The sequence below is a fragment of the Aristolochia californica genome, unplaced genomic scaffold (genome assembly GCF_029961685.1).
Source record: "Aristolochia californica isolate CCGP_79_NKW_82.1479 unplaced genomic scaffold, dmAriCali1.0.hap1 SCAF_2, whole genome shotgun sequence".
Lineage (NCBI taxonomy): Eukaryota > Viridiplantae > Streptophyta > Magnoliopsida > Piperales > Aristolochiaceae > Aristolochia > Aristolochia californica.
In genome coordinates, this window is record NW_027181881.1 from 37172476 (window position 1) to 37244564 (window position 72089).

The following is a 72089-nucleotide window of genomic DNA, read 5'->3' on the forward strand; positions in this document are numbered from 1 at the left end:
TTATGTCTTTTGTTTTATCAAGTTGTAGCCCTAAGAGTATTGTAAAACTATAAATAAAGACATTAGCTGAGAGGAAGGGCATTGAAGCACTCTCCTCTTTTTCCACAAATTCGTCCAGCCCTCATTTTTCTTTTTGACGCAACTCTCTTCTCCCTTAATCCAAACTCTCTTCTTCCACGTTCTTCTTCTTCTCTTCTCCTTCTCTCTTCTTCTTCTTCTTTCTTGTTGATCTAAAGTTCCTTTCATGTGATCCTAAATTCTACAGATTTCTAGGTACACTTGTTCATGGTTGAAGATATTGGATTTAATATGGCTAGAAAAATTGACCTACTCAAAATCACCAAAATTCTTCTTAAGAGGTTATCAAATTACTTGAGTTAGTCATATTCCACCAAGAGATTTCTCATCACTCGTGACTTCTTGAGTCACTTGAATAAGCCACCTCCTCTTCTAGATGAGGAAGATAGTGTATACACCAAGTAGCTTAAGGAGGATACACTTGTCCTGAGTTGGTTGATTAACAAGATAGAAGAGATTGTTGCAAATAATGTGGTGCATCTTGAGACTGTTAAATAAGTGTGGGATATTTGTAGTGCCAACACCTTGCTAAAATTATACGATGTTTTCCAAACATTGTATAATACCAAGCAGGGAGATAATGTACATGACTATCATGCACAGTTTAGAGGTCTCACTCAAGAGTGGGAACTTGCTCAACCCTATACCTTGGATATTTTAATTCAAGAGAAACAAATGGAAGCAATAGTAGCAGCCATCTATCTTGCCAATATCAAATTATATCTTGAGGTAGCCAAGACTCAAATCCTCAGCTCAGTATCTCTTCCCTCCTTTGATGATATAAGTGCTACACATACGTATCCCGAATCCATTCACCACCTCCCAAGTTGATGTCTCCACAACCATGTACTCTAATAATAGAGGTGGTAATTTTAGTAATCGGGGACAAGGAAGAAATACTAGAGGTTATCGTGGAAGAGGTGGTAGGAATGGGCAAGGCTTTTCTCAATATGAAAATCAAACCCGTTCTCACAGTGGAAAAATAGATCACATAGTAGACACTTGCTAGAAAATCCATGGGAAACCAAACTAGGTTACTGCCAACCAAGCTTCTGCCAATAGTGGGGACAAAGTAGAAAATAGACTCGTCACATCTAGAGGCCAGAAAATTGTATTCGAAGAAGACTATGATTTACTTCAACAGATGAAGAGTATAATCATATCTCCCTCAACCTAGACTTCTACCACTACTGTAGCTACAACTATCTCAGTTATGATCTCCAGTGGAATCTACAACTCCTTCAGCCTGTTGTGCCTATCGAAGGCCCCTAAAGCATTGGCTGACACCTCACGAGTGGAATCTCCACCTTCTTCAAAGGTAAGTTCTCCTTCTTCTCCTTATATTTTTGGTCCTCCCTATGATACTCGACCAATTTATCTTTGAAAGGAGCCGAGGTCTTGTACATGATCATGTACCCCTCACCCCATCTCCAATTTTTTATCAAATCATTAGTTATCACCATTTTGTCATCACTTCATTGCCACCATATCATCTAGCTCTATTCCTCAATCTTATCAAGAAACCCTTGAGCATCCAAGATGAAAAGTGGCGATGGATGAAAAAATGGCAGCCCTACATGAAAATCAAACTTGGACACTTGTTCCCCTCCCATCTGGCAAACTATCAGTCGGTTGTAAATGGGTCTTCACTATTAAGCACAATTTGGATGGTTCTGTGGCATGCCTTAAAGCTTGCCTCATAGTAAAAGCTGCACCTAGTGCTATGGTATCAACTATGAAGAAACCTTCTCCCTCGTCGCCAAACTCAACTTGATATGCCTCTTATTATCTCTTGTTGTTAACTCTCATTTGTCAGTGTTTCAGCTTTATATGAAAAATGACTTTCTCGATGGAGATATTAAAGAGGAGATTTATATGCAACAACCACCTAGCTATGTGGTTGAAGGGGATTTGGTATGTCATTTACATAAATCCTTATATGGGTTAAAAGTAACCTCTGCGAGCTTGGTTTGACAAGTTTAGTCAAGGGTGTCGTGCTACTTTCTGTATATGCGGATGACATTAATTTAAAAGGAAGTGATAATGAGACCATAAGTCAAATTAAACAAAATATATGCAATGATTTCAAGACAAAAGACTTGGGACTCCTCAAGTACTTCCTGGGTATTGAAGTTCTTCAGTCCAGGCAAGATATTATCTTATCACAAAGGAAGTATGTACTTGACTTGCTCAAAGACGCATAAATGATGGAATGTCACCCTATTGACACCCTAATAGATACAAATGTGAAATTATGTGAAGGCACTGGTGAAGATGTTGATGTGGGAAAATACCGAAGTCTAGTCAAAAAACTAATTTATCTTATAGTGACTAGACTAGATATCTCATCGGCAAGCACTAGAAAAAATCCTTAGATACTTGAAGAAGGCTCCAAGACAAGGGATTTTATATAAGTGTCACGATCATCTCAATGCTGAAGGCTTTGTTGATGTAGATTTTATTGGATCCCCTAATGATAGAAAATCAACATCAAGGTATTGTACCCTAGTCACATGCAACTTTGTGAATGGAAAAGTAAAAAAACAAAATGTAGTGGCCAGATCTTGTGCAGAGGAAAAATATCAAGCTATGGCACATGTGGTAAGTAAACCTCTACATATTAAACCCCTCCTTGCTGAAATGGGATTCAAAAAAAATGGCCCAATGGAAACCAACTGTGATAATCAAGTTGCACTCCACATTGTTTCAAACCCAATCTTTCATGAAAAAACTAAGCATATCAAAGTCAACTAGCACTTTGTCAGAGAGAAAATTCAAATGTTAAGAGACATACACATGTGTAGGGTTGGCATGCCTTGTAAATAAGGAAAACTTTATTAGAGATGGCATGGAATTGTAATTATGTATGTTGGTGTATGTCCTCCTATGTTTTTTTCCTTTTGAAGCATAAAGCCGTAAGGGCATTGTAGTCATTGTAAACACACTCACACAAATATAAATACAACCTCAAGTCATGTGGTAGAGCATTCAAGCCTCTCCCTCTTGGCTCAAATTCTTCCTTACACCTCTCTTCCTTTTCCACTTCGTTCTCTCCCTTGGTTTCTTTTCTCCTCTCTCCAAAGAGCTGGAGTTCCTCTCTTATCTCCTTCCCTTGAGATTTCTTGCATTTATGTGTTGTCCCTAGAAATCAATATGATACCTGAGTGGGCAAAGATCTGATATGGAAAATGAGAAGAAGATGGAAAATAAAGGGAGGAAGAAGAAGAAGCATAAAAGGAAAAAGAAAAAAGAAGAGTTCCTTGTCTTTCTTTCCCTATTCATGTTGTTCATTAGATGTTTTAATCTCTTACTCTGTACTTCCTATAGAAAAATATATATTTTTGGAAAGAAATTAGAGTCTAGTTTCCAACTCAAAAAGAATTGTTGAAATTAGATTTTTCTAGAAAGAGAAATCTACATCTAAAGTAGTGAAGGTCAAGCAGCCAAAATGTTTCGTGTAGAAGCAAAAAACCTCGTCTTCCTAAAAGATTTTCACCGAAATTACTATGGATTTATATTGAGAATTATATCTCAAAAGAAAACTATTTGAGTCTAATTTCTATCACAATAAACAGTTTCTCAATCTAATCTTTCTAGAGAGAGAGATATCTGCATTGGAAGAATCAAAGGTCATGATAGTATCCTATTGCATGTAAAGATCCGAATTTAAGCCAAATGTTTTGCTTCACATTTTGAGTTGCTAATATTGATTGAGTTTCCTTTTTTTTTAAAAAAATCTAATCAAGATTTTACCATCTTGAGTATCTTTCCTTTCTTAAAAAATTCTTTTGTTTGATATCGCATTACATTAGTTTCCTTAAGAGAAGTCTTACTCGTTATGAGTTTAGTTTCCTTTTTTACAAAGTTTGAAATTTTTTTATTTAGAAAGTTTTTTTCCTAATTCTAAACTCCAATTAATTATTTTAAATCTAACTTGTTCCATAATTTATCTTTTCAATATTTTTTTCCAAATTGGTCTTGTTGTGTTAAAAAGTAATTGCATTGTATGAGAAGTCTATTTTTAGAAAGTTTCCATTATTATGTTCCATCTCAAAAGTTTCTTATTGGGGTTTTTTAACTTTCCTTAATCATCATCTTCATAGAAGAGTTTATTTTTTTCTCCCTCTTGAGTCAAACTTGGTCACTTTTTATACATCTATTGGTCTAAAAGTGCCACCTTCTTACATAGAAGTATGAAGAGTTGCATTGTGTGCCTCCTTCCATTTGAAGTATGAGAGTTGCTATCTTTTTTATTCACACCCTTAATTCCTCAAAGTATTTTTATCAATTTGTGTTTGTTAAAATCACATAAAAAAAATGCATATAGACCCACTACCTAAAAGTATAGGAGTGTACCCAACATCCACCTTGAGTCAAGTCTTTTTATTCTTCACCCAATAGGTGTTTTTTTGTTTGAGCTACCCTTATAAAGTGAGTAGTCTCATTATTGTGCCCTAAAGTTGTGCTATCTTTCAGCCTTTAAAATTGAACAGAGTGTATTTTAAACTATGACCATTTTAATTGGTGTATGGAGCTTTGTCGTATGGCTAGAAGGGAATTTTCTTCTCTCACCATTATGTTGTGCAAGTTGGGTCTCTTGGTAAAGAACAAAGAGATCCCCAACTTGAGGAGGAGAAGTAGAAGAAGAAGTACAAGAAAAAGGTAGCTAACTATGAAGAATTCCACGTGTTGTGGTAATCAAGTTTTATGTGGCAAGAATATCCAAGGAGGACACAAGATGAGAACAAGATGAGAACAAGATGAAGACTTTAAGCAAGATGTGAACAAGAAGAAGATGAATCAAATCAAGGCAATCAATTTCTTTTTCAAACACACAAGTTTCTTGACCAAGACTATTTGCATTTGAAGTTACAAACACAAGTTTGAGGGAGAGTGTTAAGAGACACCCACATGTGTAGGGGTGGCATACTTAGAACTTTCATAGAGATGACGTAGAATTGTAATTATGTAAGCTGGTTTATGTTCTCTTATATTTTTTTTCTTTTGAAGCATGTAGCCCTAAGGGTACTGTCGTCATGATAAATACCTTCACACAACAATAAATGCAACTTCAAGGCATGAAGTAGAACATTCAGGCCTCTCCCTCTTGGTTCAAATTCTTTGTTACACCTCTCGCCCTTTTCCTCTTCTTTCTTTCCTTTGGTTTCTTCTCTCCTTTCTCCCAAACGCTAGAGTTCCTCTCTTCTCTCCTTCCCTTGAGAGCTCTTGTGTTTTTGTGTTGTCCCTAGAAATCAACATCAAGCAAGCATTATAAGTCTCAAACATGTTTCATCTCACAACCAACTTGCAGATATACTCACAAAATCAGTTAGTTCGAAAGTTCTCTCCCCTATAAGCACCAAGTTGGGAATATATGATGTCTTCTCGCCACCAGCATAAGGGGGAGTATTAGAAGGCACCAATGTGAAGGGTGGTAGACAGTGAAGGGTGGCAAAAGTCATAATGGCTACTTTATAGTGACTTAATAAATTTATGATGCCTTCTCACCACCAGCTTAAGGAGGAATGCTAGAAGGCACCCATGTGAAGGGTGGCAAAAGTCATAACTACTTTTCTGTCATATAATGATTTATTGATTGATGGACTATTCAATCAAATATGTTTATGTTGGTTAAAAAAGTTTAAGTTGATCGATCATTATCAATGAATGATCGATCAATCAAAATTCTCTCTAGCTGTGCAATACAAGTATGGTTGACCAATGTATTTTCCTATGATCGATCATGTTTTATGTTTCTTATTGGAAAGATTTTGTCTGATTGGTCAATCAGGTAGGATGATCCATCATTCCTTATGAAGTATGCTTGCCTGTGCAAAAATGATCGATCAATCCAAGAGGGATGATTGATCATGCCTTATAGCTTGAAATAGCCATGTTCTGATTGATCAATCAATCGATTATGGGCGATCGATCATGCTTTATATTTTCTAGCCTGCACAATTCTAGATGATTAATCATTACCAGTGGTTGATCAATCATTCCAATGCCAGTTCAATAGAGTTTGACTTTTAAAGCATGGGAGTATTTTTATCTAAGTGCTCTAGAATGTTCTAATTGATATTTATGATGATCGTAAACATGTCTACGTGCAAATTATGACCTAAAGTTTTGATTTTAAATATGTACTTAAAGAAAGAGAGTTTAGAATACTCTTTTGCATAAGTGACTGAGTTTGGACATTTGACTATTACACTTCAACTCTAGTCTTCTCTTTTTCTTCTTCCTTGTGGGTGCTTCTTCAAGAAATGTTCTTCTATGGTGCTTGAGATCTTGGGTTTGGCTTGAAGCTTTAGACCTTGAGATGCATGTACTCTTGAAGGTGGAGTATCTAAAATACTTAGATTTTCAAGTTGTTAGATCAATTAAGTTTTTTTACTATAAAAAACAACATGGGAGTCAACCTACGGTCAACAAGCTCGAGATTCGCTCCATCCTCCACTCCATCTTTAGCCACATCAGTCCACCTCTGCCTATCGAGAGCTAGGCCTTACCCTAGTAGACTAAGTGGACCAATTGTATATTTTTCTTCATATCATTGTACCCACTCAATTTTTTACCAATGGATGTTCTCATATATATGACATGCCTTAGAGCCAGTTTTTTTTCTTAAATTGTCTTTTTCATTTCTTTTTTTATGAAATAAAAGGGGAGAAAGAACTAGAGAGAACTAAACCACATTAAAAATAAATGTTCAAATTCAAATGAACATGCATAGATTTAGGGGGAACTAACTCCCAAATTACTTGAAATTTTGTCGCTTAAATTTCTGGGATTGTTGATATCTTAGTTTTTTTCCTTAGGTTTTGCCATCATAAATAAGGGGGAGATTGTTGACCGAGTATTGACTCTCATCAATATTTTGATGATAACAAAACTTAAGCAACATTATAATCATAAATTTAGCATTTAAGATGCACATCCTTCAATAGACACTAAAATCAAGGTCTATGCAAAAGAACCAAGACAAGCATCTCAAGACCTTAAGCTTCAAAAATGCATTAAGTCTTGTTGAAGAAGCACCCAAAAGAGAAGAAATGAAGAACGGAAGATTAAAGTTCATGTAGCTTAGAAAATTTCTAATACTCTACTCTTGTAAAGAGAGTAGCTCCATGTATCCAACCTTTAATTATATTTGTTGGAGATAGGGCCCAAGCCCACACGACCAAGGAAGGCCCACATATAAGTGTATTAGAAGATGGTTCCAAGCCCATAAGACCAAGGAAGACCCATACATCCAAGATATATAGAAGACATGCTCAAGGCCCACAGATCAAAGAGAAGGCCCATAGGCCCACATACAATGATGGCAGGATGGTAAATAAAGAGTCATCTTATAGAGATGGTATTGATGTAATTAAGTTAAAGTTCCAGGGTTAAAACCCTAAATCCTAAACCCTAAGTTCAAGGGTATTATTGTAATATAGTAGTTTCATTAATCTATAAATAGAGCTTCAAGCGGAGGGTTAGGACATCAAGTCCGTAACCTTTCTTCCACCAATTTTCTCCCAATGGGTTTCTCTCCCTTTTTCTCCATGAGCTAAATTCATGGAGTCTTGAAAATCAACATGGTATCAAAGCTTTGATTTTCAGGACTCGTAGTAAGGTTTTCAGTATTTCAGAAACCCATTATTTTATTTTCTCGTATTGAAGGTTTTTTTTCATAGTTGCTGAAATTCAAATTCAAATTTTGATACCTTTTGCCTAACTAAATCTATTGGTTTTGTTAGTTTTCTTTCTTGTCTTTCTGCACACTTTTTTTCGTATCTGAGTTGAGTTGAGTTGACTCGGCTTAACAGTGCAAGCCCGACATGACAGTCGATCGGAGGCTGAAGTTTCCTCCCAGCGTCGTTGCCAAAAGAAAAACTCAGCCTTCGCCGACATTGCTTCCCATCAGTGAGTCCATATTGGCAGACCAACATGCGGGATAAAAATGGCACTTCTATTTATCGTTTCCTTCCGCTGACGGGATGTTCTCAGAAAGTCCTACTGCTTCTCCAGGATATTACTCTTGAAGGGGTCTATTCTACTAGATCGTTTTGCTGCCACTAGAAACCAAGCCGGACCATTCTACCAAGTTTTTTTTTTGTTGTCCCGCTCTATTTGGCACCGAAGACGACAACTTCTCACGACAAGGAAGTCGTCGAGCGTTGCTCTGTTGATGTTTACAAACCAAGATGTCTTTCCATTCCCCATTCTAGAGATGGAAGATGACTGTCGAGCTTCCAGAGCACCAACACTGAGTTGCCGTTTCTGAGCTCTATTTATGCCGAGAGTCCTTCGGCCATGAGGAAGTTGATATTGTTGTCGTATGTGGGGAAGATGATATTTCTGGAAGGTCTCTTCTGGAGTGAAGTTTTTTTGGAAAGTCATGTCTGTCTGAAAACTTTCTGTCTGGAAAGTTGCCTTCTGAGCTCTGTTTTCGGGAGAGTCGAGGAGGAAGAAGATATTGTAGAAATATTAGATTTCCTAAAAGGGGGGGGGGGGGGGGGGGGTTAGTCCACAATGAACTTGAAATGAAGTAAAGATTTCAATTCATCTTAAATGAATTTATTCAACTTCAACTCATCCTTGGGTGTTAGTATAGACGAGTTCAAGTGCACTGGAAAACAAATTTCAGTGTTAATACCCCAAAATGAAAAACAAGGGGGAGACAAGAGAATGAGTAACTTTTTGTAATATACTTAAATATAACATATACCTAAACAGATAATTAACCAAAATAAGCGTGGTTACTACATTTATAAGTGGTTTAAAGTGTAGTATTAAAATATATTAATAAACTAATTAATGAAAGACTATATTATATTACTTAATGATTACAGTTTATTATAAATTAATATAATAATTACGTGTGATTAGAATAAATTATAAAAAAAGTAAAAAATAACATAAGTGTAACAAAATGGGACCCACCATGAGGACATGGGATACCAAGAAGAGTCATCACCCAAGGTAGCATGAGTTAAGAAGATAAGAAGCACAAACTGAAATGAGTTCGAAGACTTGAAGGTCAAGTGGGACCTACAAAGATACCACGAGCTGGTAGTTTCAATATGAGCTGGAAGATCATGTGAGACCCACAAGGATAAGGCCACGAGCTGGCCTCCTCCCTTATATTCACGTTATTGAAGAAGAGTTAGAGTTGGAATGTAATTAGGAGATTGAAAGGTTAATTGTATAAGGACTCTATCACTTCCTCTACTATAAATAGAGGTATTGTAATTTGGAATTAATCAAGTTACACATCTCCTTCTCGAGTAAATCTGCCTCTCTTTGCTTGGTGCACATCTCTCTTTTCTTTTTGTTCTTCTCTCTGCCCGATAGCTCTTCTTCCCTTTTATTCTTTTTCTCTCCTTTCTCTTGCTCAGAATATTGGAAAAGGGATCCTAAATTCAACAATAAGCGAATTTAATAAAGAAATAAATCATTTTTTTAATAACATAAGATATATTTTAACATTAAAAATCACTTGTTTAATACAATAATAAAAAATTAATATAAGAAATAAATAAATATATTATTTTATCAATAACATAATATATATTTTTACGTATTATTAATTAATAATATATTATCACAAAATTTAAAACCATTGGTTTAATTAATTATAGTGATGGGATAATTAAACCAAAAAAATTTATCAAATGTTTATTTTAACAATATTTTAGTTATGACTATTAAATCACTAATTTAATACAACAATTATAAAATGAATATATTGAATAAATACAAATAATTATTTTATAAATAAAAAATATGGATTATTATTTTTATGACGCTAGTTTAATTTTTTCTAACTTAGGAAAAATTAAACCAGCTTCATCTTCCTCACGGCGCCCCGATGGCCAATGCGTTGTCTTCCTCACAACACCGATAATGGGGGGAGACTACGGCGGGCCAGCAGGCAACGACGACGAAGGTGGCACTCTGACGGTACACCGAGAGGGAGATGAAAGGGAGGCCGAGAGGCTCTGCGATAGAGGGTTGGCCTCCCGTGCTCGCGACGGAGGTCTAGAGGGAGAAGAGAATGAAGTCGAGAGGGAGAAGATATAGGGGAAAAAAATTGAGGAAGGAAGGCCGAGTGGGAGAAAAAAATTTCGGGAGAGGAAGTGAAATGTGGAAATTTTTTCCTTCCTGGGGAGAGAGAAACGCGTCCCGTGCGCGATTCATGTGGATGATTCGCAAACTAGGTATGAAGCCTAATTCTTCCGTTTTTGCCTAAGAACATTACCTGACGTGATTCAAATGAAGAGAAGATCATTTTGGACTAACAACCTAATCGAATGAACTGGGTAATCCGGGAGTAATTCATGTCTGATTCATTTTGGACTAACCCCCCTAAGTTAGGAAAATTTCATTGCATCGGTTCAGCGCCTATTCCAACCCAACCCGGACCTGTCCAGGTCAACCCAACAACCTAAGGCTGCCCTTCTAGTTGTTGTTGAGCAGCACCAGCAGACCGAGTCAACCCGGACCAACTCAATCCGGGTCAACCTAACTCGGGCCACTTATTTTCTACCTCGGTATTTGTATTTGGACCAAAGCTTATACATATTTCTACAACGACTCGGATATATTTGACTTGGCATGACTCGATAAATTTTTTCTCTGCTTGGATTATTACTTTGAAGAATTGACAGATTATTCCTTGGTCAGCATATTATTTGGTATAGATACTTGCATTGGATTATTTCATGGTCAATTTTACAAGGATTACTTATGTTCGTGTTATATGGGCCCAAGCCCATTTCAGTTGTTGCTATTGTGTCTCTTATGATGAGACATTATTATTGAAGAAGAGGTGACCTCATACCATTATTTATTTGTCCCCTTCAAAAATATCAAAAATATTTGCGGTTGGGATTCCATGATGAAGGAACTTAATACCCCGTCAAAAATATAAAAAATATTTCCGATTGGAATTCCATGATGGATGAACTTATTATTACATTTATGTTAGTTTCCCCCCATTAATGTCATATATTACTCTACCACTTGAGAGTCGTTGTTATGTGGAGGGACACGGTGGTGGAAGTGGACACTTCAGAGCAATGCCAATAGACATACTACCTACAGAAGATGAAGTGTTTCTTATATCCATCATGAGTAAAGACTGGAGTACAGAGCAATGTCTTAGCGGCTAGGAGTGATTTACTCTCACTGATATTATGCCAGCTGGGCCTCATGAACAAGAGCACCAATGTGAGGGGGAGTGTTGGAATATGAAATCATATTGGAAGATGTGCCCTTTTATACAAAAACGATTTTATACATCATTTGTAGCAAGTTGGGAGTTCATGTTGTTCTCTCACCCCCAACTTGAGGGGGAGTGTTAGAATATAGGGCCCAAGCCCACACAACCAAGGAAGGTCCACATATCCAAGTGTATTAGAAGATGGACCCAAGCCCATAAGACCAAGGAAGACTCACACATCCAAGAGATATAGAAGGCGGGCTCAAAGCCCACATATCAAAGAGAAGGCCCATAGGCCCACATACAATGATGGCAGGATGGTAAATAAAGAGTCATCTCATAGAGATAGCATTGATATAATTAAGTTAAAGTTCCAAGGTTAAAACCCTAATTTTAGGGGTATTATTGTAATATAGTAGTTTCATTAATTTATAAATAGAGCTTCAAGGGGAGGGTAAAGACATCAAGTCCATAACCTCTTCTTCCTCCAGTTTTCTCCCAATGGGTTTCTCTCCCTTTTTCTCCATGAGCTAAATTCATGGAGTTCTGAAAATCAACAATATTAGAACTACTTGGGCATAAAATTTGTCATGATTTAAAGTCAATTCTAGCATACTTGCTTCAGATTGATTGATCATCATCTACCAATAATCGATCAATCAGAATGTGCACTGGCAAGAAATATAAAGTACGATCGATCAATATGTGTTCATTGATTGATCAATTACAACTTTACCAGATGGTGCTTTAAATCATGATTGATCATTTCATGTGGACCATTTCATGTGGACTGATTGATCATTTCATGCGAATTGATCAATCATACATGTCCGAATATACAAAATTTGTAAAGCATGATCGATCACCCTATTAGACTTGCTGATCAAGCAAAATGATGCCAATAAGAAACTCGATACATGTTGGATCATTGCCTAGACATTGATCGGTCATACATGTATTGCACAACCAATAATTTCAATGCATGATCGATGAGTCTATGTACACTGATAAATCAACTTAAATTGTCAGGCCCAATAGTAAAATATTGGTTGATCATTTCAATTGATCAATAAGCCATTTCTAACAAAAATATAGTTTTTACACTTGATAGATCGATCAATACAATATCAGCTTTTTGCAAACACGCAAATAACAGCTTTTTACAAACGGTCAAATAACAGCTTGTTTGCCTTGGGAAATTTATAAATACACCACCTAATGTGTTTTTTTATAACTTAATGAGCATTTATTGGCATACCTATAGCATTCGAAGCATTTTTTCTTGAAAGTTGTCTCTCCACGTTCAAAAGGGTGTAAGTTTTTTATTTCTTTTATATTTACATTTTTTCTTGATAGGTTCATCTAAAACCTTTGAATATATATAGAAAGATTTGTTAGAGCTAGAATCAAGTCTAATCTCAGGGGAGATTTATTGTAATTATGTATTTGAGCATACGTGTGACTTAAAAGAGAGATGAAATCTCTTTTATGAAAATTTCCAGCTAATAGAACTAAGATTAGTAGAATTTTCCAAGCACAAAATCTTGAGCGATGAATACTAATAAGGGAACATTCATAACAAAATATTTGGTGTTACTTATGGTGTGTGCTTATTTTTTAATTACTTGGATTATCATAAATTTGTGCACACTTTTATTTTTAATTGTAAAAAATCAATTCCCCTCTACCCCACCCTTCGAGAAGCCACCTAGGCTAACAAAGGTGTCTTTGCTTTCCCTGTTTATTTTTTAGAGTTCGAGATGTAGAAGGGGATATTCAAATTCACTAATTTTTTTTAGGCTTCTCTCAACCAAAGATACCATGATAAGAAAGGGGCATTGGAAGGTATATCAATTGTGATTATTAAGGACTTCACCTAACTAACTAACAATTTTCAGATATTTGTCTCAACCATAATTACCAAAATTAGGTAAATGTAATAGGAAACTAAAATTGAAAATGAAGTAAAAATTTTATAGGGAATATTAAGCTAAGAAAAAAATTGTGGAAAATTTGAGAAATTTCAATAACATTCTTATTAAATTTTAACTTGAAGAAAATAGACAACGATAGTGTTAAAACATTCATTTGTGGTCCTATGAGTTACAACAAATAGTTTAAAATAATTTTCACATATAAAATAGAAGATGGAGTATGAAAACTGAGTTGACCATTCATTATCTTGATCTGATATTGGTTCAGGTTAACCTTCTAGGAAGTTTGGAACACGAAATACTTGAAAAATAAATAAATAAATAAATATTTAAAATACTTAATAAATATAAGAAATTAAAATGTTGTGAATGAAGTCCACCAAAAAAACTTGAATACTATAAAATATTTTTGTGGACGGTGAAACACTTATTAACCCTTCGTTATGTTCAACTATAACACAAGCTTTTGCCAGTTGCAAAATAAAAAACTTAAATGAAAGTGAATTATTTTTTTGTGTTAGTGTGCTTAATGGAAAGTGTAGTGTAAAGTAATTTATTATGTTAGTATTCATAATGGAAAACATAGTGAAAAGAGGAGAATGAATTTATTAAAAAATTAATTATTTATTTAATTAAAAATTAAAAAAATAATTTAAAATTTTAAAATATAAAAAATAATATAAATAAAAAGTATGGTTACTTTTATAATATTTAGATACTTAATTAAATTCTTACTTTGACAATTGTTATAATGTGGGACCCACCATGGTGCACGACCTGGTGGGACTCACCATGAGGACATAGGATGCCAAGAAGAGTCCTCACCCAAACTAGCATGAGTTAAAAAGATAAGAAGCACAATCTTAAATGAGTTAGGAAGACTTGAAGATCAAGCGGGACCCACAAAGATACCACGAGCTGGTAATCTTATTGGATAAGGCCACGAGCTAGCCTCCTCCCTTATGTCCACGTTATTGAAGAAGAGTTCTAGTTCAACATATATTAGACCTCTAAGTAGATTGTGTTATTTTTTCATGATAGACTTATCTTATAGAGTTAGAGTTGGAATGTAATTAGGAGATTGAAAGGTTAATTGTATAAGGACTCAATATCTTCCTCTACTATAAATAGAGGTGTTGTAATTCGGAATTAATCAAGTTACACATCTCTCTCTCTCTCTCTCTCTCTCTCTTGCTTGGCACACACCTCTGTTTTTCCCTCTTCTCTTCTCTCTACCCGAGAGCTTTTCTCCCCTTTTCTTCTTTTTTTTCTCTTTTCTCTTACTCGTAATATTGAAAAAGGGATCCTAAATTGGACGACACAAAATCACCTTGGGCATTGCAAGGGACCTCGCCCATTTGCACTTGATTCACGAAATGCCGATCACACATGGAAACGTTCGATCTAGTAACGTCCACGTCGACAAATTTTTTGTTGCTAGACTAATGGAATTTGGTCTCGACAAGCTATTGGTCCCTGTTGTGGTCGACGAGATGGTGGCAGTAGCAAAAGACTGATGGATACAAGGCGTCGGAGCTGCACAAGATGAAGAAATGCAATTCCAAGACAAATGTTTATGCTTTTGGGATACTATTATTGGAGGTTTTTGTAGGGAAAAAAATAGGGAAAGATACACGAACAGGGGAAATGGTTAATTTGCCAGCATTATGAAAGCGATCGTGTTGGAAGAGACAACAATGGAGGTATTCGATGTTGAGGTATTGGAAGGTTATGTAAAGTGTGGTGATATAGTGTCTGCATGGGAGTTGTTCGACTTAATGTCTAAATGAAATGTTGTCTCGTGGAGTGCTTTGATCGATGGTTATGTCAAGGATGACAACTACAAGGAAGCCCTGGCTATAAATGAAAGGATGCAAATTGAAGGTCCCAAAGCAAATGATGTGACAATGGTGAGTGTTTTGTGTGCTTGTGCTTACCTTGGTGCTCAGGAACAAGGGAGGAAGATGCAACAGTATGTTGTCCACAATGGTGGATCTACACAAAATGGGCTTGCTGATGCGGCAATTGAGCTTTTCCATTTAATGGGTAAGTGTGAGGACATAATGGTAGATCATGGTAATATTGTAAGCTTTCTACCTGCTTTCTCCCATGTAGGAGCCTAGCAACAAGAAATGGTAATTCATGGAAGAACTATACGGATTGGTCTGATATATGATGTCTTTGTTTGAACATGTCTAATTGACATATATGCAAAGTGTGGAAGATTAAATTAGGCAAATTAGTTATTTAGTAAGGTCCCAAGAAGAAGTCTTGTTCCTTGGAATGCTATGATATCAGGTAATGGAATTCATGGAAATGGTGACCAAACGGTAGATATGTTCAAGGAAATGCAGGAAGAGGGAGTTAAGCCAGACCATGTTACTTTTGTTTCTTTGTTGCCTGCCTATAGTCAACAGGTTTGGTTGATGTGGGCCAAACATATTTTCATGATATGAGGAGAGTGTCCTCGGTTGAGCCTAATTTGAAGCACTATGCATGCATGGTTGCTGCTCTCAATCGAGTAGGTCAGATACATGAGGCACTTGAGTTTATTGAGACAATGCCAGTAGAGCCAACTGCCTCCATGTTAGGAGCTATACTTACTGGCCGCAATAACCATGGAACAGTGGAGCTTGGTGCATGTATCAATAAGTTCCTATTATGCATTATTCATAAGCAGATAAATGCCATAGAGAGAGTGGTTGGGGTAAGTACTAGAATTATTTTTGTTTTCCATAGTACTGCAATTAATGGGTTTAATGAGCACTTGCAAAATTCAGAGTTGTTTGATCTTGACGTGTTTAACACTACCTACAAAAAAGTGATGAACATACAATCCATTCTTGCTCAATTGATTGTAGGCTCAATTGATTGTAGTGGGTTTCCTCACAGCTTGCCCCAATCTGGGTACATTACATCAAGGGAAACTATTGCACACTTACATCAAGGTAGCTTTTAACTGTCCGCATTCAAGCTGCTTTTAGCAGTAGAGGTTATCACTGAAATTTTCGTATGGTTGTTGATGGCTTAATTGACTGAATATGCTTCTAAGGCTCATGTTGCTGGTCTCTATTATGGGATAAACAATACCAAAAGTGGAAACTAGGTGCAAATGATTTCAAGCCAACTATTGTCAGTACCAATTGAACCTGATCTGGGTCCAAGTCTTGGAGTTGCTGGTGTGCCAAGAATTGGATTTATATACACAAAATTAGTCAGAGCCTTGACCAGTATTGCTACGGCTACTTGTGGATTTCACACGGATATGCAGAGTGATTCTAGGGAAATAGTTTATGCAAAAAACAGAGATGGTGCACTAGAAGAAATGGAGGCAAACAAAAGTAATTATGAATCAGTTGATTCCTATTTGGATTTTCAAAATCGAAGTTGTGTCTCAAATTGAAATAGTCCAAACCACTGATATGTTGGGTGTATGATGTTGCTACCCAGTTTCATGACATGCCTGTCAAGGCAATTAAGGTGGAGGATACTAGAAGAGTTTTTAACCAAATCTCACAGAGGAATTTAAATTGTTGGAATGCAATGATGTTGGGACACTGTATTCATGGATGTCTTGCAGCAATGGTGGGACAAGGTTCCAGCAATAAAACGGGTGCCAAAACAACATCAAAAGAAAACGTACTACCCGAGGAAGTTACCTTTATTGGTCTGTTCTATGCTTGTATTCGTGCAGGATTAATATCAGAGGACCACAAGTATTTTAATGAAATGTTGACTATATCTGACATTAGTACCAAGTTTGCACACTTTTGGTGCATGGCTAATCTTTATACTAGTCTTGAGCTCATCCAAGAGGCTGAGGCTACGTGTAGATTTCACAAGGATATGCAGGTTAGGGCTGCTAAGGCCAGTATTCAATCTAAACCAACAGTCAAGATAATGGCAACAGTGCAGGTGGAGGATGTTACCATTTTGGAGGTTGGTTTAGAAGGAAAATTTGATGCAACTAATGAGGGGAGATATTACCATATGGAAACCCAAGGATATACTCTTGGTCAAATTGCTGGAGAGCAAGCTAGAATATTAAAGGATGGAGTGGCCGCATTTAGCGTTTCCTAACCAGCAGAAGCAATGCCAGTAATTGAAAACAAGGCCGCTCAGTTAGATGTGCATTTACAAAAAGCTCCTCCCTTGGACCGTGGGCTTGTTGAATGGTCAGCAACTTGGACTTCAAGGGGACCACCGATGTCTAAATGCAGGAATTGCAATTGCCCTATATCATACTTGGATTTAGAAAACAAGACACATTAAAGACACCGACCTAGAGGGGCGTGTTATCCTCTCTCCATCCACAAATTTTCAAGCTCAAAAAATTCATAACCAGTGGGAGGTACTCATCCAGTGGGCTGACACACAGCCAGCCAGCAGCTGCGACAAGGGCAGATGTGGAGACATTCTGCCAAGTCTACCCTACCTTCAAGCTTGAGGACAAACTCTTTCTCCAGGGGGGAGTGATGTTATGGACTCAATAGCAAGCTGAGTCATTCAGAGGCGACATGGCTGAGTCGATTACTTAGTTATTATGTTACTTAGTCAGTAAGTTAAGTCAATTACATAGTCATTAAGTTACTTAGTTATTAAGTTAAGTCATTAAGTTTATTTACTTTTAAAGTTGAATGTTGTGGAGGGGAATATCTATAATTTTGTACTCTTGACCCCTACTTAAGGGGTTAAAGGAATGGGAAAGAGTAAGTCTTGATTTAGAGTAAACAAGGGTTTTGAGTTCTCCCAAACGAACTCATAGGTGTGCGTTCTCCTCAACGAACCTAGGGTCTCAAGCTTCCCTTCAGCTTGATTTTCTTCTCTTCTCTTCTTCTTCCCTAGGAATCGTTGTGTTAGATATGGGACTGTAACAAAAACCCGTCGGTTGCAAGTGGGTTGATACTGTCAAACATAATCCATATGGGTCAATAGCACGATTGAAGGCTCAATTAGTTGCTAAAGGTTATACTCAGTGTTTATGGTATTGATTATGAAGAAACCTTCTCTCCAGTGGTAAAAATGAACTCGATATGTATATTATTATCTCTGGTAGCTAATTCATCATGGCCGATAGATCAACTTGATGTGAAAAATACATTTTTGAATGGGGATATTAACGAAGAAATTTATATTCAACAACCACTTAGGTATGTGGTTGAGGGGGAGTCAGTATGTCGACTAAAAAAAATCTTTGTATGGTCTCAAGCAGTCCCCTCGGGCATGGTTTGAGAAATTTAGTCAAGCCCTCATATGGCCTGGATTTTACAAATGCTTTGGAGATCACTCAATATTTATTGAAAACATATCGAGAGGTAAGGTAATTCTAGCAGTATATATTGATGATATCATTTTAACTGGTAGTGATTCCGAGAGCATCCAGAAAACAAAGAAAAATATATGTATTGAATTCAAGACAAAGGATCTTGGACTGCTCAAATATTTTTTGGGTGTTAAAGTATTATAATCCAGACATGGGATTGTGCTGTCCCAAAGGAAGTATGACCATGATCTAGTAGAGGAGACATAAATGATGGGATGCAAACCAGCAAAAACTCCTATGGACTCAAATACAAAATTATGTGGAGGCATTGGAGAATATGTAGATATTAGGAAATATCAAAGACTAGTGGGAAGACTTATTTACTGTGTATAACAAGGTCGGATATACCATATGTAGTAAGTGTGGCAAGTCAATACATGCACAAGCCACAACTTAGTCATTGGCAAGCACTTGAAAGGATACTGCGATATTTGAAAGGAGCTCCAGGATGAGGGTTTCTCTATATAAACCATTGACACTTTAACATCGAAGGATTCTCATATGCAAACTGGGCCAGATCCTAAGATGACAGTAAATCTTCTTCAAGATTTTGTACGATGGTTGCAGGGAATTTGGTTACATGGAAAAGCAAGTAGAAAAATGTAGTAGCACGGTCTAGTGCAGAAGCGGAATACAGAGCCATGGCACACACTGTTAGTGAACTCCTATGGATAAGATCTCTTCTCACTGAATTGGGATTCTACAAAGAAGCTTTGATGGTTCTATATTGTGATAATCAAGCAGCAATACACGTTACATCAAATCCAATCTTCCATGAAAGAACAAAGCATATTGAAGTGGACTGCCATTTCATATGAGAAAAGTTTCAAGTAGGTTTTTTTTATCTCTGAGGTATATATCATCACAAAGTCAAGTTGTAGATATTATCACCAAGCTGGTCACTCACAAGATTATGTTTACCATTTGCAGCAAGCTGGGCATCTATGATGTTTTCTCACCCTAGCTTGAGGGGGAGTGTTAAAATGTGGGACCCACCATGGTGCACGAGCTGGTGGGACCCACCATGAGGACGTCGGATGCCAAGAAGAGTCCTCACCCAAGCTAGCACGAGTTAAGAAGATAAGAAGCACAAGTTGAAATGAGTTAGAAGACTTGAAGATCAAGTGGGACCCACAAAGATACCATGAGATGGTAAACTTATCAGTATGAGCAGGAAGATCATGTGGGACCCACAAGGATAAGGCCACGAGTTAGCCTCCTCCCTTATGTCCACATTATTGAAGAAGAGTTCTAATTTAACTTATATTAGACCATTAGTAGATTGTGTTATCTTTTCATTATAGACTTATTTTAGAGAGTTAGAGTTGGAATGTAATTAGGAGATTGAAAGGTTAATTGTATAAGGACTCTATCACTTCCTCTACTATAAATAGAGGTATTGTAATTCAGAATTAATCAAGTTACACATCTCCTTCTTGAGTAAATCTCTCTCTCGTGCTTGACATACAACTTTTTTTTCCCCTCTTCTCTTCTCTCTACCCGAGAGCTTTTCTCCCATTTTTTTCTTTTTCTTTCTCTCTTTTGTTGCTCGAAATATTGGAAAAGGGATCCTAAATTCAACAACAATATCTAAATTAGCACTTAATATAATATTAAAAGTCATGAATATAATAAATAATAAATAGGGCATTTGATTGATAAAATAAGATAGATTTTAGTTTACTCTAAATTAATAAAATAATTAAAAAATAAAATAAAATTATTAATTAAAATAATTATAAAATTTTTCCTAAACAAAGATGTTTACTTTTATAATGTCCAGATGTTTGATCAAATTCTTATTTGTACAATATCTAAATTATCACTCTTAAATTAGTAATTTAATATAGTATTAAAAATCAAGAATATATATAAATACATAAATAGAGTACTTTTTATATAAAAATACTTTCGTAGATTTAAATTTTATAAGATGGTTATTACTTTTAGTCACTATTGTTAATATCACTATAAATATTACTAAATTTATTAATATACTTTTCTATACATATTATTATTTTATTGTATTAAAGTGATTAAGTTAATATATAATATGATATGTCCTACGAAATTATACTAGAACATAATAATATAATATTTAGTTCATTAATAATTTTATTAAATTTGAAATTATTTAACTATTAGTTAATTATTAATTTTTAACCACTCAAATTATTTATTAACTATTTCAGTATTAATTAGTAAACAAATTTTAGTCATTTATTAAAATTATTTTGTTTATTCTTATTACCATAAATTCAATATTAATTATAGTACACAATTAACTATTATACCAATCATTAATTATTATTTTTTAGCCAATAATTACCATGATTTGATTAATGAATTATTTAGGTGTCTACTATCAACCATTATTTAGTTATTAATTACTTTATAAACTACTTCAATTAATTACTAGAAATTAAATATTAATTAACCCTTCGTTGTTAACCACTATTAACAATGGTAATGTCAGATTTCCCTAAAAATTCCACATGGCCGGCCTTGAAAATAATACCAATAAATCATACAAGGAAACATTCAAATGTGAGGGAAATGGGGAAAATCATAAGGTATGCAAAGAAGGGGGTCTTTTCCTTGAGTTTGGTGATGTCTAAGGGCTACGACGATAGAGACCTAACAACTACAATGCCGAAAATTTGTTTGAGTGCAAAGGAAAGAAAGAAACATTGAGAGAAATGAGGGAGAATGAGATGAAACTACAAAGCCAAGACTATTAAGCAAAGGAGGAAGAAGACATTGTAGAGATGAAACCGAGGTCATAAAAGAAGGAGAGTAAACAACAAGCATTGAAAAAGACATCACAAAGACTATTAAGCGCCAAAATCAAGAATGAAAATAACTCAGGATGGCCAGAAAAGGAGGAAGAAGATGAAACTGAGGGAGGAAGAGGAGGGATGGGGACTAAGAAGCATCGTGATTACCTCCGAGGCAATGAAAGATACAAGATGAAAATAAAATTAGGAACAACAAAGATATTGTAGTGAAAGCGCCAAAATCAAACATGGAAATAACACAAGATAGTAAAAAAAGGAGGAAGAAGACAAAATTGAGGGAGGAAGAGGAGGGAAGGGGACTAAGAAGCGCCACAAATACCTCCTAGGCATCGATGAGAGGAGCATTGAGAGAGAGTAAGTGTTGAGAGGGAACTGAGAGGAACGACGAGAGAGGGTCGATCAAGATGGAGGAGCATCAAAAGAGTGAGTGCAATTGAATTATACAGATAATTAACCTTTACTTCACTTGTTTGGGTGCCTACTGACGATTTTGGGCAAGTCAAATTCAGTTTCACTTTTCCTCGATCCCTTTAACCAGGGACTTCGGTTCGGACCCGGTGGTAGTAGTCGTACTCGGTCTTAATGGACCTAGTGGCTACGACCGCTGCCGCTACCGACCTCTGACGCGAAGCGGAGAAATAGGGCGTAGTGTATTTGGGATCTATAAGTTTGTGATCCCTCTTCTCGAGGTCTGGTGCCTCTCCGTTTTTTGGCAATGGAGAACTTGAGGGCAACCTACAACGACGAAGACGATGAAGAGGACTGGGCCGATGCCCTCAACCACTCACAAACACCTTCTTCTTCACAGCCCGACAACGACATATCGTCTAATCCCAACACTCTTAATAACAACGGCAGCAAACTGGAAACTGAGGAGGAAGATGAAGATGGAACGCTAGCTCCCGATGAAGACAACGACGACGGAGAAGAAAACCTCCCGAAACCCAATATTGAACCGGATGTCGACCCTAAGCTTGAGACCCCGACAGCCGATACCCCAGACGATGAAGATGAGGAGGACGAGGATGAAGACGAGGACCCTAATGCCGCCCCCCGGAAGAAGCAAAAACCCCTCGCGAGCTTCGCCTCGCCATCTCCGGCTTCCACGACACCTCCAAACAAAATTGCCAAGAAGACGAAAAAGAAAAACGCCAATGTCTGGACCAAATCCACCTCTCGTAAAGGGAAAAAGAAGAGCAAAACGCCCAATGGGAATCACGAAGACGCGGTACTTATAACCCCTATTCACCGCTTCCCAGACAAGTCCGACGACTCTCCGGACCTCCCTATCTGCCTCTCCAAGATCCACAAAGCTGAGAAAGTTGAGCTCAGTGACGATCGGCTATCAGCAGGAAGCTCTAAGGGATATCGGATGGTGAGAGCCACTCGTGGGGTCCAGGATGGGGCTTGGTACTTCGAAATTAGGGTTTCGAAGCTCGGGCCTACTGGGCATACGAGGTTGGGATGGTCCATGGAAAAGGGAGACCTGCAAGCTCCCGTAGGGTACGACGCGAACAGTTTTGGTTACAGGGATTTGGAGGGATCGAAAGTTCACAAAGCTCTGAGGGAGAAGTATGGGGAACCTTACGGTGAAGGGGATGTTATTGGTTTCTATGTAAATCTTCCAGAAGGGGACTTGTATGCACCAAAGCCACCGCATTTGGTATGGCATAAGGGGCAGAGGTATGCATACCCTGCGGATGGTAAAGAAGAGCCGCCGAAAGTAGTTCCAGGTGAGCACTTTCTGATTCAAATCTTTTAAATCTTCGATTGCTATTTTACTCTGTTAGCATTATTTGAGTCTGCTTGATGTTGTACTTACAGCTGTAGTTCCTTTTGAGTTCTCTGAGGTGCCGGAAACTTCTTCTGTTGGTTTTGTTGTTGCGCAGCTACTTAAAAGTGTGGTTTCACTATTAATATTCATAGCATAGACTTTCCACTCCAAGGAAGGACTTGTATCTATGCTTGTACAACATGGGGATGCTTCTATTCTTCAATGTGGATGGATAAGGGATTCTTCTTTCATATTTGTTTTCCTCATGGTGGACTACTCTTACTATGTTTCTTCTGTGTTTTAAGCATTCGACCATGTACATTTGCTATGACACACCATTTAAAACTTTTTATGTTAAAGCTGGCCCATATTAATACAATATCCTTGGAGAGTGGAAGATCAGATCTAGATCGTTTGTATAGCTCAACTTTTGTGTACTGATGCTGATTAACTTGGATTGCAGAGAGTTGAGAAAATAGATGATGGGCTAGGAGGCTGAAAAGTTTTGTAAACTCAAATATGAAATTCGAAAAAGAAAAAGTCTTGAGTACTTATAATGACAGTAACATATTTAAGAAACATAAAACATATACTGACTTTAGAGTATAGCTCTCAGTGTGAGTGGCAGCTAACTGTGTTTTAAGTACTTGCATTCTTCAGTGCATGACTTCAAGCAACCTGCATAGTCTTGATTCAGTAGATTCCACTGCAACAAATCCACAATTGCTGAATATTTATGCAACTCCTCTATTCAGGGGCTACTGCTTTGGTGGCAGTGCATTGCCAAAGTTGAAATCTTATAATCTATCAACCCAATTAATTTGATTTAACAGATAACCTCTTTCATGTAATAAAGCTCTGCCTGATTAAGATTATCCCTGCTCTCAGTTTGCAATTTTACTTATTATTTGGTTTAGCTTCTTTTCGTTCATTATAAACCTTCCATTCCATTATTTTTTTTTAGAAAAAGACAACTTACTCTATGTGCACCATTTTTTGTGCCTATGTTTCATAGGATATTTTTTCTCTTATGGAGTTCCCCACCATTGGCGATGGATTTAAACAGTATGTGAGCTTTGTAACCCATTTTTGTTGTTCTTCTTCCATCAGACGCTGATCCATAAGGAAACGTACTCTTTTGGTCAGTGCAAATGATGAAGTGTCGTCTGAGAAGATAGTGCCTCCATTTTTGAATAGCGAAGACGACAACCATAAGTTCACGTTTGTAGACGAATTTCAAGCTGGCCTTGGGTGACTAGGCTTGGCTTAAGTATGCCAAAGGGCACCCTTCTTGCATGAGTACAGCTCCAATGCCCATGTCGAAGGTATCAGTCTCCAAAATGAATTTTTTAGAGAAGTTCGACATCGCAAGCACCGACATGTGGTCATGGTGTGCTTCAACTTGTCAAATGCTATCTAGACGTTTCTATCCAGTGCAAGGCATCTTTTTTTAGCAACTGGGTGAGGGGTACGACAATTTTGTTGTGGCTTTCTACTAATCGGTGATTGTATCCTATAAGACCCATGAAGCCACGGAAGCCCTTGACATCCGGTGGGGGTTTCCTTTGCAAGGGTCTACCGAGATCAAATGACCTAGGTAATCCAATTGGTGCTTGCCAAAGGAGCATTCCTTGGTTTCAAAACTGGGTGATTGTGTCCTAATAGTTGGAGAGTGATCCTCAAATGGGACAAGTGTGTAACATGATCAGGTGTTATTGAAAGATCCGATTCATCAAGGCTTGAAAAGTAGAGGGTGCATTGGTGAGCCCGAACAACATCACTAAGAATTCGTAGTGTCCCTCATGAGTGCGGAATGCTGTTTTGGAGGTGTCTTCATCCTTCAACCGGATTTGATGATATCCTGATTTCAGGTCCAACTTTATAAAGATTTGTGTTCCTTGCAGTTCATCTTTCATCTGGAAGTTCCTCAATGGTTTGGGATAAGGAATTTGTCTAGTGTGGTAATTTTGTTGAGGACTCTGTAGTCAATACAACCGCCATTCCCTGTCTTGTTTTTCACCAAAAGCATTGGACTAGAAAAAGGGCTGCTGTTGGGGCAGATAATCCCGTCGGTTAGTGTCTCTCGTACAATCCTCTCGATTTTAGTCTTTTGATAGAAGGGGTATCAACAAGGTGGATGTTGGGTGGTGGTTCTTCGGCCCTTAATGTGATGGAATGGTTTAGGGGGAGTGTTGGTGGCAGTCCAGGTGAAGATTCAAACACCTGTGGAGATTTAGTGAGAAGACTAGCGATCTCTGGTGAAACCTCTTTTGATGGGCTCTTGTGCTCCCCTTGCAAGCCATGAAATTCCAGGAGGCATCCCTGCCCCTCATACTCCAGAATTCTGGTCATCACTTTCAGTGACACTTCAACTTTGGCTAATGCAGGGTCCCCTCGATGATCATGGAGAGGTTTCTCCATTTCAGGCACACATCGCACAGTAGTCGGAGCTAGGCCACCTTGAGGGCCACACTAGCTGCTTCCATGGTGAATAGATGGTAGTGTTGCATGATTTTGATGCCTTGGATAATGTTGGAAGATGGGCGCAAGACCACACAACCAAGGAAGACTTACATATCCAAGCGTATTAGAAGATGGGCCCAAGCCCATAAGACCAAGGAAGGCCTACACATCCAAGAGATGTAGAAGATGGGCTCAAGGCTCATAGACCAAGGAGAAGGCCCCGGGCCCATACAATGATGGCATGATGAGTCCTACACAATAAGAAGTCTTACAGAGCCAAAAGTATTATGAAAGCAGGTCTCACAGAAGAGTTTCAGTTTAAAGGTGTTTTAGCTATGCTACTGTTCTATTTATGTTGAGTTATTTAATTATTCTAGGACTTATCTTTAAATGTTAGAGTTTGGGTGTAATTGGGACAAGGATAATTTAATTGTCATTGGATTCTATTACTTTCTTCTATTATAAATAGGAGTTCATGTACTCTGATTACTACAAGTCAATGAAGTTTTTCTCTTTTCCATAAATTCAATAGATAAATGTTCAAGGTCTGGATACAAACCTTCGCCTCTAATACAGTACCCATTGGCGACTATAGCACCGAAGAGTTGGTTGCGCACCACTATTAGAAGAAATTCTTAGACGAGGCCTGTACTGATGAAATTGTGTGAGGCACCATTGTCAATGAGGAGGAGGATGTTGTACTGGCTGATGAAGCCCTGTAATTTGAGAGTGCTGCTCGAGGTGACCCCTTTGCGGAGAGCATTCATGGATATAGTGATGAGGTCATGCATGAGAAGCTCCATTTCTGCGGCTTAGGCGTCATCATTGTCTCGTGGTGCATCCTCTTCGTTGGAGACGATCATGACATGCATCTGGCACAACCAGCAATGATGCCTTGGGGTGAATTTTTCGTTGCAGTGGAAGCAAAGCCCCTTTTCCAGTTTGGCCTGAGCTTCTGCATCAGAGAGGTGTTAATACTCAAAAGCGCATATAGCCGCCATCGTTGGGGGTTGGTCTGACAGTGGCTAGTGTTGTAGTGGTGCCAACAAGGGAGCGGGAGGAGGAATCCTGCTGGTTTCGGCGCTGGGCATGATCTGGGACGAAGAGATCTCGTTTGGTCTCACAATTCATCCCAGCCCTACCATCTTGGGTCTAGGATCAAGTTATGTTCATCGATTTGGTGAGTGGCTTCAATGAGGGCGACTAGCGACATGGGTCGGTTGACTGGCAGGTCGGCTAGGGCATCTTCTTGAAGCCTGTGGATAGAAGCTCCCTTGAGGAACTCGTCTGAGGCGTCGACGTGTGGTGTGGTGAGGAGTTTGAATTGCTCCCAGTATTCAGTGAGGGTGCTGTCTTACCGGAGTGCGAGGAGGACCTCTTACAAATCTCCCGTTGGAGAGGGTTTGAACCGCAAAGGAGTGCTGCTTGGAAGTGCAACCAGGTATGCATCGGAGCTCGTCGTTCCACCATCTGGAACCAATTCAGAGCCTTCCCTTCCAGAGAGATCACTACTAATGGAATTTTCTCCTCCTTGACTCCATTCACGGCGAAGTAATGATCGGTGCAGTATAGCCACCCGTACAGGTCTTCTTCAGAGAAAACTGGTAAGTCTCCTTCCCCTCTGGCCCATGTTCTGTTTATAGGTTTGCCCTCCCCTGTAGTGTCTTCCCGTATGATTTACTGACATCTCTCAGATCAGTTATTTTCCTCTCGTTCCAGTGCGCATCCCTTCTTGGACCTCCATTAGAAGTTCCTGGATTGACATCATGTTGACATCATGTCAGATTTGAGTTCTTCCACCCCATTCTTCAGTCCTGAAATTTCCTTCTCCACTGATTCCACCCTGCCTTCCATTTTCGATTGCACCATACCTCAGTCTGAACTGCTCTGATACCAAAGTGAGGGAAACCTGAAAGATAGTACCTGCTGCTGTAGATGACCCAAGCCCAGAACTCAGAGCTGCTCCAGTGTCCCAATCCTCTAGAGTTCAGGGGGTCTAGAACCTCCAACTACCTCCTTGATAGATATCCCCTCCCCCCCTTATGGCCCCTTTTTATTCATGTTTTAGTAACTGTCCTCTAGAGGACAGTCTCACTGTTGCCAGGTGGAGCTCCTGCAGTGGGCCCCTGAGTGCCCCCCTTCCTCTTGTCGGCCTTATTCCCCTTCCCCCTTCTGCTGTAGACATGTTGGATTGGGGGTCTATCATCTTCCTTTTATGCAATGACTTCTTTTTCTAAAATAGCAATAGCCATAGTAAGATGAATTTCTGCAAACATTAGTAGGTCTTCCTAAGAGGTTTCTAAGTTTTATTGCTTTTTAGTTGGTCATTTTTATATGTGAAACAAGATACCCAGGATTGAGAATAAATGGTCTATTCTGTAAAGACTTCACTTCTAAAATTTGCAAAAACTTGGGCCTTCCAGTGGTACATTGGGTTTTGTTGCATCATCTTTTGTATCAGCGAGATGAAATCTCACTCAGGAGTATAGATATTGGCATTGGATCTCGAATTCACATCTTCTGCTTCTTGGTTTACCCATGTAAGTGCTGTATGGTGCCTCTTAGCAGGGTAGCATTTTGATACTAAATGCTGTATCAGTGAAGATTCTCAAAGCAGGCTAGTCCTACTAGAAACTCTTATGCATATCAGCAATGATGTGCTGTATATGCTGTCTCATCTTGTGGTCCAATATGATCTGAAATCAACACTCTGGATTGTGCATTGGTGTGCACTGGGCATGGTTTTGCGATCATAGGGGGTCGACTGTGTTGGATTTTGTCCCTGATAAAGTCATTTATAGAGAAAGAAATTGTTAGAAATCAGAGGTGGTACCCATACTTAAGTAAGAAGCCTTGGTCAGAATCCTCATGAGGAGGTGAACTGTTTTAACAGTGTTGATTGTGGCCTATCTATCTGAACGTTTCTGGACCTTATATTTGTTACCCCATGTTTATCTCAAGTGTTACTCAGAAAGTGAGATGGAAAAAGGAAAAGAACATCTTCAGCTGTAAATAATATGAAAGCCTACGATACCTTTTCTTCTTGAAATGTGATCTGGCACATAGCTGAAACTGGTTGCTATGTGAAGGTTTTTTTGTTCTACTGTGATGAAAAAATACTTCTGTACCTGAAATCCCTCAACAAAAAATAAAAATAAAAATTAATCCTTTGTCTGAGTGGAGGACTTAGGTTGCCAATTCCATTTTGCTCACAAGGGTTTCATATTTGTTCATGCAGGAAGCGAGATAACGTTCTTCAAGAATGGAATCTGTCAAGGTGTTGCATTCAAAGATCTGTATGGAGGGCGTTATTATCCTGCTGCTGCCATGTTTACTAGTCCGAACCAGGTGAACTGTCTGGTGAAATTCAATTTTGGGCCTGATTTTGACTTTTTTCCGCAGGATTTTGGCAACCGTCCAGTGCCAAAGCCCATGATAGAAGTTCCTTATCATGGTTTCTATGGCAGAGTTGATGGCGTGGTGGAAAATGTCATCTGTGCAGAAAAAAATTAACATTATGAATCCCTATATACTCTTAAATGGTTTATATTTTTCTTTTTCTTAACTAATGGAGGCAAAGTATAAACAGCCAATTTTATCTAAGGCATCTTGGAAATTTTACAGTACAAATTGATGAACTTCTTTGGAACACATCTCTATTTTGCTGGTTGCTAATGAGACCTTCCCTCTTAGATTTCAAAATGTTGTAAATAAATATGACTTAGGATCTGTATGGTCTGGGACAATGGCTATCAGTACTGGTGAAATTTCTTGCTTGCCAGCTTTTTTCTTTTTCACCTAGTCTGCATGTAACTGCTGGGGATTAAAAAATTGTCCCTCCAACATACTTGTTGACTAAAGCAGTCTTGGCTCAGAAGGGACTGAAGGATCTGACTTGTTTCAGTTGTCAAAATGGACTGGCCAGTGTAGTTAGCGAAGGTGAGTAAAAACTGGTTAAGCTGTCCCTATGGTCAGGTTGTTGAAATTCAAATGTAAAGACTCTCTGAAAATAGAACTGCAAGAGCATTCATGTAGCCTTTTTTGTACTAAGAATCAAAGACCCATCTCATGTGAATGGTGAAGGATGAAAAACACAATCATCAGTGCTTTGTCCCAATTAATCTGCTTGCGAGTCTTCCCTACTTTTACTGTAATTGTGAAGTGAGGCTAGTCAACGAAAAGGACATGATTTTTTTGTCAAATATCCCCAACTGAAGAAATAATTACCCTTGTCTATTTCTTCAACCAATTGACTTTCAAAAGCAGTGGGAAATTTTGTGCATTTCGGGTCTCAATCTGCAGAGATTATGGCAGGAAAATAAAGGGAAAAACAGATCATAAAGAGTACAGTTTGATTTTCATGTTGACCAGGTAACAGATACGACAAGATGGGGAAGAGAGGAAATTATGGCATGAAAAGAAAGGGAAAAATAGAGCATAAAGAGGACACTTGATTTCCAAATTGAGCAGGTAACATATACGACAAGATGGGGGAGATGGGAGGATCTAGGGGACAGACTCATACCAGATAGCATTGGTGTCTAGTCAAGCTTGGCTTGATCTTGATACTTTAAACCTGAGGTTGCTTGGAACTTAACCTCTAGCTAAAAACTTAGAGGTCAAACCGGAGATCTAACCTACATTCAAATTTTTGGAAAAAAATACATATCAAATAAATTATATATAAACTTTGCATAAAATTATGTTTAAACTTTACTTCAAATAGTGCATAAACTTTGAATAAAATTGTGCATAATTTTGTATAAAAATTGTACATCAATATTATACATAAACTTTGCATAAAATTGTGTATAAAGTCCATAAAATTGTACATAAATACTATTAATATTCAAACAAAAAATATCAAATTAGTAGTATCAAATTTATGATCACCCAAAACAAAAATTATAAATCAAGTATAAATATAGATCACATAGACAAAAATTATGAACCAAATATTAAACACAAGATTTTGTAATGTTGTTGTTCACAATCATAAAATTGAACAATTTTATGAATGGAAACTCATTATTAAAAAATCAAAATAAAAGAAAAAATTTAGTTCTTTCCTTTCATGCTAGAAAACGATATCTTTAAGTCCCTGTTCTCTCAAATGCATGAGGCAAATCTCCACTTATGACAAAAATAAAGGATAAGATTTATTATTGTCTGATAAAAAAAAGGTCTTCTACTAATTACTTCATGTAATAGAAAATATTAAAATTACCAAGATGAGAAAAAGTTGAAAATCATGTAACTGGTAGCATTATCTCCACATGCTTCTTCTCATGCTACATTCATCAAATAAAAAATTAATTAAAAACTAAAATATTCACAAGAAGAATATCAAAATGAATAATTATTCAATATTATATCACTTTTTTATTTTTCTTGATACCATGAAGAACCCAAATCCAATCACCGCCACAAATCAAAGGTCGAACCATATTTGGTGCCAAGGAAGAACAATATGAGTCTATTACTCTATCGCTAGCATTAAAGATAGACTTAGAGGTTACTATAGATATACGAATTGCAAGGATCTCTATTGCAATCACAGATCATACCTGAAATTTGAAGTTATTCACTTTCCACCATTATAAGATATCAAAATTATATTGTGAAGTTTTCTCATAAATATACACATCTTCTTCAAGATAATTATCCAATTCCAACTTGTGAATTCACTACTTCCACTTATTTTACATAAGTCACTAACTTTGACCAACTTGAATTTGATGAAGACCTACAACTTGTGGAAACACCTACAAAGATAACACTCAAAATAATCTCTTCATTACTAATTACCACATTACACATGAATACTTATTCATCATAAATCTCAAATAAGGTCCAACGAATTAAGTTTATATTGATTTTTGCTTCCACCTCAGGATATATCTCTAAGAAACACATTTCAATCAATCTTAATTTGATTTTTGGACCCAAAACAGAAGTAACAACCATCTACATGTTTCATTAACCCAAATAATTTTCAAAATTTTATTTCATTTTAGTAATCATTGTCTTAATGAAAACATTTTACTTTATAGAATAAAGATTCAAAACTTATTTTATTCTATATATAATTCTAAGGTAAAAATTAAAAATAGGGTATTCACTCTCAAAAATGATATTACTGGCTTGATTAAAAAGTGAATACATTGAGTTTTTTTTGCACCATGTAAAAGTGAGATTTCTTTAAATTTCAACCACGCATGGGAATATCTTTTTTGTACTCTAAATAGAGTCACCTTCTTTCTCATTTAGGATACCTTCAATTAGGCTTACTTTTGTTGTATTAGTAGTTTGAAGGGGACAAGACTTTCGTGGAGTTGAGTAACTTTCTATAGCCACAAAAGAATTAGTGTTAGCTATAAATATCAAATGAACATAAGATGTTGATATTCCTACTAGCTACTTCTACAAAAAGAAAAAATACAAAAAAACCATAAATAAAAAATAGTAATCTAAATAACAAAGACAAATAAAAAAAAGAGAAAGATAAACTGCAACCCTTTTCTAACACAAAATAGTGAAAACTAATTGGTTCAACTGCAAAGCATTAAACAAATTATCATTAGTTCCTTTCTGAGAGAGGTGGCCAACTTTACCCTATATGTCCTTGAAACTCCTTGCAAACTTTCCCGGAAGTAACTTATTGTGTCACCCCTTTAAACTTAGTTATATACTTCACAAACACACTTTCTCTTTCCACTTTCAGCATATACACCTTTAAAAAAGTAATGATCATGTAATAGTTTTGACATCACAAAAAAATTCAATTGTTGCAAAACCTAAAATTTCAATTGCAACAATCCCTTTTCTTTGTCTAAACACAAAATCTAGAGTCAGAATACAACTTCAAAGAGAACCATCAAATGATAACTAATATAAAAAGGAAAGCTAAAAATTAAAGCATATATAGGATGTAACTCTCCATGAATAAAAGAAACTATTGAAGACAACCATATCCTACTTCAAGAAATAAATGAACAACAACAGTCTCACACAAACCTAACAGTGCCAGTAGACCACCTAAGGGAACACAATAAAATTGACAACTTAAATAAATACCAAAGGAAAGCAATATAAAGTAATGGACATAACTCAAAAGGAAGTGCATAATAACCTCAAATTGGGAGCAACAACCTACCATATGAATATTCAATTTTATTTATTTTTTAAGATATCAAATAACATTGTTCCTTACTAATTGTATCTTGGCAGCATACCATTAAAGCTTCAAATAATGTATTCGACAAGTAGGTCGAGGGAGTTTCCTAGACCTTTTTAGCAGTTACAAACTCTCCTCATATTGTAATTTGAGGGTTGTTTCTCTCCTTGTACACTTGATCTCCTAGCAATAAAGCCAAAAAAGACATAAAAAAAACATAAGCTGGCAATTAATTGCTTCACAATAGAAATTTAAGGAAAACTAGAAAAAAGTTTAATAATATGGCAAATCAAATCACAAAAAGCAACAACTTATAATCTCAAATTAAATTTGGACATTAGTACAAAATTCCAGATTATAAAGCCAATTGATCAATAACAAGCACATAAAATTTATCAAGATAAATAGGTTTTAGGAAAATGACATGGAAAAACAATTATTTATCAAGATAATTTAGGATCTCATAAATATTTGGTTACCTATTTCACAAGATCCATTTGGGTATGAGTTGGATATTCCAATCTCAATTCCTTCATAGGATTCTTACCAAGCCTCATCCAAAATTTCGACACTTCATATGTGTGCTTAAATATTTAATCTTTGTGCAAGAATTATGTTATACAGTTTGTCACTAGAAGGAAGCTCTCATCAAAGTCTCTATGAAAAAAAATATAGCAACAAAGTTGCAAAAAAATTGCCTCAAGAGTATATAGGAGAGGACAAATTATAGTGAGATGAAACAAATGTATTAGAAGGGAAATGTGAGAAGATCTAAATATTGAAACCTTACACAAACCTGAATTAGAAATTACTTTCGCCATCAAAGGGTCTCCTTGAAACCTTAAGGTCTTCCACAACTCTTGAACTGAAAATTGCTTCCGCCATCAAAGGATCCCCTACAAAGATTATTGTGGCCTTCTAGATAGTAAAGAAGGAACAAACACTTAATAAAAAGTGAAAAGAGGAGTAAACAAGAATAATGATTAAATGGAATCGAAACCTGTCCTTTTATTGCTGTTCTATTCCATCGGCAACGACAAATCTCTGCTACAACAGGTTGAGCGATGAAGAAGAGGATAAGAAATAGGGTAGAAATAAGAAGATGATGAGTGATGAAGAACATAATGTTAATAGGTATGAAATCAAATAAATTTGAAGGGGCGCTTAAAAATAGGGCAAATTACGACACTAAAATCGAGTGAAATTTGAAGAATTTTCGATTCTCTTGCAATGGTTATGGAAGATTGGAGAGTGGAGAGAATGAACCTATTGTGTGCCTATACTGAATGTCGATTTTTTTGAAACCCTAAAAACGGTGAAGCCTGGAGCTTGAAGGTTATTAAGTAAACGAGCCAGTTCGCGAGCTCATAAACCAAACAACTATTTGCTCGAATTCGGCTCGTTTACTTAAATGAACGTTACCTATCTCGAATTCGATTCAAGATCAGAATAAACATATATGAATTGAACCAGAGCCGAGCCAAACTTAGCTGGTTCGGTTTGATGCCACCCCTCTTATATATATATATATATTTTTTTTATTATATGGTCGTTTAGTAGCATTAATGCTGGCTGAATTGGAATTCGAAATATCCGCAGACCTCGGCAGAGGCAGATGGTTAAAGAAGTGGCCCCAGTCTTCAGTCTTCATTAATCCTGCTGCTTTTGGTTACAGAGCGCGCAGCAGGAAGAGTATAATGACGTGTTCACATTGCAACTGTGTCGGCGACCGTTCTATGACTTCCCATTAGTGATCAAGCTGGACCACCAACCCAACTCTGTCACGACTCGTGTCGGTGAACACGAGATCCTTTCTCCCACAGAGAATTTTAACTTCATCGTTTCTCTCTGTAAATTACGGAGGCTATTATCCCGACGCCGTTTTCCTCCTTTCAACGCCGTCTCTCGATCTATACAGGTAATAATCCTCTCTTCCCTCTCCTTGCAGAGCTGATCGGATCTGTTAGGAAATGCCAAGTTGTTAATAGAGAAAAATCCCAAATGATGAGCAACCATCTCCATTATATGGGTCTCTTTACTAGATTATTATTATTATTTTTAAATTTTGTGTTTAATATCTTATTTTATGGAAAGATTATCAGCTAAGTATGTTAATGTATTAAAGTGATTAATAATTTTCATATTTTTCCTTAGAAAATGTATTAATAATATTACTATGTTGTATATGATACAAATATATATATATTTATAGTTATTTTTTATATAATTTATTATACTTAGATACATAATTAATTAATAGTTATTTATAAAATTATTTATTATTTTAATTATTTTGTATCAAAATTGCTCGAATCAATATACTTAAAATGGTTCAGTTAAGGTTAGCACTCCATGGAGACAAAATTTTGAATATGGACTCTTCCTACTGTGGCATATTTGACCTGGTTTGGTTGTGTCCTGGCGACCCACGGATCTCTCGCCAGACTAACGCATATGATGTGATGTTTTTACTCTTTCCGCATGCAAATCATGACTTGTTTTAACTTTTGCATATTTGATTGATTGATTGATACGGATGGTTAGAGCTCGATCAACCGAGCCGTCTCAACTATCATCTCCAAGCGTTTTTTGTTCAAGGATAGCGGATTTGCATCAATCAGATTCCCCAAAATGTGCCCGAGTCGATTACGAGGTCAGCCGTCAATGAACCCCATAGCTTAAAGAAAATAAAAATTATTCGATCTAAAATGATTAACATTGATATGTAAAACATTATTTGAAGGTGTTTACATAATTTTTTGAACATTATGTCTAACGTTGCGAAATCCATATGAGACCCATTCCTTGACTCAATCCATCCACATCACCATTTTTATTGACTCAAAATATAGTCCAAACCTGTTTGGTTCTATCAGTATTTCCAAATATAACAAGGAGTCAAAATGGAGTTAAAACAAGGTTTGATTTATTTAAGGAATTGACTCCTTGCTAAATGAATTCGACTACAAGAAAGGATTCGATTTGGATTGAAGTTGCTAACCTGAAAGGATCCCTGTTAAATAGATTCGACCCTTATCAAAAATAGAAGACATGAGATTAGTGTTACTCAAAGGATTTGATATTTAAAAGAGCCATTGGAGCACACATGATTCAACCCCAGAGTGAAATACTTGACCCCAATCTCTTATAATGGAATTCTAAGATATTCTAGATGCCATATCTTTAACTATAAACCTTTAAATTGTGTAAATGACTTACCAAAACGGAAAGCAACATGAGTAGAATATTTTGAGTATTTTTTTATATATTTAAAAAATATTTTTTTTTTAATTTTATTTTGACAACAACTCAACCATGAAATCTCAAAAACTTCTCGTCATACTCAATGGTCTTTTTGTTCTTGAATTTAAAAATTTAAGAATTGAAGTTTTCTAGTAAATGTTTTTATTCAATCAAACTAAGTATTTGAGACTTATCTTTACATTCATGATGAATAAATACCTTGCTTGTCATTTAAAGTTTCGATTATATCTTTTAATTGAGTTTTCATCTTTGTTATCGAAACTCTTGAAAAGGATTAGCATCAGTTCAAGATTGTTTTTTAAGTGTTGCTAATTAGAATGGTAATTTCACATAGGAAACTTGTGAAATCTTTCATTGTTGTAATAAATTTCTATCAGCCTATTAAGAGGCAATTGTGACCCTAACTATAAAGTAAGAAACACTAGTTCTTTGGTCACTATTGACTAGCTGTAATTATTTTCTAAGTGTTTGTACTTAGAATTTTTGTTGACCATAAGTTCCTAGTTGTTCAGATAGGTGGTGTAATAGAACCAGTCTGATTCTGGGCTATAGGCTCCGTTTGGCTATACTTAGTGGATACTTTTACCAAATGTATATTAGTAACTAATTCTCCGCTATTTGATAGAAGTAACTATTCTCATTGAAATATAGAATGAAACACTTTCTCTTAGGCTATGAGTTTGACTTGTGGGATATCACTACCCAAGGTCCTTACACTCCCATGAAATGGGTAGGTGATAAGAAAATTAAAAAGTCTCCTAGAGAACACACAATACAAGAGAAAAAAGAATGTATCTTTAAATAAAAAAGCTCTAAATCTTTTGTTCTGCACAGTTAGTGCCACAAAACACTCTAGGGTGATTGGAGCTTGTAGTGCTAAAGAGGTTTAAGATAAACTTGAAGTTACCCATGAAGGAACAACTCAAGGGAAGGAAGCAAAAATTAACATACTCACAAATGAATATAAGAATTTCAAAATAAATGTAGGAGAGATAATAGTAAGTAAGTACGAGTAAGAGATTTAATGATATTCTTAGCAAATTAGCCTTTATTGAAAAACCAAAAATGGACAAAATCCTTAGAAGTCTTCCCAAGGAATGGATGCCAAACGTTAAACAAGGGAAATTAAGACAATTACTTTTGGTGAGCTTATAGGAAATATTTTTTACTTATGAAATGAGATTAAAAGAATTTGACAAAGAAGATGAAAAATAAAGCAAAGTATCAAAATGCTCTAATATTCAATGAAAATGATGATTCTAAGCAGGAAATTGATCTGGATTATGGGATAACTTTGTTTGTCAAGAAACTTAAATGATTTCCAGGTTTATGAAAATCAAAGGATCAAAAGGAGGACACTCAAACCAGAAAAACTACAACAAATGTTTCAAGTGGCGTAATTCATTTCATTGCTAATTGCCCCATGAAGAAGAAGGAGACTAAATTATCTACAAAAAGGCCTTGAGAGTTGAAACTTGGAATGAAGCTATCTTCTGTTCAAAAAATGAAACTCAAGAAGAAGAAGTGAGCAACTTATCTCTCATGGTATTGGAAGATGAGGTGTTAGTGGGAACAACTCTAATGGCATTGGAAGATAATAAGTGTAGTGTTGAAAAAATCATTGAAAAATGTGAATACTTGTTAGTCAAAAACAAGAAATTAACTAAACTATATAACTCGGAGAAGCTTGAAAAAGAAAAAAATATATGCCATGTATATTAAAGTAGTTGCTAAGCTAGACAAGTGTATGGAAGTACATTATACATGTGTATCTGAGAAGAACATGAGTTGTTATTAGCTGAGCATGCATCTTTAGTGGAGGAAAGAAATTGTTTGAAGACTGATTTTGAAAATTCTCATCGACTCATGATAAGTTGGACATTAATCCAAACCAAAGAGTTGCATATGATAAAGAAGGATTAGGCAATAGTAAAGGTCCAAGAAACTTGAAAGACTACTTTGTTAAGCTAGTATAGTTGAAGCATATTGCACTAAGAAAGATCAACCTAGAACTTCAGCTAGGCAACAAGTCAAAAAGCTGTCTAGCTAGGATGAAAAAGGTAAAGGCAAGGAACCTATTCTCTCAAAAAGGGCATGCCAATGTTGACTATTGGTATAAAAAGGGGTAAAGCCAACACATCTAATGAAAGAAAAAAAAAAACTAATGGACCAATTCAATGGAGACCACACTAACATAGGACAATTGTGAATGCAAGACAAAGGACAAGGAATATGTCTCAAAAGTCAAGACAGAGGATACGAGAAGTACAACAACCTCACAAGTTCAACAACTAAACTTAGTAAGGATGAAGCTGGAAAGAGTATAGATCTGAAATGGTATCAGAGTAGGCAATGATCTGAGATGTAAATAGAGAATAACATGGAGAAAAATATGGAGAAGAAAGGGAAGAAGAAGAAGACAAAGAAAAATAAAAAGAAAAAAGAGGACTTTCTCGTTTTCCCTTAAATCCTATGTCTCGATTTCTATATTTCATTGGATGTTTCGCTCTCTTGCCGTATTTTTCATATATCAAATTATATATCGTTGTAAATATATTTGAATATATTTTAAATATAAAAAGGAATAGTTGAAATAGGATTTTTCTAGAAAGAGAAATCGACATCTGAAGCAGAAAATTTTTGTACAACAACAAAAAGATTCAACTTTTGAGCCGTTTTATGCCCTCAAGAACGAGGCTTTATATGAAGAATTATATATGAAAAGAAATATCTATAAGTACATTTTCTTTCCTATTTAATCAATTCTCATTCTGACATTTTTAGATGGATATATCAATCTCGGAAGAGTCAATGGTCATGCTGGCCAAAGAAGAAAGAGTACTTAGTTGGGCGAGATTACAGAGTCCACAATCTATCAGATTATTTATCTTAAAATAAGTATATTTTATGAAGAAAAGTTATACTTGGGTGAAAGGCATTTAAGTCTATTTTCATAAGGAGTAATTTTATGATAATTTGATCTATATTTAAGGAAATATCCGCATTAAAAGAATCAATTGTCATGATGGTATCCTGTTGCATGCGAAAATCCAAATTTAAGACGAATTTTTGCGTCACTTTTTGAGTTGCTGTTATTGATCAACAATATCTGGAAAATATTTCATGATCTACCATTGGGATAGTTTCTGTTTGTTAACTAAAAATATCTAAAAATAATCTTTAAAAAAATATCTTATTTTCAGAAACCTTCCTTGATTTATTTGTCATATAGAAGAAGTGTTCCTATTCTGAATTATGACAACTTCCCAAAAGAGTAGTTACTTAATTTAATTCTGAAAATTATAGAGTATCTATGTAAGGAGATTCTAATCTAGGATTAGATTCAAAACGTATGTTTCTTCTTTGGATATGAGAAATCCTTGCATCATATTAACAATATGTTGGAGCAGCACTTACCTATCCCCTTATGAAGTGAGCAGCCTCGCTTAGCCTATCACACGGTGAAATGCTGTCAAGCTATAACTGGACACTTATGTCATTGGATGCTAATTAGTTGGTTTAAAATGGCTATCTCTCAGTTTGGCGTTTGAATTAATCAATGATTCAATACGCATGGAAACATCATCCATTACTGTTTTATTCACTCTTCGCTATTTTTGAGAAGACCTTGCAGCTGCTCTCGGAACGAGTGGCACTCAATTCAGTTATTCTTTTTAAGAAGATTAACAACAATCGGTTCAACTTATTGGTAGCTTATTACTCGGTTCTAGCGTATCATTTGGTGAACGTCTTACTTATTCAAGGATGGACTTGCAGCAAATTATCTCATATATCCTTATTCCTCATGAGGACTTTTACTATTTACCAATTATCCATTGCTATATAATAACATATTTGGTATGTATTTTTTGGGCATCAACTCATTACCGTAACTTCTATTGTATCTCTTTGATTGAGACATTATTATTGAAAAATAAATCCTCGTTTGTTTACCTTGAGTTCATTATTTGCTGATTGTTGTCAACATCGGATCATTGGTTCATATGATGAAGAATAAAACACATGGTGGCCTCATCTTCTTATCTTCCTCATTACCCATTACCTTCTTACTTGGCAGCATTTCTCCTACCATCCTTTATTTGATTCTCACTTACCCCTTTGGTCAAACATTTTTGGAGCATTACTTTCGCTGGTCCCTTTTATTTATATAGGTGAGTTAAGTCCTTTGAGACTTTTTATTGGTACCCGTGGGTCTATTATCGTCGTCTTGTGAATGACAGACATCACCCACTCTACTTTTTATTGGTACCCCGTGGCCTTTTTTATCGCCATCTTGTGAATGACAGACATTACCTACTTTAGTGATTATTATCACTGTATTTGGTCAAAAAAATTTGAGGTTGATTTTGACTTATATTTTATCACTCATTTCTACCCTTTGAGAGTCAGTGCCCGGTGTTGGGACACCGTGATGGAGGAGCTTATTACTACATCTATATTATTTGGTTCAAGCTAGGATCACTGCCATTACCTCCCAACTTGAGGGGGAATGTCAGAAGATATGATGTAATTAGGGTGGCATTGATGTAATTGGTTTATGATTTATGTCTCTTGTTCACTCTTACTAGGGTGAAGGATATTCTTGTAATATTAATACTATTGATATCTATAAATACAACGTAAGGGGAAGGGTTTGGACAAGTCCATTACCCTAATCTTCTTCCTCTTCTCCTCTTAAAGCTTTCTCTCCACAACTCTTCTTCTTCTTCTCACCCTGTAATCCTTTTCTACTATGATTATACATCATGATGGGATTCTAAATTTAATAGCTCGTAATGAAAATGATTCTTGGTCTTCAATTTGTTTATGCTAAAAAAATTCTTCACATATGCAATTTTCATAGATGCACAAACTTTATTTTTTGTTCTCTCCCTTTCTTAAATATTTTGGTCACATAAAAATTACCACAACATGTAGAATAAAATACCTCTTCGTTGTACTTCTCCCCTTCAAGCTCAGGATAAAAGGGACATGGAAACCCATCTTGGATAAAACACAATATGGGAGAGGGAAATCACTCCTAGCCGTACTAAAAAGCTCTATACACCAGTCAAAATGGTCAAAGTCTGAAACACACCACTCAATTTTAAAGGTAGGGCTTAAAAATGAGTCTACTCACTTTTTAAAGGTAGCTCAAACACAAATCACCTCTTGGGTGAAGAATAAAAGACTTGACTCAAGCTGGATGTTAGACACACTCCTATATTTTTTAGGTCGTGGGTCTAGGCATTTATGTGAAGTGATAAAAACGCATGATGATAAATTGAAGAAATACTTGAGGAAAACAACTTTAACCGTAAGGAGGCGTTATGCAACACTCATACTTCCAAAGTGACCTTTTTTTTTTTTTTTTTTAGGAAAACTAGGGGAGATTATAACATTAGAACTTAATAAACTTGACCAAGTATAACTTTTTTGGGGTGATAAATTTTTTTTGGAGTTAACTATGCGGAAGATATACAACTAAGTAACAAAAACACAACTTGAAAACAACATTGATGCAAGATATTGTATATCTTGAATGAGCACATCATGAAGTGATTAAGTTGGACCAAACACTCTCTGATTAGATGAAAATTTTGGCTAAAAACCTCGGATTTTAGGAGAAAAAGGAAACTCAAATCATGTAAATGCCTGGAAAGATAATAGGAGAGAAAATAAGGAAAAAATAGATATTTTCGGTAGAACTGACTTTTGATATTTCTGATATCAATATCTCTAAAAATATAGGTCATAATCAGAAACGATTTGTTGATCAAGAAACTAGACATAAATATATTTAATTTTATATCTAATTTTACCTAAAAATATTCATTCTTGAATCTTTTATATCCTCTTGATTCGCTTCATTCAGTATCTTGACCTTCCTCGACTGCAATGCGAATATCTCCTTAAATATTCATTAGATTGACATGAAATATTTTCCTTCTAAATCTAGACTTCAATATATTTTATTCAAGTATAACTTAACTTCATAAAATGTACTTATCTTTAGATAAAGAAGCTGATATATATTTGGAATTTTTAATTTGGCCAAACTGAGTACTTTTTCTTCTATGACCAACATGATCATTGACTCTTCCAAGATCGATATCTCCCTATAGAAAACTTAGATTGAGAATTAGTTGAATAGGTAAAAAAATTGACTTAAAAATATTTCTTTTGATATATAATTCTCCATGTAAAGTCTCGTTTTTTATGTCATAAGATGGTTTGAAAGTAGAAGCATTTTGCTGCTGCTCAAACCTCTCTTGCAGTCTGACATTTGCTGCTTCAAATAAGGATTTCTCTTTGTAGAAAACTCCAATTGCCAAAATTTATTTTGCTTTGGAAATTAGACTCGAGAGATGCTATTTAATATTAAAGATATTTCATAATATTTCTTAATTAATAAGGAATTATACCAATAAGTGAAATCTCAAGAGATGCTTGACAACTTAGAAGGTCTTCTTAAAGAAGGAAACTTCCATTCTATGGCACTTGTGCCAACTAGCAAGATAATATCACAATTTTTGACTTTCCTTTTGTTTTCCTAACTGATTTAGGATGAAATTTCACAAAATAAATCAATAGAGGAAGTCTTAAAATAGATCAATCACAACAAGATATGATCACAATCTTCAAGGGTGCCAACTTTATGGAGGAAGGAAACTTTCCTTCAATGAAAGTGTGCCAGATTTTTTATTGAAATCACAACAAAATCTTACCATTTCTCCTTGATATTTTTGGTAAGATACTCTAGAAGATAACACCACCAATGAAAGATATCAAGGATAAAAAAAATCATGCAAGAAGATGCCAACACCTTTTTCAAAAAACATCTTCTCTCGGTAACCAGAAAATCAGCCTCTACCGAACTCTTTTAGAGAGTAAAACATGCAAAAAATAATATAAACTGGTCTTGAACGAATTTAATCATACTTTGATCATGGTAATCCTCATATACATCAAGAGGACAAGCAAAACTTCATCCAACATATGTTTCTCTAAGAGAGAAAATCGAAATTATAATAATCCATCATAAGCTCAAATCGAGCATTCTTTTGCATGGAAAATAAACCGAGCACAAGACATTTTCATGCATGAGATGAACCACATATATTTTATATAGAGGAGTAACAATCAATAAACTTCTTGATAAGAGCAAGACATTATCAAAAACATCTCATGAAGGAGAAAAAAAACCACTTATCTTCTTGCCGAGCCTTTGCTTCACCAACACAAATACATGAAGTTTGATAAAAACCTCTTAATCACCACCTTAATATTGAGATCCCAAACCCAATGCTCTGATAACATGTTGGATTTAGTATCCCATTATAAGGTCCTCAAGAAGAGGGTGAGAGAGAGAGGAGAGGAAGAAGGAAGAGAGGAGAGGAAGAAGGAAGAGAAGAGGGAAGAAGAGAGAAGGCTAAAAGGAAATGCTGATGGATAAAAGATTTAAGGGAAACTTAGGAAAAAAAAAACATCTTTCAAATGAAGGGTAGGTGTAGCAAATACGGACCCCATCCCACGCACCTTGGTTTGGGATCCATCTACTATAGAAATAAACTTGTTAGTCAAACAAAGAGATATAGAACTCAAGAGGGTACCATTACTTGTCAAGTGCTCAAGAGGGTCTCTTATTATCAGTGGTTGTTGATTCTCGATGGCCTTTCTTTCATTTCGATGTAATAAATGTCTTCCTCAGTGGCGATATTAAGGAGAAAATTTATATGCAGCAACCATCTGGATATGTGGTTGAGGGGGAGTTGTGTACCACCTTACAAAATCATTATATGGTCTGAAACAATCTCCATTGGACTAGTTTGACAAGTTTACTCAAGCAATGCTTCGTATTGGGTTTACAAGGTGCTCTGTGAACCATTCTGTATTGTACTCTAGTTGGAGGGAACCTTGTTACATGGAGGAGTAAAAAACAAAAATGGTTGTAAGTTCCAATATAGAAGTAGAATATAGAGCCATGTCACATGCGTAAGTGGGCTTCTTTGGATTAAATCTCTTCTAGCAGAATTGAGATTCCATAAAGAAGGCCTTTTGAAACTCCATTGTGATAATCGAGTAGCAATCCACATTGCCTCCAACCCAGTGTTTCATAAGAGAACAAAACATATCAAGGTGGACTGTGACTTTGTGAGAGAAAAGTTACAAGCGGGAATCATAAGCCTTAAACATGTCTCAACTCATAGACAACTTGCCAATATGTTCACGAAGTTAGTCAACTCCAAAATTCTCTCCACTGCATATACCAAGCTAGGGTTATACAATATTTTTTCATCAATAGCTTGAGGGGGAGTGTTAAAAGTCATAGACAAGCTTAGGTGACATTATTGTAAATATCTTATATTTTTGTCTTTTCTTCACGTTCTCTAGGTGAAGGGTATACTTGTAAGTTATGTTATCTTCACATATTTGGTTCCATAATGAAAGATGTATCTTCTAGCCTTTCATATGATCTTATCAAAGGTCAACTGATTGTCAGACCCACTTGACTCAAGTTTAATTAAACTTAGTAAGTGATAACCAAACCTAAATCATTTTGCATAAGAAGAAAAATCATATAAGCCATAGGCTATTTTAGAGTCTAATACATATAGATATCAACAGAAAGACCCAATTGAACCTTAACCTGAACTAGGTCCATGGTGGCACGAATTGCTACATAATGTAAAAGAATATGTCACAAGTTTCAAATACAAGGAAAAAGAAAACGAAAGAAAACCGTCTACTTTGAAGTGGATGTTGAAAGCTTGTGGTCACTGAGCCGGGGTCCTCACATAAAGCCGCTTTGAATGACTCTGTTTTATAAACAACGGGCGATTCAACTTTTTGTGTGGTTCTCCTACCGACGAGGATAACTGGGTAAGCTCTTTTGCCTTTTCGGCAGCTCCGAGATGATCCAAACCAGCTGCGTAACTAGAACTGGAAAGGGATCCCAGAGAAGATGATCTCATTTCCAAAATTGTCCCGCCTTTGTTACTTGAAACGGGTTTCGACTTTCTAAGATTACATCGACCGCCGTAATCAGACGGTCGGGACATATCTGGGAATGGAGACATAAATGAAAGAGGAAGGGGGGTGGGATTAATGGTGACAATGGAGCTTGAGCTGTTTCAGCTTCTTACTCACCCTACCCAATTTAATGAGGCTTTTGCCTTCAGCTTTTCTGTTCACGCCCTCAACAGTCGCCCACTCACTTCCCTCTTTCTTTAGTTTTTTTATTAGTAATTACTGCGAAGCTACCATTTCAAGGCGACCTCCGCCTCGCCCTCCTCGGGGCTTAATATCCCTTCTTCCTCTCGCTTTTCCTCCCCTTCTTCTTCTTCTTCTTCTTCTTCTTCTAATCATTTCTCTGCTTTTAGACAGATGGGCTTGTCTGCTAAAGGAAAAACCAGTAACGAAAGCTGGGTGGGACTTGGTGGCCAGCTTCTCGTTCTCTTTCTCCACGATGACAACAGCAACAATGGCAGCAACGGGAGTACTGATAGCTACTTGCAGAGCAAACTTAAGCATTCTCTTTCTTCTGCTACCATAAGCAGCAGAGCTCAATCTACTATTTCCATCTGTGTGCTCCTCTTCTTCTTTACCCTTCTCCTCTTCGCTCTCTCCGCATCTGATCCATCTCCCACCGCCAAAGCCCGTCACGTCAACATTACTCGACGATGGCTTGCCCAAAAGAAACCGTATACTGTCAAAGGCGGCGCCAGGAGTCAATACTCCTTCGCTTTGCAGGGAATGGGGACATTGTTCCGTAGAGGCAATCGCGCCATGACCGAATTACTCGTCGCCCACTTGTCGGAAGATACTCATCCTGATCATCTGCGCTGGTTCTTGAGGACGCTTCATCGCTCCGGTCTTACTGCTAAAGCTGACGTTGTGTTCGTTTTCCCGCAGCTCTCTTCCCAGCTGAAAACAGTAATTCTCCGAGAAAACGAGTATTTTACCCAACTCCTCATCAGCAATTCCTCGTCTCGAGGGAGTCCGCTGAAGCTGTCGCCTTTCAACTCCACCCTTTACAGGAATAAGCCCAACGGGCAGCCGCTCTGGGGCCGTGGTGGTGGGAGGAAGGAGGAGGAGAGCGACGAATTGAGTTGGGGATCGGTGGTGGGTTTCGAATCGGCCGAGTTGGATCCGGAGGACACACTGGCAGGATTCCTTGACAACGTGCCGATGCAGCTGCGGAGATGGGCATGCTACCGGATGCTTCTCGGCCGTGTCCGACGCAATTTTAAACATGTACTGTTAATGAAGGTCAAGGATGTCCTGGTCATCGGAGACGCCTTCGGCCGCATCAGGAACCGAAAGTCCAGCGACAATCTCTGGATCGCCGACCATGTCATCGTCGGAGGGATGCGAGCCGCGCGACACCTTTCCGACATCATGTTGACGGAGATTGTAAGAGTGTCCATGCAGCGAAAGGGCAGAAACCCGCATCAAGATTCACAGATTCTTTCTCGATTGGTGAAGAGCAGTTCGGGTCTGAGCAAAAAGGTCAAGGTTGCAGTCTCCACGGAACTCATCCCTCCCAGTTCAATAATCCCCTTTGCTTCGAATCATGGCCTCTCCGCAAATATTCAGCAAATAATCTGTTCCTCCACCATAAGTCGATCTGTGTACAAAGATTGTTGATAACAATCAGAAAAGTATACTTCGTAAAATCACATAGAAAGGTTTTTGTATATCAATAATTTTTCTTTGGACTTACATTTTCCTTTCACGAATCAAATAAAACATCAATGTGATTCAGCCATTTCTGTCTCTACTTTCTCTGGTTTCGTCCAGATTTTAGTTTTAGTTTCAGAACAGCACCTACCACTGACTGCGGCTTAAAGGATCGATCTGCTGATACATATGGATCTAAGTGGGTGATGGCACATTAAAAGACTCAGTAGAGACTAAACTATAGATGGTGAACCAGACAGGAAACAGCTTGGAGTTTATTCTAATAAGGTTGCTTCTTCCGAAATCTAATTCATTTGAAGGAATTCCCTCGGCTTGTGGGTTCTAGTTCAGCAATTTATTCCAAGCTTTCTAAACGAGGAGATGTTTAAGGATCGATGATATGATATTTAAGGTCTATGAATGGAGTCAATCTTCTGTTTGATTTTGTAGCAGAAACAGATCCATTGTAATTAATAAAGAATTGAGCAAGCATGATTGATGAGAATTCCAAAGCAACCAAGAGAGGAGAGAGAGGGAACGAAGAAGCGGAAAATATGTTTTGACCGGCGTACAGAAAACCAAAAAAGACTGTAAAAATGGAAGGAATCGACTTTTGAAAAAGATCATCAAGAAAATGTGAGGCACCGACTCTACTCATTGAAGGCACGAGACTGTTGGTACATTAGTGAACACAACCCACCACCCCTTTCACCATCTGCCAACACATCTCCCATTGTTCTTTTCCGTCTTTAACGTCCTTTCATCGCGCCGCGAGAAAGACGATCTCATCTTTTGATGAGCTCCGGCGCCTATTTCGTTACTATGAATTTAGGATAGCTCGCCCTTGTATCTAAATTCCGTGGTGTGAAGCCCATCCAGCCCCGAGTTCATCGTCTCTTACGACAGTCAAGAATCAATTTTCCTATTGGGTTTCACACCGGTGGCAGTGAATCGGCGGTAATTGGTATTAAACTAGCCCCGAGCTCATCGTCTCTTACGACAGTCAAGATTCAATTTTCCTATTGGGTTTCTCACCGGTGGCAGTGAATCGGTGGTAATTGGTAGTAAACTAGCCCCGAGCTCATCGCCTCTTACGACACTCAAGAATCAATTTTCCTATTGGGTTTCACACCGGTGGTAATTGGTAGTAACTGCTTCATTGAAGTTTCCGAAACGAACAGTGGCAACAGACATGGCAAAGTTCATGAAGATGGCAACTAAGCTGCGCCTGTCTGGAAAGGCGAACAGCATGTAATTAATGAAGCAAACAACCTGGAACGATACGAGTACAACCATGGAGATTCATGTCCCTTTGCTGTTTTTGAACACCTAACTTGGAAGGAATTCGACGAGATTTACAGTACCTTTACTTACCATTTTCTCTGGATGTGGCCAGTGTGTGTGAAAACTGAAAAATGGAAGGTGGTCGGTCAGTCGCGAGTCAGCGACACTGGTGAGGTTCAGCGTTCACCACTCACCAAGTGGGATGGGACCCTCAACATGGGGAGTGGGGACCAGTGGCGGGGACCGCTGAAGTTTGGTTGTCCGAATGCACGGACCCGAGCGATTGGGTGATTCCCTGTTTGGTGGAACGTCGCCTCACCCACGTGAGAAGTGGGACGGCGAGTAAGAGACAAGCTATAGCTTGACCCTTCGAATCCGGATAGATACTGTAGAACCAGACAAAGGCGTCGGTCATTGCCGTCCCTCATCTCGATTGGGTCTGATCTCATCGGCGTTTTTGCTACGCCTCCGGAGTCCAGGGCACGTATCGGACATTATCAGGTAATTAGGTTGCATTGCTTATCTGGTCATTCGAGGTTACAAATTTTTTTATTAAAATAAATTAATTTCATTTGTTTTAGATACACGTAAATTAATTAGTTACTATAATTATTATTTTAATAGATGAGTGACTTGAGTATGATAATTATTTAGTATGAATAACTTAGTTTAATTTGAATTTTGGTTGATTTTTAATACTTATAATTTGTATTTAATGTTTATTGTTAAAAATAAACTCACATAATATTATATTATAAAAATATATTATTATTTTTAATATATATATATATAAAACTATTATATTATATTATATTATATTTATTCATACTTATTTATAAAATAATATTTATTATTAGAAGAAAAGAAAGTTGGACTCAAGTCTAGCCAATGTTGGTTGTACTAACTTTTTCTTCATTAAAAAGTTAGTCTATTTACAAAAATGCCATCTACTTCATTATATTCACAACACTTCCATTATCTTAATTTTATCATTAAAATTGATAAAAAAATATAATTTTTTTTAAGATAACATCAACATGAATGCATAGGATAACAAATACAAGTAAAATAATATAAAAATATTATTATGTCATTCAATTCAAAATTGATACTAAAATAAAAATTAGGTGTACTTAAGCTTCTTTGGACTTAGGTACTCCTTTTTTCCCTTATAATATGTTGGTTTTTGTTGTTTTGTAGTACAATAGCAGTAATGATTGACTCTTATTTAAGTATTTTATTATTTTAACTCCTAAATAAAAATATTTTAACTAGTTTAATATATATACTTGGCAACATGTATTGCCATGTCCAAATCCAAGTCAACTTCGCATTTTATGTGTTCATATATTTGAAATTGTCGTTCTTGACTTACGACCCATCACTATTTGATGAAAAAAAAACTATTACCATCACCAAACTTGACAATATGTCGTCTGGATTTCTAATGAAAATGAGTTTCTTATTGATTGAGTCTTGCCAAATATTTATTTTGGATTTTAAAAAATTTCTCCTCAACCTAATCCTTCTCTCTTTTTAGCATTGGCATCTCTTCTACATTCACTTCAACTCAAATAGAGATTACAATTCTTAACCCTAATCTAATCCCATTATTCATTTTGGACTAAATTTCTACCCTTGAACAATCTATCTAATATCCCTTCACCCACTTCTAACTGCATTCCTCATCCTATCTTTATAAATTAAATATCTAAATTACTCTTGAGCCTATTGCTACTAAATTTGGGTTGCTAACAATTGTAACCTTGTTTGAGGCAAAATAACTTAAAGTATGGGGGATTTAGAAGTTCTAAAATCAAGTAGTTGAGCTAAACCCTAAAACTCAACAAAAACTCAATAAGATACAATGAGAAAATACTTAAAATTTTCTTATTGAGCTCTAAGCATACAAATAGGTCACATATAAATTTTGAGACTTATCTTAGTTAGATTGAAGCTCACAAATTCCTCCCACAATATTCTGGGTTGCTACTGTTCAAACACTGTTAAGCACAATCACATCTTTATAACACACACTAATGAAATGGTAATTGGATACTTATTTGAGCTGACTTGTATTTCATAGCCTTTTTGCTCCCCTTGAGACGGAGGATGAAACCATGGTGTGGCCAGATACCAAGGCAGAAGACTGTGCAAGTCCAGTGCACAACAATAGTAGCAACGGCCAAGGCCAAGTACAATGACACTGCCCAGAGGGGAACACACATATGGTTGGCCCGACATCAATTTCAGAAAAAGAAGACACACTTGAGCTTGCGAAACGGATGGCCAAGCAACAAGGTGCACAATAACCTCAGTAGCCAGCTCAAACACAAGGCATCACTCCAATAGACACTCCTGGCGGGGCGAAATGGAGTTGCGCGCAACCAGAATTCCAAGTGGGGCGAAATGGGGTTGCTGACGAGCGACCAGGATTCCAGGCTGGGCGAAATGGGTTGCTCGCGTGCGACCAGGACTCCAGGCGGGGCGAAATGGGGTTGCGCGCGGCAGGACTCCAGGCGTAGGCGCGTGGGGGGCATGACTCCAGGCGCCCGCTCGCGAAATGGGGTTTCCTCAGGCATCCGCACGACCAGGACTCCAGCCACGTGCGAAATGGGGTTTCCTCAGGACCAGGTCGCCAGGCGCCCACTTGACCTGGGCGCCACTGACGCCAGAAACCGAATTTTTGGGATTTGACGGATTTCTGGGCGTTTTTAGAGATTTCTAAAGGCCAGGGGAGAGACTATAAATAGAGAGGCCTCTCCCATTGTACAGGGGTTGAAAAATCCTTAGCCTTCTTTTACTCTACAAGTGTATAGAGAGAGTTTTTAGCCTTGGCCTTCAAGAGTGTTTGGCCACCCTTTGTAATCTTGTAATCTCAATACAATGTAGGCTTTTCTCTTCTATAGCTTGGTCTTTTCGTTGTCCCTTTTGGCTTGCAACTTCTTATGTGAAGTATTGGTTGGAGGATCCGAGGCTCAAGGAGGCTGACTAGTTCTTGGGAAGGACTAGGCCGCATGGGGTAGATATTCCGCTTGGCTAGACGGACCTAGCCTAAATCGAACCGCGTGGCAACTGGTATCAGAGCGTACATTGCAATCAATGGCTTCCACAAGTGGAGAAGATGCTTCAAGAGGCAAAGATCAAGTAAGTGATGTTAACTTTTATTTTTCTACTCTTGAACATCGTTTGGACAGTGTTGAGAACCTTTGTACGAACTGGGAGGAGTTCGTTCAAAAGACAATTGGGGAGCATCAGTCAACTCCGAATTGGCTGAGAGGATTTGAGGAAGACATCCATTCGGCCATGGCTGTCATGAGGATGGAGATGGAACGATTGGGGAAGGACGTCAAAGACCTCTCTGGAGAGCTTGGGGCAAGACTCACTTTGTGCGAACGAGCCTTAGCAAATGGAGGGGATATTCACACACAAGCAAAGATAAAGGTGCCTGAGCCGAAGTCTTTCAATGGAAGGAGAGACGCAAGGTCATAAATAATTTCTATGGAAAGTGGAGCAATACTTCCATGCAAGCAAGCTCACCGACGAGCAAGCTAAGGTTAGTACGGCTGCCATGTTCCTATCCGATGATGCTATTCTTTGGTGGAGAAGACGCATGAGAGATGAGCAAGAGGGAGAGGACCCCGTCCACACTTGGGAAGATTTCAAGAGAGAGCTGCGGAGGTAGTTCTTTCCAGAGGATGTCGAATACCAAGCAAGGAAGGAACATTGATGCAGAAAGGTACTATTAAAGAGTATGTACAATCCTTCACTTCTATTATGCTTTGCATCTCCAACATGACGGATGAGGACTGTCTCTTTTCCTTTCTTGTTGGCCTTCGTCCATGGGCTGAGCAAGAATTGAGAAGGCGAGAGGTAAAGACACTAGTTTCAGCATTATCTACGGCTGAAAAGTTAACTGAATACGAGAGGAGGAATGATTCGGTTAACAAGGTGTCTAAGGAAAATAATGGTAAAACAAATTTTAAGAAGAAGGAGAAATGGGAGAAGAAGCCATGGGTAAAGGATACCAAGGCTAGGCCAGAAGAGAAGAAGAGATGAGACAAACAGAGGAAGAAGGTTCATTGTTTCATATGTGAGGGAGAGCACTATGCGAGGGATTATCCTAAAAAGAGACTCCTCAATGCTCCTCAAACAGAAATGGACAATGGAGGAATTGAGCCTAGGATGGGTTCTCTAACCCTTCTCAATGCTGTTGTCTGTTCCAAGGAGGAGAAGGCTGCTCCACTTCTGGTAAGACCCTCAAGAGAACTTCTTTTTATATCTCTAACACTTGCTGGACATGCTGTTAAAGCAATGGTGGACACTGACGCCACCCACAACTTCCTTTCGGAGGAGGAGGCTAGGCGCCTAAGGATACGAGGAGAGAAAGATGGGAGCAAAATGAAGGCTGTAAATTCTGCTGCTCATGAAGTCCAAGCCGTTGCCAGGAATGTCCCGGTGGTGATAGGCAAGTGGGTAGGATTTCAAAATTTTACCTTTGTTGGCATGGGCGATTTCAAGGTAATTTTGGGAATGGAGTTCTTCAAGGTTTGTAAGGCGTTTATAATGCCACATGTGGGGGTAGTGGGAATTATGGACGAGGAAGGTTCTTGTACAATTTTTGAAGTTGAGAACAAAGATGTAACAAACAAGGATTTAATGCTATCAGCCCTCCAGCTTAAGAAAGGTCTTAAGCAAGGCTGTTCTACTTACATTGCTTCTCTTTGTGCTATGGAGCAGAATGAGGCACTGCCTACCCCTAAGGAGATACAAACCATTTTGCATGAGTATAGAGACGTCATGCCGGAACAACTTCCAGCGAGGTTACCACCTAGGAGAGGGGTGGACCATCGCATAGAGCTTGAGCACGGAGCAAGAAAGCTAGCACAAGCACCATATCGGATGGCGCCCAAGGAGTTGGACGAATTGGGAAAACAACTCAGTGAGCTGCTGGATTCTGGGTTCATAAAGCCAAGCAAAGCACCTTATGGGGCTCCTATACTATTTCAGACTAAGAAGGATAGAAGTATGAGACTATGCATCGACTATAGGGCGCTCAATAAGGTAACCATAAAGAACAAGTATCCTATTCCCCTTATTGCTGATCTCTTTGATCAATTGAAGGAGGCTAGAGTTTTCTCCAAGCTGGATTTGCGAAGTGGTTATTACCAAGTTCGGATCGCTGAAGGAGACGAGGGGAAAATTACTTGTGTAACGAGATATGGGGCTTACGAGTTCATGGTTATGCCTTTTGGCCTAACCAACACACCAGCAACATTCTGCACTCTCATGAACTAGGTATTTTTCGAGTACTTAGACAAGTTTGTCATAGTGTATTTGGATGATATTGTGGTGTTTAGCAAGAGTATGGAAGAGCACAAAGAACATCTTCGAAAAGTGTTGAAGAAATTGAGACACAATCAGCTATATGTCAAGAAAGAGAAGTGCTCCTTTGGGTTGCAAGAGGTATCCTTTCTTGGACATTGGATAGGGGGAAGACAGATATGGATGGACAACAAGAAGGTGGAGGCTGTGCGTGATTGGTCTATCCCTACCAAGGTGCGTGAGCTTAGAAATTTTATTGGTCTAGCAAACTATTATAGGAGGTTTATCAAGGGCTTCTCAGCTATAGCAGCCCCCTTGACCGATCTCCTAAAGAAGGACCAAAAGTGGCAATGGACGGACTCATGCCAAGGAGTATTCCAGCGGCTGAAGGATACCATGATGGTTGAACTAGTGCTGCACCTTGCTGATTTCAGCAAGCCATTTGAGGTACATACCGATGCCTCAAATTATGCCATTGGTGGTGTACTAGAACAGGAAGGACACCCAGTCGCTTATGAGAGTAGGAAGCTCAATGAAACTGAGCAATGATACACTGTACAAGAAAGAGAGATGACGGCGATAGTGCATTATTTACGTCTTTAGAGGCACTATCTTTTAGGCTCCAAATTTATTGTAAGAACTGATAATGTCGCTTCTAGTTACTTTCTTACGCAGAAAAAGCTCAGTCCAAAGCAGGCCCGGTGGCAAGATTTCTTGGCCGAGTTTGACTTTGAGATGATGTACAAAGCGGGGAAGACAAATGGTTCTGCCGACGCACTGAGCAAGAAGGTGGATGCACCTATCTCTTATGAGGAAGAGACCAGCCAGAGTTTGGCGCACATGGCGCAGGAAGGACCAGCACCATGCATGCATGTGGCAGGGGAAAAGACGCATGCGGCTGAATCCCTGCATACCGCAGCAGACGACACTTGCTTCATGCGCACCACACGCGGTGCGGTAGCAGCAGTACACGAAGAGGCGCGCGGCGCAAGTGTAGGGCAAGAGATATGCGCTTCGTGCAAAGCAAGTGTGCGCACATGGAAGACCATCTTGGCGCAGAAACAGAATTGGGAACTTTGCGATTACAAGCCTTAGCAGCTATTACACAAGTTGGTACGGCGTTGCTAGACAAAATTCGCATGGGACTTCGCCAAGACGCCCAGGCTTACAGCATTGTACAAGCTGCTGCCTTGGGAGAGATGAGAAGATTCTGGCTTGACGACGGATTGCTCAAGACCAAAGGTAATCGACTTTATGTGCCTAAGTACGATAACCAACGGCGTGACCTCTTGAGGGAATGCCATAATACCTTGTGGGCAGGACAAACAGGTCAAAGAAGGACGTTGGCCTTGTTGTCTGGCCAATATTATTGGCCAGACATGGAGAATGATGTGGAGGAATTTGTGCGCACGTGTCTTATCTGTCAACAAGATAAAATCGAACAACGCAAGCCTAAGGGTTTGCTACAGCCCTTACCTATTCCAAAGCGGTTGTGGGAGTTTGTTTCAATGGACTTCATCTCTGGATTAAGTAAGAAAAATGGGCTGGCGTCTATCAAGGTGGTGATAGACAGATTTACGAAGTATGGTACATTCGTAGCGGTGCCAAGTGATTGTATAGCAGACGGAGCAGCTAGAGCTTTCATGGCACAGGTGGTGAAGCATTGGGGATTGCCCACAACGATCATTAGCGATCGTGACCCCAGATTCACAGGAAAATTTTGGACTGAGTTATTCTAACTAATGGGAACATCTCTAAGTTTTTCGACTAGTTTTCATCCTCAAAGTGACGGCCAAACTGAGCAGGTAAATGCTTTGTTAGAACAATACTTATGCCATTTTGTTGTAGCAAATTAGAAAAACTAGCCAGATTTGTTAGACATGGCCCAGTTTTCATACAATTTGCAGAAATCGGAATCAACCGGGCACAGTCTTTTCGAGTTGGCAACAGGAAGACAACCTTTGGCTCCCATGGGTCTCTTTCCAGACACTTCACGGAATAGTCCAGCTGCTCATCAGCTGGCGAAGAGGTGGAAAGAGAAAACGGAGCTGGCACGGCCTTATTGCATAAGGCAGCTAAAAAGATGAAGAAACATGCTGATTTGAAGAGGAGGGAGTCTTCTTTCAATATCGTTGACCAGGTCCTTCTCAAACTCAGACCAGAGCAATTTCGTCACCTAAGAAGCAAGAACAAAGGTCTTTTGAAGAAATATGAAGGACCCTTTCCTATCATTGAACGTGTGGGCAACCTCGCCTACAAATTGCAGCTGCTGAAAATGTTTAAGTTCCATAACATTTTTCATGTATCGAACCTTAAACCTTATTTTGAAGACCCAGACCCAGATAGAGTAGTTGACCCAAGAGCTCCCATGGATATATCTACTACCTTTGACAATAGGGTAGAGTATATTATTGCAGACCGAGAGGAACGCGAAAGGGGCAATCCCCGGAGGACGCAATACTTGGTCAAGTGGCAAGGTCAACTGGAAAGCGAAGCAACATGGCAAGATGCTGCCGAGTTATGGCAGTTCGAAAAGGAGGTAGCCGACTATTGCCAGGGGTTGCAGACGAGGTCGTCTGCCTTATGGCGGTGGGAGTATGAGACGGAGGATGAAGCCATGGTGTGGCCAGATACCAAGGCAGAGGACTGTGCAAGTCCAGTGCACAACAATAGCAGCAACGGCCAAGGCCAAGTGCAATAGCACGACCCAGAGGGGCGCATACATATGGTTGGCCTGACATCAAATTCAGCAAAAGAAGACACACTTGAGCTTGCCAAACGGATGGTCAAGCAACAAGGTGCACAACAATCCCAACAGCCAGCTCAGACACAAGGCAACACGCCAACAGACACTCCTGGAGGGGCGAAATGGGGTTGCGCATGACCAGAATTCCAAGTGGGGCGAAATGGGGTTGTTGGCATGCGACCAGGACTCCAGGCGGGGGGAAATGGGGTTGCGCGCGGCAAGACTACAGGCGCAGGCGCGTGTGGGGCAGGACGCCAGGCGCAGGCGCACCCGGGGTAGGACTCCAGGTGCCCGTGGACGAAATGGGGTTTCCTCAGGCACCCACACGACCAGGACTCCAGCCGCGCGCGAAATGGGGTTTCCTCAGGACCAGGTCGCCAGGCGCCACTGACACCAGAAACTGAATTTTTGGGATTTGACGGATTTTTGAGCGTTTTTAGAGATTTCTAAAGGCCAGGGGAGAGACTATAAATAGAGAGGCCTCTCCCATTGTAAAGGGGTCGAAAAATCCTTAGCCTTCTTTTACTCTACAAGTGTATAGAGAGAGTTTTTAGCCTTGGCTTTCAAGAGTGTTTGGCCACCCTTTGTAATCTTGTATTCTCAATACAAAGTAGGCTTTTCTCTTCTATAGCTTGGTCTTTTTGTTGTCCCTTTTTGCTTGCAACTTCTTGTGTGAAGCATTGGTTGGAGGATCCGAGGCTCAAGGAGGCTGACTAGTTCTTGGGAAGGACTAGGCTGGACAGGGTAGATATTCCGCTTGGCTAGACGGACCTAGCCTAAATCTAATCGTGTGACACCCCTTCTATATTTGAATGTTGTCGTGCATTGATTTGCATTCAAATGTTGAAAATTTATCTAGCTTCTCTGTTTCTTACTTCTTACTTGAACATTGGTTGGGTACTACTTGTGGATTTCTAGGGACAACACATAAAAAAACAGAGATCTCAAGGGAAGGAGAGAAGAGAGGAACTCTAGCTCTTGGGAGAGAGGAGAAAAGAAACCAAGGGAGAGAAGGAAGAGAAAAAGAGAGAGAGGAGTATAGACGAATTTGAACCAAAAAGAAGAGGTTTATGGACCTTTCCTAACCCTCCCCCCTTAAGCTTTATTTGTACATGCTAAAAATAACAATATTAAAAGTATACCCTTCACGGTAGTAAGAGTGAAGAAGAGACAAAAATCATAAATTAATTACATAAGCAACACTCCAACTTATTCATATCTTCCAAAATTCCCCATCAAGCTAGGAGGTAATGGTAGTGATTCCGACTTGAAACAAATAAAATAGATGTAGTAATGATCTCCTCCATCATGGTGTCCCAAGGATAAGTACGAAACTGGACAAATACTCTCAAAAGGTAGAAATGGGTAATAAAACCTAAGTCGAAACCTAATAAAACATAAGTCGAAACCAACCTTAAAGGATTTAAAAAAATAGTGATAATAATCTCTAAAGTGAATAATGTCTATCATTTGCAAGACAACGATTAAAAACCCAAGGGTACCAATAAAAAGTCTCAATGGACTTAAAAACATCCATATATATAAAAAGGACCAACCATATCAACACACAAAAAAAATGGCCAAAGGGGGTAAATGAGAGTCAAATAAAGGATGGAAGGAGAAATGGTGCCAAATAATAAAAGGGCAATGGTGAATCAATAGGAAGATAAAATACAGAAGCTAGGGCCATCATGTGCTTTATTTTTTGAAGTAATTCAAAATCTTCTTCATATGAACCAATGCCGACAACAATCAACAAATAATGAACCCAAGGTAAAAAACCAAGGAGTTTCTTCAATAATTATGTCTCAATCAAAGAGACACAATAACAATTGCGGCAATGAGTCAATGCCCAAATAACACATACAAGATATGTTGTTATATAGCAACATATAACAGCTAAATTGTAAAAATCCTTAAGAGTAATAAGGACACATGCGATAATTTGCAGAAACTCCATCCTCGAATAAGGGAGATGTGCACTAAAGAATAAGCTAGAACCGAGTAATAAACTTTCAATAAGTTGAACCAAGTGCTGTTAATTTTCTCAAAAAAGAATAATTAAACTGGGTACCGCTGGTTTCGAGAGCATCTGTAAGGTCTTCTAAAAAATAGAGAAGAGTGAATAAAATAGTAATAGATGTTGCTTCCACTCTTACTGCATCCATGATTAATTTAGACGCCAAACCGAGAGTGAACCATATTAAACCAACTAATTAGCAGCCAATGACATAAGTGTCTTGTTTCTGAATATAGCCCATTCTTAGAGATGTAGTTATAGAATGAAACTGATTCTAAAAGGCAAGATAAAAAAACTGAAGGTAAAGCTTGAGGCTAGACCACTTATAGTTTGAAATGATTTCATTGAGTGATAGGCTGAGCGAGGTTGTTCACCTAATAATGAGATAAGTCCACCGAGTGCTTCTCCAACATGCTGCTAATATGCTGCATGAATTTCTCATAACCAGAGAAGGAACACATTTTGAATCTGATCCTAGATCATAATCTCCTTACATAGATACTTCTATAATTTTCAACATTAAATAAAAAACTACTTTTTTGGGAAGTTGTCATAATTCAAAATAGGAACACTTCTTCTCTTTAATAAATAAATTAAGGAATATTTATGAAAATAAGACGATATTCTAAAGATTCTTTCCAGATATTTTTAGTTAACAAATAAAAACTTTCCAAGGGTAGATCATGAGATACTTTCCTGACGTTGTTGATCAATAACATCAACTAAAAAAGTGAAGCAAAAAATTTGGCTTAAATTTGGATCTTCAGATGCAATATGATACCAACATGACCTTTATGTCTTCCAATGAGGATATATCTCTCTGGAAAGATCAGATTGAAAAAATGGTTTATTGGGATAGAAATTACACTCACATATATTTATTTTGATATATAATTCTCAATATAAATCCTTAGTAATGTTGGTACAAACCATTCAGGCAATTGAGGCTTTCAACTATTATATGAAACTTTTTGGCTAATTGATCTTTTTTGCTTAAGATGTTAATTTATCTTTCAATATAAATCTTATTCCAAAGATTCTTATCGAGTTGGAAACTAGAATCAAAGAGCTTTCCAATGGTATATATCTTTCTATAGGAAACATATGGTAAGGAAGTGAAAAATCCATCTGAAGACTAGAAATTAGAAAAGAAGACTATGGAAAAACAAGAAACTCTTCTTTTTAATTTTTTTTCTTCTTCCTCCCTTTATTCTCCATCTTCTTCTCCTTTTCCATCTCAAATCTTTGCCCACTCTGATACTATGTTGATTTCTAGGGACAACACATAAACAAAAGTGATCTCAAGGGAAGGAGAGAAGAGATGAACTCTAGCTCTTGGGAGGGAGGAGAGAAAAAACTAAGGGAGAGAAGGAATGAAAAAGAGAGAGAGATGTATGGATGAGTTTGAGAAAAGAGGAAGAGGCTTGAATAGAGTTATAAAACTTTCCTAACCCTACCTATTAAGCTTTATTTATAGATGTTAAAAGTAGAAATATTACAAGTATACCCTTTATCGTAGTAAGAGTACAGAAGAGATAAAAATCCATTAGTGACACTCCAACTTATTCATATTTTCCAACACTATTAAAACATCCTAATTCTTCAATGAATTTTTTTCTATGTTGATATCCAAATGCTAACTAGGCATTTGAAAGCTAGAAAATTTTCTAGATCCTCTATTTCTTCCTTCTATTAGGTACACTGAGAAACATACTATTGGCCCATATGGTTTCTAAAGAAGGAGGTGAATTGAGATTCTAAGTTAAACAATGAAGCATATGAAGTGTTACACAAGGACGAATGTCTATGTGCTATACAAGGGAGGACATCCACATCCTTGTAATCCATACAAAAGGCGGCATTCTCATACATGACACAAAGGCAGCCACCTCAAAAGCCTTCTAGAAGAACTCCTATAATCACTCACACAAGTGGTCCGCTAATTTTTTTTTCATCTTCAAGATTCTCCTTCAAAATCTACCAATTAAACATCTCAATCAATGGAAGAAAGTCAAGGAACATTATCCCCTCAAATCACTCAATCAAAAGGAGGAGATAAAGATCTAAGAAAGGAAGACAAATCCTATGATTTATGTAAAATAGGAAGCCAACTAGATGACAACCCAAGTCCACCAACCTGTGTAAATCAAGTTTACTGTTCTTTTTTCTTTGTATGTTTTATAAACCTTTTAAAAGCACATGTATTTCCGTCTTCTTCAATGAATCAATTGCAGAAATTCTTCCTTCTCTCTATGTTCATTGAAGGCTTCTCTTCCTCTCCCATGGTGGTTTAAATCTTCTCATGGTATAAGAGCAAACAGTTTGATCCTAGGAAGCTTCAATTATTTTCAGGCAAGAAAGGTATTTTGATCTCTACACATTTCATTGAAGTTCCATTCTCCTATCATTTTTTTTAGCTATCATGAATACCAGCGCCATCTCAATGCACTCAAATCCACTTCATCTCAGTTTTATCTATAATTGTTCTTATCTTAGTAAAACTTTCCTTTTAAAAACTATATGCCATGAAGAAGTCGATAAATTTCGGTATTAAAATCTCAGCACCTTATGGGATTCATTGATGGATCTATCTCCACCTTAGTTAAGCAATTATAATGTTAATACTTCTATCATAAATCTGCCATTTGAAGAATGGGAAGGTAGCTTGTTAGTTGGTTCAATGCTGTAATGGCTGAAGAGACTCTTTGCCAGGTGGTTAGACTTAAACTGTAAGAGATGTATGGCATAAATGCAAAATCATCTTTACAGATCAATCAATGTTGCATTAAATGCATCTCCGCTAAACTTTTCAAACCATGAAGAAAACCAATAATCAGACACTTAATGATTATATCACAAAATTCTAAGGAGTCTATGACGCTTTAGTAGCTATACTAAGTCGTATTTCAGAAGAGGATAAATTGTGTTCGCTTCATCGACTAAATGCCCCATATGAATCCTTGGTCACGACAATGCTTGCTTGACCTTCGTTTTCCACATATGAAGAAATTCTGTCGGTACTCTAAAGTCATGATCTTCAATAAGTCAAACACTAGGTCATTCTTTCTTAGTTATGGTGGTAAATAGAACTCCAGTCAACAAGTCACCAAGGAACAAGGGCAATGATAAATCATTCCACCAACGCTTTGGTATGTCATCCAAACACAAACTTCAGCCAATCAAACAACAACACTTCCACTCCTTTCAACAAAAAAAGCAACAATCATCCACCCCATTATCCAATGGTCCATGCTATCAAATCTGTCATAAACCAAATCAAACTGTAGAAAGGTGTTGTCATCGGTTCAATCAAAATTATCAAACTGAGAAAATTTCTAACGCTCTAACAGCTCTTTCCATATCCAAAACAAAGGAGGACTCATAATGGTTTCCTAATATAGGTGCTACTGTGCACATGACAAACAATCCAGATATACTCTCTAAGCTTTCTCTTTATGTTAGTACCAAAAAGGTATGAGTAGGAGTAGGTAATGTTCTTCCTATTAAAGGTAAAAGATAGGTACAAATATCATCTTCTAATGTTCATTCTATCTAAATAATACTCTTTTAGAGTTACAAATAAAAAAATATTATTTCATATCAAGATTTACCAAAGATAGAAATTGTTATTTGGAGTTTTATGTGAAGGATACTCGAAATGAACTCAAGCCAATTTGACAGTGTCATATGGTCTCTATTTCTTTCATCAAGCTGAAAAATTCCTAATAGGCTCAAAAGAGTCATTATCTATGTTGTGACAATATAGACTTGGACAACCATCATTCTCTTTAACTTCATGTTTATTTAGAGGTAAATATCTTCCTCATTTTAGCTCATCATTAGAAACTTGTGTTAGTTGTCCAATGGCAAAACAAACTAAAATACCTTTTGATCGTGTTGAACATAAGTCTTCTAAGACTCTTGAATTGGTAAATTGTGATTTATGACCTTCCATGTTGACATCTAAAAATGGCTATAATTATTATATTATCTTTCTAGATAATTATAATAGATTTGTGTGGATATATTCTCTTAAGCCTAACAGTGAATAATTTAGTATGTTTATTAAACTTCAAAATATGGTAGAAAAACAATTTTCTTGTAGGATTAAAGTACTTCATTCAAATGGTGATGGTGAGCACATAAACTTTCTCTTTAAAGTTTATTTGGCTAAATATAGTATTCTTCATAATCTCTCTTGTCTATACACACCAGACAAAATGGTATAGCAAAGAGAAAACATAGAAACATTATTGAAATAGGATTAGCCACATTATATGAAAGCAAAGTTCCCATTGATTTATGGGTTGAATCTTTTTAAACTACTATTTATTTGATTAATCAACTTCCTACTGCTCCTCTACAAGGTAAGACTCCATACTTTTTATTTTTTAAAACTGCTCCAATCTACTGTCATATTCGTAATTTTGGATGCTTATGTTTCCTTGCTTACATCCTTATAATAAAAATAAATTCGAACCTTGCACTTTACCTTGTACTTTCCTAGGATTTCATGATCCTTACGAAGGGTATCATTGCTACTATCCATCCCTCAACAAAGGTTTTATCACTCACCTTGTTGTTTTTTACGAATCATGTTTTCCATAGACCACACCAAATAAATTCAAAATTAACCTAACTTCTCATGATATTTACATTCCTAATCCCTCATCTTTGTCACAAAATAATATTGGTCCGAGCACAAACTATTGGCCTAGTGTCTTCTCAAAGGGGGGGGGGGGGGTGCGTGGGTTGGGGTTGGTTATGAATTGAGAATTATAAATTTAAAAAATTTAAGGCGTGGAATGATAAATTAAATAATCATGCAAAGTAAAATGTTAAAATTTACATACCACAAAAATTAACACCAAATGTTTTGTTCTCGATTTCCCCCTATTGGAATTCACCACCCAAGAACCCGTGCCTGGGAAATTTCACTAATCTAGCTCTATTAGCTAGAATTACGTAAATAAAATTCCAACTCTCTTTTAAGCCATGTGTTTAATCAAATACTGTTACAAGGTGGGACCCACCATGATTACCACCATGATAACGTGAGGTGGCATGATGGGTCATCACACGAACAAACATTCTTATCACATGAGTAGGAAGATTTGGCAATCAACTGGGAACCACAATGATAATGTGAGGTGGCATGATGGGTCATCACACGAGCTGGCATCCTTATCTCAAGAGTTGGAAGATTTGTCAATCAAATGGGACCCACCATGATAATGCGCCTCATAGAAGAATTTCAATTTAAAGGAGTTTTAGTTATGTTAGTCTTCTATGTATGTTGTGTTATTTAATTATGCTAGGACTTATCTTTAAGTGTTAGAGTTTGGGTGTAATTGAGACAAGGGTAGTTTAATTGTATTTGAATTCTATTACTTTCTTCTATTACAAATAGATGTTCATGTACTCTTATTACATCAAGTCAAGAAGCTCTCCACTTCTCAATTCATGAAGAATCTCTCTCTAGCCTAATTTTCTTTTTTCTCTCAGTTCTCTTCTCTCCTCTCTACTCTCTCTCTCTCTCTCTCTCTCTCTCTCTCTCTCTCTCTCTCTCTCTCTCTCTCTATCTATCTATCTATCTATCTTTTCTCTTTTTATTCTCCCTCTCTCACCTTGCTCGAGATTTTAGTCATGGGGTCCTAAATTCAACATGGTATCAGAGCATCAAATTTAGGATCTCCATGCCAAAATAATGCACTAAGAAGTTATGATCAAAGCTACTCATAGAAGGAGTTTGTGAGATAAGTTTTTCATTCTTGTTATTATTACTTCATGCTGTTGGTTTTTTGAATTTTTAGAAGATGGTTCAGTGATGATTTGATTGCTGTCTTCATATTATGAAATTACTGAGATTTATGCATCTTGGATTAGAAGAAGTTTACTAAGGCAGTTTTGTCAGTTTGCAAGTTCTTGATTGTAAATCGGTGTATGTTGAGATTTTCTGCATAAAAGGTTATAATTTTTTGGGAACAAGATTTTCCTTATAAATAAAATTTTTCTTGAGCCTATTATGAGTAGTTTTTTGTCCATTGGATTTCATAAATATAATTACTTAGCTTCTATGCTAAGCTTCTCCATTAATCGAGTTGTTTAAAGAACTCTACTCGGTTTTGTGATTATTATTTTGGAGAATTTTTTTATTATATTATTACCCTTGAATTGCTTCTTATGGCTGAATAATACATGGGTAACAAGAAATATATTCTCAAGATTACTACCATACCCTTGGGAGGGATATCAAATTTCTTGAGCTGGTCCACATCGGTTCGATGGTTCCTTATAACAAAGGATCTACTTGGTCACCTCGCCAAACTTGGGCCGCCTATTGATGAAGAAGATATTGCTTATGCTAAGTGGTTAAAAAATGACACTTTGGTTATTAGTTGGCTCATCAACAACATGGAAGAACCTGTCTCCAACAATGTTATTTATCTCGACACCGCCAAACAAATTTGGGAGACACCTGCTAAGTTGTACTCTAGCTCTGACAACTCCCACGTGCCATGTGATATTCTCCAAAGAATGTTCAGCACTATAAGAGGAGAAAATATCTATGAATATTTGGCTCGTTTTAGAGGCCTTCTTCAAGAATAGAGGCTTGCTCAGCCTACCTCCCCCAATATATCTTTCCAAGACAAGCGGGAGGAAGCCTTAGCCATTGCCATGCCGTGAAAACATTAAGCCATATCTCAAAGTTTCCAAAAGTCAAATCCTTAGCGCCTCTGCTATTCTCACTTTTGATGATGTATGTGCAACAGACTCTTCTTCTCTTTCTATTACTGAAGTGTCATTCGCTATGTACTCCGGGCATAGGGGAACATCAATCGATCATGACTAAGGTCATGGAAGAAATTATAGAGGAGGACGAGGAAGAGCTGGAATGAATGGTTTCATCAAAACAGACGGTAGGGAATGCATCCATTATGGGAAATATGGCCACACTATATATACGTTCTTTAACAGGGAATGCACCCATTGTAGGAAATATGGCCACACTATATATACATGTTATAAAATTCATGACAGACCGGATTGGATGAAGTCTAATCAAGCTTTAGTAAGTAATACAAAGGAGGACCAGTCTACCCCATCAACAGAAAAGAAAACCCTTACCGATGATGAGTATGACTTATTCTAGAAAATGAAAATACTGATGGTCTCTCCTCCAAGTTCTTCCTCAACTACTGCTGCCATCACCGCTTCAGGTATGTTATCTACCACTTCCTCCTCTTAATCCTACATAATTGACTCAGGGGCCTTCGAGCATCTCACATGTAACAAAAATCTACTCCACTCAATTTCTCCTTGTCTCTTGAATAAATTTGTTACCATAGTTGACATCTCCCAAACTAAAGTTATTGGGAAAAAATCCACCTCTGTTACACCATCACTTCTGCTCATAGATATTATTTTTGTTCCTACCTTTCCCTTGAATCTTTTATTTGTTAGTCAACTAACACAATATTTTAATTGCTCAATTACCTTCTCACCCACTTCTTGTGTGTTTCAGGATCTTATAACGAAGCAGGTGATTGGTGGAGGCCATGAACAAGGGGAGCTCTACTACCTGGATGTGCCTAAAATAAATACCGTCTCAACCAAGGAAACTGAGACAAGCTTATGGCAAAATCGGTTGGGACATCCATCCGCACAATCTCTTCATCATCTTCCCCCTACTTTTAAGGATAGGTCAAATTTAAATTGTGAAGTCTATCGATTGAGAAAACACCAGAGGACCACATACTCATCTTGTTCAGAACTTAAAAGTGTTTCTCCTTTTTCATTGATCCACATAGATGTATGGGGACCCTTGATCATCTCAAATATTTCCTGAGTCAAGTATTTTATTACATTTATTGATGTTTTTACTCATACCACATGGCTATTTCTTTTTAAAGAAAAGTTTGAAATACATCCATATTTAAATCCTTTCATGCTATGGTTGTCACTCAATTTGGTCAGAAAATCAAAGTACTTTAGTCTAATAATTCCAAATAATATTATTCCAGAGACCTTGACTATTTTTTTCAAGAGAATGACATTATCCATCAAACATCGTGTGCCTACAGATCCAAACCCAATGGTGTAGCAGAACGGAAGAACCGTCACCTTCTTGAGGTAGCTCGCAGTTTATTGTATACCATGAAAGTCCCATACTTTTATTGGCCGCATGCCATCCTTAATGCATGCTTTCTTATAAATAAGTTACCTTCTTTTGTTCTCAGTCATAAATCCCCATACTCCTTATTGTTTCCACATGATGATCCTTTATCGCTTCCCTTGAAAGTCTGTGGTTGTACATGCTTTGTTTATATTACCTCCCCACAACATAGTAAACTTGATCCAAAATATGTCAAGTGTATCTTCTTAAGATACTCTCGAACACAGAAGGATTATATTTTCTATAATCCCACTCTCAAAAGGTTACTTGTGTCCAGGGATGTAATTTTTTTTGAAGACTCTTCATAATACTCTAACAATGCTCCTCCATGTCTCTCTTTAGTACGAGCCTCTCCTCGACCGGTTGTGCCCCGTGCTACGGAAACTGTTCAACCTCCAGATGCACTGGTTGACACCACACCTGTAGATCTCATCGAGGTAAGTTCATCTTCTCCGATTGTTTTTGGACCACAATATGATACTTGACCCATTGCCTTAAGAAAAGAACCCAGAACTTGCACTAGGCCCTCTACTTCTCACCCCATATCAAATTTTGTGTCTCACCATCATTTATCCTCTTCATGTTGTTAATTTCTTTCATCTATCTCCTCCATCTCAATCCACAGTCCTATCATGAGGCTCTGAAACATCCAGGGTGGAAGTTGGCAATGGACGAAGAGATGCAGGCACTCACTAAGAATCAAACATGGGCTCTAGTTCCTCTTCCATCAGATAAAAACCTGTCAGTTTTAAGTGGGTTTTTACTGTTAAACACAATCCGGATGGGGTCATTGCTCGCCTTAAGGCCCACCTCATTGCTAAAGGATATATGCAGTGTTATGAGATCAATTATGAGGAAACATTCTCTCCGGTGGTCAAAATGAACTCGGTATGTATTTTATTATCTCTTGTTGCTAATTCTTCCTAGCCGGTCTATGAGCTTGATGTGAATGGTGGTACCGAGTTTGGTTTTCGCTTCTGGGATGACCAAAGTTGTAAGTTATCAGAAGCAAGGACATGATCTTCAATAAAGGTGTCCTGTATAAAGACAGGTTGAGAATAGAGTCTGAGAGCACAAGTGATGAAGCCAAGGAGTCAGAAGTAATTCAGTTGAGAGATCTTCCAGTTATTGAGATTGAGAATATTGCTTAAGAAGATCAAGAAAATCTACCCTAGAAGTAAATCAGAATATTCATGTGACTGAACTCAGAAGATCTTCCAGAACTCACAAACCACCACAGAGGTACTCCCTTGCATTGAATTATATTCTGTTGATTGATAAAGGTGAACCAGAGAGTTACGAGGAAGACATGCAAGGTGATGAATCAACCAATTGGGAGTTGGCCATGCTGGATGAGATGGATTCACTATTATCTAATCAGACATGGCAATTGACCGAGTTGCCAATAGAGAAAAAGGCCTTGCAGAACAAATGGGTGTACCGAATAAAAGATGAACATGATGGCAACACGCGGTACAAGACAAGACTGGTGGTAAAGGGCTTTCAACAAAAAGAAGACATTAACTACACTGAGATTTTCTTTCCAGTAGTCAAATTGACTACTATTAGAATAGAGTTCAGACTAGTGGTAAATGAAGACTTTCACTTAGAGCATTTGGATGTAAAGACAACCTTTCTTTATGGTGATTTGGAGGAAGAAATTTACATGATGCAACCACATGGTTTCTAGCACAAGGAAAGGAGAAAATGGTGTGCAAACTTCAAAAGAGCTTGAATGGTCTTAAACAAGCTCCAAGACAATGGTATAAGAAGTTTGACACCTTTATGAGTAGTAATGTTTTTTTGATGTGCTTGGTAAATCATTGATGTTATGTAAGAAGCTTGATAACACCTACATCATTCTGTTGCTATATGTTGATGACATGTTGATAGTAGGTGCTTGCAAAAGGAAAATAGATAAGTTGAAAAGGGAGTTGTCCAAGAATTTTGCAATGATGGATTTGGGTGTTGCAAAACAAATCTTTGAGATGAGGATTGTTGAATTTATGGAAAAGAGAAAAACTTCATTGACTTGATGTAATCAGAGTACAAGAACCTCTATTTATAATGTAGTAGAGTCCAATTACAATTAAACTACCCTTATCCCAATTACACCCAAACTCTAACACTTAAAGATAAGTCCTAGCATAATTAAATAACTCAACATAAATAGAAGACTAACATAGCTTAAACACCTTTAAACCGAAATTCTTTTGTGAGACCTCCTTCCATAATAATTTTGGCTTTGTAAGACTTCTTATTGTAAGAGTCATGTAAGACTCTTCCATATTTTATCTTCAATACTCCCCCTCGAACTAGAGTTTATAACTTTAGCTTGCAATGAAAAGGATTAGTGGTCTTCAATTTTCTTTTGCTAAAAAAAAATTCTTCACAAATACAATTCTTCATAGATCCAAAAACTTCATTTTTTGTGCTCCCCCTTTCTTGAATATTTTGGTCACATAAAAATTACCACAACATATGGAATAAAATACGTCTTTCTTGGACTTCTTTTTCTACTTCTCCCCCTCAAGTTGGAGTTAATGGTAGTGATCTCAGCTTGAAACAAATAACATTGATGTAGTAATAATTTCTTCCATCATGGTATCCTAAGGATAAGTACGAAACTGGACACAAACTCTCAAATGGTAAAAATGGGAGATAAAACATAAGTCGAACCAACGTCAAAGGATTTTGAACAAAAATAGTGACAATAATCACTAAAGTCTCAATGGACTTAAAAACACCCATATATAAAAAGGTAAACCAACTGAAGGAACTCACAAGAGGTTGGCCCAAAGAGGTATGTGAGGGTCAAAAAAAGATGGTAGGAGAAAGGTAACCGATAAAAAGGGGTAAGTGAGTTATTTTCCTGATATTGTTGATCAATAACAACAACTTAAAAAAGTGACGCAAAAAATTTGGCTTAAATTCGAAATTTTCAATGCAACTGGATACCAGCATGACCTTTGATTCTTCCAATGCGAATATATTATTAAATATAGATCGAATTGACATGAAATTTTTACCTTATGAAATTAGACTTAAATAAATTCCTTAAAAGTATAATTTCTCTTCATAGAATATACTTATTTTGAGATAAACAATCTAATAGATTTTGGTCCCTGTAATTTGGCCGAACTAAGTACTCTTTCTCCTTTTGCTAGCATAACCATCAACTCTTCCAAGATCAATATCTCCATATAAAAAACTCAGATTGAGAATCGGTTGAATAGATAAAAAATAGACTTACATACATTTATTTTGATATATAATTTTCCATATAAAATCTCGTTCTTGATAGCATAAAATGGCTCAAAAGTCAAAGTTTTCTGCTGCTGCTCGAACCTATCTTGTAGTCTGACTTTTTTTACTTCAGATATCTATTTCTCTTTGTAGAAAAATCTGATTGCCAAAATTCATTTTTTGTTGGAAAGTTGACTCAAATATATTTTAGTCAATATATAATTAAAATATGAAAAACTCATTATAGAGGTGAAGACGCAAATGAAACAACGGGTATAGGGACTGAAAAGAGAGAGAAAAAATAGATACAAACCTAAACTGCTAGAGATAATAGATCAGAGAAGGATCACATTATCTATGTGGGTTGACCGAGTCAACTCACTGAGTTTGCTCTGATACCATATTGAATTTATAGAAAAGAGAAAAATTTCATTGACTTGATGTAATCAGAGTACACGAACTTCTGTTTATAATAGAGGAAGTAATAGAGTCCAATTACAATTAAACTACCTTTGTTCGAATTACACAAAAAATCTAACACTTAAAGATAAGTCCTATCATAATTAAATAACTCAACATAAATAGAAGACTAACATAACTAAAATACCTTTAAACTGAAACTATTATGTGAGACCTTTTTCCATAATAATTTTAGCTCTGTAAGATTTCTTATTGTGAGAGTCATGTAAGACTTTTCCATATTTGCTCTTCAACAAGGATTATTAGAGATATTGATGTCTTGAAACTATCACAAGAAGAATATGTGAAGAAGGTGCTAAAAATGTTCAAAATCAATGATGCAAAACCAGTGAGTACTGCTTTGGCTAGTCACTTTAGGCTATCCAAGGAGCAGTCACATTCTACACAGTAGGAGTGAGCTTGCATGGCCAATGTACCTTATTCTTCTACTATTGGCAGTCTCATGTATGTCATGGTGTGCACTAGAGCAGACATAGCTCATGCAGTGGGAGTTGTGAGAAGATATATGAGTAATATGGGGAAACAACATTGGGAAGTAGTGAAGTGGATTCTCAAGTATTTGAGAGGCACTACAGACTCAGGCTTATGTTTCAAAAAGTTAGACTTGGGATTAAAGGGTTATGTAGATGCTGATATGGCTGGAGACATTGATGGCAGGAAGAGTATCCTGGATATATATACACATGGGGTGGTATAACAGTTAGTTGGGTCTCTAAGTTGCATATGGGTGGTACAACAGTTAGTTGGGTCTCTAAGTTACAAAAGATAGTTGATCTTTCCACTATTGAGGCAGAATATGTCGCCATGACTGAAGCCAACAAAGAGATGGTATGGCTACAGTCTTTCTGGGTAGAATTAGGACTCAAACATGACAAGAATGTGTTGTATTGTGAAAGTCAAAGTGCTATTAATTTAACAAAGAATCTTGTTTGTCATGCCAGAACAAAGATCATACAGGTGTGTTATCACTTCATTAGATCTATTCTAGTTGATGGAGTCTTAGCATTTGAGAAAATTCAAGGAAGTCAGAAACTAGCTGATATGTTGACAAAGACTGTTAAGATTGAGAAACTGAAGTTGTGTGACTTCTCTCTGAAGATTGAGAAGTTTTTTTTCGCTTTGGAGGAGATATTGATGATGGATTAGTCTCCAAATGGGAGATTGTTAAGTTGTGGAACCTAATCAACGCCCTAAGCGGATTCGGTTTGCGAATCAACCTTCGTGGTAAGGTCGCCGTGGGGTTTGGAAGGGTGCTCGATCAATGATATATTAACTTCTTTTTTATTAAGGGTAATTTGAGAATTTTACTCTTGTATGGCGATTAGGGTTTTATCATTTTATCATTTTTCTTTTTATCCATAATGTTTTATTTTTATTTATAATTGAGTGGCACCACTATTAGGGTTTTATCATCACCGAGAAGGAGTTGGAGTTGAAGCCTGAGAGAGGTTAGAGAAAACACTTGTAAGTGTGTGCGATTTCTCTTGTAAACTATTTCATCTTCATAGTGGATTACTACAATGGTGAAAGACAGGACGTCGTCTCACCTTGAGGTGAACCTGTATAAATCTTGTTGTTTGTTTTTGTGCTTGCTTTTCCTTTCTTCTGTGATTATTATTATTGCGCTCGTTAGTTTAGAATTAGGGCATTTAATTCCTAATAGAAAGCACACACGTCCAAGAGGTGGCATATTAGTAAATAAGAAGATTTCTCATAAAGATGACATGAAGATGTAATTACTTATCTATTTATGTCTCTTCTCTTGTAATGTGGTAGCCCTTAGGGCATTGTAAGAACTATAAATAGAGGCCCTTGTCAAAGAGGTAGAGCATCAAGTTCTTTTCTCACTTCTCAATCTCATTCAAACTCTCCTCTCCCTTTTCCTGGATTCCGATCTCTAAACTCTCTCTCCTTTCTCTCTTCTTTTCTTCTTCCTCTCCTTTTTCTCCTTCTCCTCTCCCTCTTTGGCTTGAGAACAATATTATGGAGTCCAAAATTCTACATGGTATCAGAGCTAAGGATTTAGTGTTAAGTTGTGGAGTCTAATTAACGCTTTATGTAGAGTCAGCACGCGAGAGCCCTCGAAAGGTCCATGATATATTG

At 37.3% G+C, this 72089-nt stretch overlaps 4 protein-coding genes across 4 annotated transcripts; all 4 read left to right on the forward strand.

Annotated features, from left to right (window-relative positions):
* Window positions 1-14937: 14937 nt before the first annotated feature.
* Window positions 14938-17307, forward strand: LOC137955024 (uncharacterized). Its single transcript, XM_068801903.1, has 6 exons — window positions 14938-14945; window positions 15035-15273; window positions 15645-15934; window positions 16089-16175; window positions 16334-16568; window positions 16922-17307. The coding sequence occupies exons 1-6, from the start codon at window positions 14938-14940 to the stop codon at window positions 17305-17307; spliced, it is 1245 nt and encodes a 414-aa protein (XP_068658004.1).
* Window positions 17308-21988: 4681 nt separating this feature from the next.
* LOC137956737 (protein TRAUCO) lies at window positions 21989-29236 on the forward strand. The gene is made up of 2 exons (XM_068804338.1): window positions 21989-23081; window positions 28824-29236. The coding sequence occupies exons 1-2, from the start codon at window positions 22064-22066 to the stop codon at window positions 29096-29098; spliced, it is 1293 nt and encodes a 430-aa protein (XP_068660439.1). The 5' UTR covers window positions 21989-22063; the 3' UTR covers window positions 29099-29236.
* A 15943-nt stretch (window positions 29237-45179) lies between these two features.
* Window positions 45180-47059, forward strand: LOC137956315 (uncharacterized). Its single transcript, XM_068803761.1, has one exon. The coding sequence runs from the start codon at window positions 45414-45416 to the stop codon at window positions 46674-46676; it is 1263 nt and encodes a 420-aa protein (XP_068659862.1). The 5' UTR covers window positions 45180-45413; the 3' UTR covers window positions 46677-47059.
* An 8342-nt stretch (window positions 47060-55401) lies between these two features.
* LOC137955026 (uncharacterized) lies at window positions 55402-56019 on the forward strand. The gene has a single exon (XM_068801904.1). The coding sequence runs from the start codon at window positions 55402-55404 to the stop codon at window positions 56017-56019; it is 618 nt and encodes a 205-aa protein (XP_068658005.1).
* The last annotated feature ends 16070 nt before the right edge of the window (window positions 56020-72089 follow it).

What these genes read in the sequence shown, in the direction of transcription:
- LOC137955024 (XM_068801903.1), top strand. An exon ending in TGAGCTTTTCCATTTAATGG is followed by an intron (nt 15,274 to 15,644) that starts GTAAGTGTGAGG and finishes TATAGTCAACAG; the next exon opens with GTTTGGTTGATGTGGGCCAA. An exon ending in TATTGCACACTTACATCAAG is followed by an intron (nt 16,176 to 16,333) that starts GTAGCTTTTAAC and finishes AGTGGAAACTAG; the next exon opens with GTGCAAATGATTTCAAGCCA.
- LOC137956737 (XM_068804338.1), top strand. Translation starts at nt 22,064, where the DNA reads ATGGAGAACTTGAGGGCAACCTACAACGACGAAGACGATGAAGAGGAC. An exon ending in GCCGCCGAAAGTAGTTCCAG is followed by an intron (nt 23,082 to 28,823) that starts GTGAGCACTTTC and finishes TTGTTCATGCAG; the next exon opens with GAAGCGAGATAACGTTCTTC.
- LOC137955026 (XM_068801904.1), top strand. Translation starts at nt 55,402, where the DNA reads ATGAAGAAACATGCTGATTTGAAGAGGAGGGAGTCTTCTTTCAATATC.
- LOC137956315 (XM_068803761.1), top strand. Translation starts at nt 45,414, where the DNA reads ATGGGCTTGTCTGCTAAAGGAAAAACCAGTAACGAAAGCTGGGTGGGA.